The sequence below is a fragment of the Polyodon spathula genome, chromosome 18 (genome assembly GCF_017654505.1).
Source record: "Polyodon spathula isolate WHYD16114869_AA chromosome 18, ASM1765450v1, whole genome shotgun sequence".
Taxonomy (NCBI): Eukaryota; Metazoa; Chordata; class Actinopteri; order Acipenseriformes; family Polyodontidae; genus Polyodon; species Polyodon spathula.
In genome coordinates this window covers 26737105-26809193 of record NC_054551.1, presented here as the reverse complement: position 1 = coordinate 26809193, position 72089 = coordinate 26737105, and the positions used below count along the sequence as shown (strand labels likewise).

General features: G+C 35.2%; 1 protein-coding gene across 1 annotated transcript; it reads right to left on the bottom strand.

Moving 5' to 3' along the window:
- Nucleotides 1-41541: 41541 nt before the first annotated feature.
- rnpc3 (RNA-binding region (RNP1, RRM) containing 3) lies at nucleotides 41542-52068 on the bottom strand. The gene is made up of 17 exons (XM_041277439.1): nucleotides 51991-52068; nucleotides 51557-51728; nucleotides 51184-51231; nucleotides 50660-50772; nucleotides 50362-50459; nucleotides 49643-49767; nucleotides 48523-48591; nucleotides 48093-48232; nucleotides 47487-47612; nucleotides 46773-46909; nucleotides 46456-46629; nucleotides 46018-46112; nucleotides 45867-45925; nucleotides 45347-45479; nucleotides 45080-45155; nucleotides 44444-44779; nucleotides 41542-42544 (listed from the first exon to the last, which is right to left on the bottom strand). Exons 2-15 carry the CDS (start codon nucleotides 51719-51721, stop codon nucleotides 45087-45089), a joined length of 1551 nt encoding a protein of 516 aa, XP_041133373.1. The 5' UTR covers nucleotides 51722-51728; nucleotides 51991-52068; the 3' UTR covers nucleotides 41542-42544; nucleotides 44444-44779; nucleotides 45080-45086.
- Nucleotides 52069-72089: the final 20021 nt, after the last annotated feature.

Sequence of the window (72089 nt, the reverse complement as noted above, 5' to 3'; positions counted from 1 at the left end):
TGTTAGATAGAGAAGATTAAAAACCCCTAAGTGTGCAAGTACTGGTGAGTTACTATACAGAAAAAAATCCAAGCATTTTGGAAAGTAACCGAAAACAATAATTTCATACAGTATATAAAAAGTGAAAGCCCTGAAAAAATAGATTTTGGGGTATCTCGAAAATAACTAAAAAATAAGCACCGAAAAATTAAATTAATAAAAACCAAAAAAACAGAAGCCCTAGTGAAGGGTATTTCATATCATTGTAATTTACATATTTGCAAATAGCAAGACTTCTCCTGAGTGATAATGGCTATTGCAGAGATGTTATTATAATAGTAGTAATCTCTTTTCAAATTATAGTGCTTTTTACAGTTAGATTGGTGGAATTAATTTATTTTAACTAACAAATTAGTACTATTTGTACAAATGTGTTGCCTTCTACGGTGAGTATTGCCCAGTGAATCCCTATTAACATAAGCATTTTAAAGGAACAGTAATATGTCAGTATGATATAAGGAACTACAGTATAAGCTACTGTAGTAGTTAAATCTTAGCAGGAATGGTTGGATACTGACCACAGAGTCATATTTCACTTCTATATAACAGTGAACTGAAGCCATTGCATATTTATTGAGTATAGGCGGTTGTGTTGACTTTACTGCAATAGTAAAAGAAAATGCCTAAAGTATTTTCAGAAATTCAGTTTGGCAATTAATTGCAATATCATTCATTCTCCCTTCATAACTACAAATTATCTTTTTACTATTGGCCTGTCAATGTAACTTTACATAGATAATAATATAAAATATCATTTCATTTTACCTGTATGTAGTTCTGTGTAAGATTAGGAGTAAATCAATATCTATTAAAACAAGCATTGAAAGATCTGGGGACTGTAAATTAGAGGGAACTAAGATCATTGATCCCCCATTGATTCTTCTAATGAAATAGTAATAATCTGTCTTTTGAGTATGAATGAGTCAATACTTTAATGCCATCTGTAAACAGCTTCTAGATTGGCAGAGAGAAATACGTAATGTACATTTTCTTCTGCTATGGTACAAAACACAAGATAACCTGTAAGCGAGCTTATAGTTGGATATTGTGTGGTCCAGGAAATAGTCATTGGTGTCTACTTCTATAATTATTTATAGTTTGGCACAGGTTATTACATTAATATAATAGGAGTCACTGTTCTTACTTTTCTCTGGAAAGGCAAGTCAAAATTATCTTTTTTTTCCCCCAGTAAGTTAGGACGTGCATAAAATGTAGGGCAATGAACCAATTAAAAATACTCCAGATACTACTTTATCCAAGTTTGATTATTGTAGCTGTTTACTTGTTAGTACAAACTATATCCAGCTTTGTTTTAGCGACACTGTCCTCCTTAATACCAATGGGATCTGTTTTAATGATAAAAACAGTATGGTATCTTTAGACCACCATCGCCCTGAAACCCAGACACTGTACATGTAGGTACAGCATATGTATAGCATATTCTATTTAGGCATAAATATCTCATGACCATTTTACAGTATTTATGACCTTCATGATAGCCCAATTAATATATTATTAATCCCCATACTGACTCTAGGGTCACATTTTCTTTTTCTCTGTATAACAAAAAACAGAACCAAAGTTCATATTAGGTAATTTAGTAGCATAAACCAAATAACAATCTCTAACAAATGTATATATGGATCCTGTGGGACACATAATAGCCTCAAAAGATACATTTACATTATTTTACCCTTGATAGTTCTTCTTTTGAAAGTCATGGAATGCAAGCCAGAAAATGATCATGTGTCATTGATGTCTAAATTATTTTATCATGTAAATGCACATCACATTGTCTTGCCATTAATGACATTGCTGTTTTATTGATTAAGTACTACATGTTATAAATAAATCACAATGAATAGCATAGGACAAAGCAAGTATATGACATGCAAGATATTGGAGATTGGTGAATTAATTTATAAATAGGTTATTATACTAAATCATGATAATTATATGTAAACTATGATCTTTATGTAACATTGTGACGGTGTGATGAGTGTGGTGGTAGAAACTATGTCACAAAGTCATGGGTTCGGTACAAACAGCCCTGATACCAGGAATGGTAGTCGAGGTGTACTTTATTCAAAATAGACTCAGAAGCCAAAGGAATTGAAATGGTAAACAAAAAGTCCCAAAAGAATGAGTCCCTCTCAGTTTTGGGTGCACTTCGCCGGTGTGGTAAAAAGTCCTCATTCTCAAGTGCAGGGTGTTCAGGGCCACATAAACAGCTCCAGGGTATGAGTGAACTGGCCATTTTCACCCCAATCTTCAAGTTGGCTGTTCTCAGAACAGGCATGCAAGTACCTCTGCTTAGCGCCCTCTGGGGTCGGGAGGGAGATTTACAGCTCCAATCCTCTCGCTTCCTGTCACAAACATTCAGTTGATGATTGGGATTATAAATTGCAGATGATACAGGCAACATCCTCAGTGGCTACAAGTGGTCGCTTGGTACAAATTGTTACTGTGACAAATGTGTTAATAAAAAAGTGTAAGATGTTCATGTAATAACATTTTTTGTCACTGACTTCTAAAGAAATACATATTCGTAGAAGAAGCCTTCTGAAACATTATATGCTGTCAAAAATAACTGCTTTTTCCTGTCACAAAGTGCTGTTAATTTTCTGATGGCTCATTGTCAATCTGTTATTACAAAGTCTTTACTGTCAAGCTTTTGCATTTTCAATTGGCAACCTTATCTGTCTCTAGCAGCAATGAGACAGGGAAATGTCTTATTCAGATGGCCCTTCAGCCGTAGGCTGCACCAGCCTCTGAAAATGTAAGCAAATTAGTTCCTGAAAAAGTCTGAAATCCATCCTGATATAATAGAATGCACAGAAGAATTATTTCTAATGCACACCCCAAGCAAGTTTTTTACCTGATAAAATATTTACCTTTGGCATTTTATTATTGTCATGGCTCCTGTGCAATAATTGCACAGCTCTAAATGAGAAATAAGTAAGTCATTAGACTATGCAAATTACTGCATTGCGACAATTCTGTCTTACAAAAAAAAACCAAAAAACAGAGGTTTACCTATTTGCAAACATTGCTGTTTGCCAACAGCAATGTTAGCTAGAGGGGGCATATATGACTGGGGGAATATTTACAAATCATTAACTGTGATTTTAAAATAATGAGGGGTAAAATAGTTCAATTCGGACATGAAAGGTTGTGTGAGAACAAATGTGTAAAGGGTCCTATCAAATATACAATTAGATAGATGGAAAATGCTTCAATGCGGCCTTTAGATTAATTGAAGTACAATTATACTTTAACATGCATTAACTTTTATATTGTGTCCCGTGTACTGGGAAATCCAGCTGAATGAAAAAAAGAAAGTTTACACTGTCACATATAGTACTGGCAAACCATTATGCAATGTTAATTTAATTAATGATCATATGTGATTTTTATGCATTTTATGTAGGCATGTTGAAATCCATGCAGCTTGGAGTATAAACTTAATTTGCCAGTTACAAGTCACATTTGACGGAACATACAATGTATTTATACAACTTTGCATGCTATATGTTTTGACAAAATTGGCAACAAACTTAGGGAAAATGGTCGCCAAGACAGCAGTGGCCTCAAAATTTTAGTGTCAGTAGAGGTAAACGACTGTGGATTCTATGCTACTAGTGGCAGCGATCAAGGAAAATGGTGCCCCAACCAGGTATTAGGTACATATCCTAATAAAGTGGCAGGGCAGTGTATATAGTCTCATTAAATCGCTTTCATTTAAAATATAAAATATATTGATTTAGGAATAACAAGCAAAAAGCAGACAGTGTATATATCATTTTGAAATTACTAAAACCACAATTTAAATGTCAGAATGATAAAGCAGGTGGTGTAGAAACTAACTATACTTTACCAATACAGAGGTTACATTGATTTTGCACTTCAAATCTAATGTGTTCATATAGAATCAGAAAAGAAATTCACAGCATTCTATCAATGCATCTGGTTCCTAGTAAGACACGGATGTGGATAGCATCTCCAGTCAAAAGTGCAAATAAATACATTTCGACAGCACTAATAGATTGTTGCCTTGGAAACCCAGGTCAGGTTTCTTAAGCAATCTCAGGTTGTTTGTTTCTCTTTTTTTTTTAACATTAATGTAATTAAAGGCTGGAGTTGTATAGCTTGTTGCATCCCATTGTGTTTCCTGCCCTTGAGTTTGTTAAAATGCACAGGAGATGCATTTGACTAACTTTGCCTGTGGAAAGCCGCTTATTAAGAAAATGTGTGACACATCATGCCCATCCACAGTGCAGATCATTTAAAATATGGCAGTTTTACAATGACTTTCCATTAAAATGTGCCATGACCCTCAGTGCCCTCCGTCTTCAAGCATCCAACATATGGGTTTCATGCTGGGCTTCATTATGCAGCATGAAGCTACTTGTTTACTCACAATATCATATATTGTACAGGGTACTGTACATGGTCTGGAAAGCGTCATTCTAAAACATAAAAGTGGTGCACAGCTTCTGAGAATGTCATTATTTGTGGTCTGCAAAAATATGTTTTAAACAATAAAGAATGTTGATTATATTCACATTGATTATATTTCTTTCTTTTGTATGCTTGTTTATCTATGGGACATACCTTATTTAAATTTTGTGTATTTTTTTAGTGTCCACAGCAAAGCACATTGAAGCATTTTGTCAAGGAGAACGACATAACAATAGTACACGATTCAAATCATATTGGAACACGATTCAGTACCATCAGCAAATCAGCTTCCAGCTCAAGGGGCCGCTGGAACTTCACACTGCACTGACAGATTTTTTTTGCAACACCCCACCAAATTCTGGAAGTAACTAGCAAAAGATTACTTTTTTTGGTAAACAATTTCTAAATGTAGGTGGTTTACATTAGCAATTGACATATTGCTTGATTATCAGCCTTTCCTACCACCTGAATATGCCATGGCACATTTTAGTTGACGAGAATGCTCTTCAGTGACGTACTGTAGGTGGGAAGAATTCACTATATTCATTCGCCACTCACCTGAATAAATTGCTTTGAAATATTATTGCTTTTCTGTCATGATGATGTCATTACAATATTTATATCATAATTTGCCGTCTATAATGTGCACTGTTTTAAAAATGGTACCAAAGTGGCTGTGTGTGCAGACTGATTTGACAGTGGGCAAACTGCCCATGCCATACATGTGCTATGGAGTTGGCAATTTGCCAGCAAGCTGCCTAGAATAGAAAATATAGGCTGGGGCTCTTTAAAGTGTTTGTTCGTGCGACATTATGTATATGCCTTGATGGAGGTCCAATACACATGCAAATGCATATAACTTTAAAAAAGCATTTCCTCAGAACACTCAAAATACCTCCCCACTGGCTATTAATAGATCTACGAGCACACTGTTTATTCATTTCAAATGCATATTGGCAAAATATGCTTTCTTAGTTTTAATTGTATTTCCAGGACCCTCCTTGTGGTTGATTTGAAGGCAGGAATTTAATGTTGAAACATCCCGTATGAACCCCAGCAAGTAAGTAGTAAGTTGCATGTCATTATCTATTATGCAATTCCTTAAATAATAATAATACATGAACCACACATCCACACATAACAGTGTAATAGAACATGAAAATTGCTAATAATAAACATGGTGTTCTCTTGGTTTTTTAATAAAGAAATACTCAAAATACTTGGAAACTCCAGCTATTTCGACGTGGCAAAATCCAATCCCCACCAAGGGCAAGGGGGTTAATTAGAAATGAACCCTGTGGTCAGTCATATGGAAGTCAATCTGCTTCAGGTTGCAAATGTGTCACAGTTTTAGATATTTCTAGAAAAGGGACCTTTAATCTTCCTGTGGTGGGTTCGAACTGCGCAGAACAAGAGCAACTAAAGTTCAATCTTGCAGATGATGCATTAATCACGTTTGAAAATTGAAGCTGAAAACCAAGCATTACAAGGTTTTATAATTGGGACTTTTCTAGATCTTAGTAATAAACATAATATGACTTAGTTGTTTGACAAGCATGCAATATAGCCTAAGGAAATAGTGATATTTGCCATATGAAAAGGGGTAACATAAATCTTCCAGTTTTAATCAGTGCTACACTGTTGTCACCACCTCTTTGTTGTTTCACTGAAATCGGTATTATATTTCTATTTTTAAGGACAAGAGTGGGGAATTAAAAAGCTTTCAGATTATATTTGTAAAACCACAAAGGGCCACTGTTTGCCCTGTTCACAATCTTGACACATGGCATAGACTCCAAAAGTTGCGTGGAAATGTCTCATTTGTATCTCAAATTGAGGTCAGTTACTGTAAGTAATGAATATAGCCTGATTCTGAAATTAGTTGACCATTATAAATAGTTTGATGTTAATTGCTATATATATTAATCCAAAATAACCATTTGCAGATCAAAGAAAAGTGACCCTCGTGTGCTTTCTGGTCCCCCAGCATCAATCTTGGCCTCAGGTTACATCCATATTGGATTACACACATCAACGAGTTTAGAATGGGTCTGTTAAGAAAATACCCCATTTATTATCTAGCAACAAATTGCATTTAAAAAGCCCCGATGGAATAGATGAGGTCAGATTGACGCAGATGCTTTAGTGACTGCAGCCCAGGGCCTTGGATTTTGAAGCCCCCCCCCTTTTCTTTTTTTATTATATATATTATATATATATATATATATATATATCTAATATATATTATATATATATATATATATACAATATAATAAATAAGAACTGGTGACTGTGTGGATCGGAACAGGACTGTTTTACCAGGTTGTATTCAGCTGGAGCTGTGACTGATCATATAAGAACATAAGAACATATGACAGACCAACGTGCAAATGGGACGCAATTTAGAACACGTTTACCCTGCGTTACAAATGAAATATATGTTGCATGATAAATTATCACACAGGCGGCCACTTCTTTTAGTATGAGTGCGGCATACTGAAACGCTTTTGGCTTTCGCAAACCCGCACTGAAAAGAAGAAAGCACAACAATTCAAAGGTTTCTGCAAAGAAGATATGTTAAACGAAGCACTAAAGCTGACAAGCTATTTAAATAAAATACCAACAAATCTATACAGAGTTACCAGTACTTCGGAAAATATGTTGCAGAAAAATCAACAGGCGAAAACCACGTGAGTTACTGACAAGTCCTACCTTAACGGCAACAAGCTTGTTTTGCCTTTTAAAACGTTTTTTTGACACTGCGAGTAATGCTGAAGGGGAATGCTCATTTTAAAACTGTTTTACAAACATGGACAGGTCAATTATGGATCAGCTAGGACTGAATCATATGACATTAATATCAATTGAGTGTGGTGGTAGTAAGAGAGTAAAAGGAAGGCATTAAAAATGCAAAGAGGGGAATAATAACAGTCCCAGACTCCCATCAAAGGTCATCTGGCCCTGACAATGATAGGGCTGATGGGTATAAAACTTGCAGAGACTTAACTAAAGGTTTTGTTTTGAAAATGTGAATATAATTTAGACTATGTGCATTTAGACTATGTATAATCCATTGTTCCCATGATCCATTTTTGTAAAATGGATCAAGCTATTAACTTGACTCTTTCTTTAAATTTTGAAGAACTTGACACTAGTTTCTCCAAAGAAAACATTACCGAAATCGCTACAAACATTTAAAAACACAAGTTTCTCCGGATGAACTTTTATTTTTAATAAATAGTCTCACCAAGACACAGTATCTGTAGGCCTACATCCATTATTCAAGGACTGTGGTTGTTGATTTCGGAATGAACCATTTCACAACTGTGGGAGAGAGGTTACAAAACCAAAAACAAATCCTTTTAAACTATTCCTGAGTACAGTCTTTGATTGTGCGATTTATAACTAGTTCAATATGCTGTGTGTAAGGTTTATTTCATTGTATTGTTATTTTACACACTTTGAGCAGCTTTGCACTCCTCTTGCCCAAACTGTAAACTGAAACCCTATCATTAACTGACAGACAGACAAATATAAGTGGCCCCTTCCACTGCAGATGTAATATTAATAGTTAATGTGCAGTAGCATGCTTTTATTACCACGTCTTTGAAAATGACTGTAAATGGGAATTTCTAGAATATGCTAAATAATGGAATTCAAATGTGATCTTTACATCGTCCATACAGGTCTTCATTTTGATCCAGTTTTGTTTTAGAACCCACAATATTTTGTAAGTGGACTCTTTTCTACTTCTATAAAACCAAAGTAAATATCAAAGTAACAGGAGACATACAAGACAAAATTGCAATACCCCTATTACATGTGAAAAATACAAAATCATTAAATACAATGGTTTAAATGCAGCAAGAATTCCATTAAAATACAGGCTGTGAAAACACTGTTTGTGGGGTGGTAGCGACCTTCTAGTCTGTAACTTATGAACAGCTTTGCTGTTGGATTCTTTTGTATTAGTCTTACAAAGCATTTAAAAGCTCAGGACATAAAGGGCATACTGTATACTGTGTTGATATATATTGCATTTGGTCTTTTGTTCCTTGATAACAACTTACTACTCAAAATGTTGTGTATTGAATGGAAAGATCTATAATGTGACAAATTGTCTACATCCGTTTTAAAAGAATGATGGCTAGAGTAACTATAATTACAGTGCATATTATCATTGGCTGTTACATAAAACAATAAGGAAGATAGCATAGCCAAATGTGTTGTGTAACATGTTTAAAACGAGGGTATATCATTGTTATGTTAACTATATTTCCCTTCAGAATAACCAAGGGGTCATTTTATAAGTGTGCTGCTTCAATGTCGCTAAGGACAAACAAAATAGAAGGAAAAACAGCTGTCGTTGTCATGCTTAAATGCTTGAAGTGGTATAGGTCCTTATTCTGAGCAAGCCACCTTGTTTCAATACAAACACATCTGACAATTTTGGTATGCTTTGATTAATGATTATATACGCAAGAATTTGCATTGCTTAAAGCTGTAATAATTTAGTGGAGCTACAATATAACTGGACCAGCCTTGTGATATTTAAAGGTACTGAAACATTCCAGCAGCTGCCTGTGCATCTAACCAACCCAAGGCACAGCCAGAGACTGGGGCGTAAATCTGGTGCCTTGCGCAGGACATCCCAAAAGAATCAGACTCCTTCTGGTGAGAAGCTACAGACCTCACATATTGCCTTATCATTTACTGCCGGGGTCAGTCTCCCTGCCTACATTTAAAAATGGATAGTCAGCTAACCCTTAAAGTACTTTGCTGAGATATGACACTGCTGTTTCCTCTGCCTTGTCAATCAGTTCCAGCAAACCTCTGAAAAGACTCAATCCATCAGTGTGATAGCAGGTGTCAGTAAACACGACCTCAGCAAAGCTGAAATACCGTATTTGCCACTTTACAGAGCTAAGACCTCGAACAGTCATTGATTGGCAATACGGTTTCAGGGTTTCACCATTAATAGGGGCAATTTCTATGGAAAAAGAAAACATGTGTTCCCATGTAGTTTTCTTTTAGCCAGAAAAAATCTTATTCCAAATGCAAGTAACCTAGTTAATATTAATATATGAGAGGGTATGTTTAAAAAACATTCCATAAGAAAGCACTGTGCTACAGAAATGAAGCTAAAATACCAGCACTTTAGGTTAATGATATAAAATTATCCAGTCAAAAAGTACAGTACTACAATTGGCTACGTTAATCGCCACTCTCATTCACCACTACATAATATTCATTACAGTAATAATAATAATAATAATAATAATAATAAAGACGTGAATCCAAATTCCACAGGGACGATGCAAGGCTTTAGCCAGTAGTTTTTTTTTCTTTCTTTTTCATGTTTTCATATGTTGAATAAATGGTGTCAAAGAAAAAAAAAGAAAAAAAACCTTGTACTGCATGCTTATGTTTTCCTATTTGGTCAAAGAATATTGGCAGGGCCACTTCCAGCAGATCTCAGTCTAATAAAGGATTAGAAAGTATAATTAACACAAATGAATACAAAGGACAAAATATAACAAACTTGTTTATTTTAAATTTTTCTCTTTTTTTGTTTGTATTTTATTATTCTTTCTTCAGTTCATTCGAGCTGCAAAGTGGGTGTCACCCAGTATTTCACCAGGAGCCGCACTTGAACTGCCCAAGAGCCGCATGCTAACTACTAATTCATTACTCACTTGGTCTAGTTCTTGATTGCTGGGTTTAAAATTTGGTAGGAAATAGGGGCAAACTCTTGGCAAAAATAACTGTCAATGGTTAAAATAAAATGAATCAACATAATGACTCATTGATAAATTACCCATAAGAAAAAAGAACACAAATTTAAAAACAGCCATTCATCAGAAAGCCTCCCCTGAAACTAATTTTCAAAACTTGTGAAAGCAGATATAGATCTATCAGAGACTATTTGTTCTGTCACATTAACTGTATACAGTATGTTCTGCAAAGCTTTGTACTTGGAATAATGTGATTTTAAGAAGGATACATTTAATACTTAATTATCCCACTTGTAATGTAGTTGTTCTCAAAGATGAACATTTTGATGAACACAAGATGAACACAAGATAAGTGTATTTGTGGTATGTAACTACCGTACATTAGAAAACGATAGCCAGGGTAGCTTAAATAATCATGATTGTACAGAAGATGAGAATTCTGTCTCTTCAAATTTTGAGATGGCAACAGGAACGAGAGGGGCAACAGACTAGTCAAATTTGCAGAGAAGAGGAACTTATTCATCATAAACACCTTCTTCCAGAAGAAACCCGTCAGGAAATGGACAGGGAGAGGACCCTACAGAGTGAAGAATGAAACTGACTACATACTCATCCACGAGAAGCACACCGTACAAGATGTCTCAGTACTAAACACTTTTAACAGAGGAAGTGACCACACTTGTAAGATCCAAAATACACCTAAACACAGAACTGGAGACAGGGAAGCTTGTGATGACGAAATCCAACGCAATCAAGGTAGAAATGCTCCAGAAGCAAAGCCTGGTGTTTCAACTGGAACTGAAGAATAGATTCAGTGCTCTTCAAGACCTGCAAAAAGATTAAGCAATTGAAGTAAACAAAATCGATGAGGAAGTGACGCAAGTAATTGCAGAAACAGCTAAAAACATCACTTGAACACAGAATACAAAATGCGACCAGAAGATCACGCAGGAGACAAAAGAGCAGCTCTGAAGTCAAAGATTGAATATATTGAGCTCTGCAAGACAGTAAGAAAGCACATTACTGAGGATATACCGTCGTTCAACTGTAGGTTGGTAGAGAAAACTATTGAAAACAACTGAAGCATGAAGAAAGCAAAACAAAGACTGTTCATTAGGATAAAAACAGATTTTAGCAATCAAACAAGAGAGTCGAAGACTTTTACAGAAAATTATATCAAGATGAAAAGAGCAACGTATCAGGTGACAAAGTCGACAGATGACAAAGATGAAATGGTAAATATGCAACCCGAGGAAGAAGTTCCACCGGAAAATTTTAATTTTGACAGCAGAGGTGATAACTTTTGTATTGAAATGAAGTCTTAAAGTGATTATTTTTGTGTGGAGCAAACAAGGGAGCTTAGCTTTGTAATATTATGCTAAGTTGACTCACATGAAGGAAATCAATAAGCAAAGAGTCTCTAGAGTTTATGTGGAGGTTCAATACAATGAGGCTGTATACTATTACATGAACTCCCACATATACAGTGGCTTGCGAAAGTATTGACCCCCCTTGCCTATTTTGTTGCCTTACAACCTGGAATTAAAATGGATTTTTATTTGGATTTCATGTAATGGACATACACAAAATAGTCCAAATTGGTGAAGTGAAATGAAAAAAATAACTTGTTTCAAAAAATTCTAAAAAATAAATAACGGAAAAGTGGTGCGTGCATATGTATTCACCCCCTTTGCTATTAAGCCTCTAAATAAGATCTGGTGCAACCAATTACCTTCAGAAGTCACATAATTAGTTAAATAAAGTCCACCTGTGTGCAATCTAAATGTCACATGATCTGTCACATGATTTCAGTATATGTACACCTGTTCTGAAAGGCCCCAGAGTCTGCAACACTACTAAGCAAGGGGCACCACCAAGCCAGCGGCACCATGAAGTTCAAGGAGCTCTCCAAACAGGTCAGGGACAAAGTTGTGGAGAAGTACAGATCAGGGTTGGGTTATAAAAAAAATCCGAAACTTTGAACATCCCACGGAGCACCATTAAAGCCATTATTAAAAAATGGAAAGAATATGGCATCACAACAAACCTGGCAAGAGAGGGCTGCCCACCAAAACTCACGGACCAGGCAAGGAGGGCATTAATCAGAGAGGCAACAAAGAGACCAAAGATAACCCTGAAGGAGCTGCAAAGCTCCACAGCAAAGATTGGAGTATCTGTCCATAGGACCACATTAAGCCGTACACTCCACAGAGCTGGGCTTTATGGAAGAGTGGCCAGAAAAAAGCCATTGCTTAAAGAAAAAAATAAGCAAACACATTTGGTGTTCGCCAAAAGGCATGTGGGAGACTCCCCAAACATATGGAAGAAGGTACTCTGGTCAGATGAGACTAAAATTGAGCTTTTTGGCCATCAAGGAAAACGCTATGTCTGGCGCAAACCCAACACCTCTCATCACCCCAAGAACACCACCCCCACAGTGAAGCATGGTGGTGGCAGCATCATGCTGTGGGGATGTTTTTCATCGGCAGGGACTGGGAAACTAGTCAGAATTGAAGGAATGATGGATGGCGCTAAATACAGGGAAATTCTTGAGGGAAACCTGTTTCAGTCTTCCAGAGATTTGAGACTGGGACGGAGGTTCACCTTCCAGCAGGACAATGACCCTAAGCATACTGCTAAAGCAACACTCGAGTGGTTTAAGGGGAAACATTTAAATGTCTTGGAATGGCCTAGTCAAAGCCCAGACCTCAATCCAATTGAGAGTCTGTGGTATGACTTAAAGATTGCTGTACACCAGCGGAACTCATCCAACTTGAAGGAGCTGGAGCAGTTTTGCCTTGAAGAATGGGCAAAAATCCCAGTGGCTAAATGTGCCAAGCTTGTAGATACATACCCCAAGAGACTTGCAGCTGTAATTGCTGCAAAAGGTGGCTCTACAAAGTAGAGACTTTGGGGGGGGGGGGGGGGGGGGGGGGGGGGGGGGGGGGGGGGGGGGGGACTTATGCACGCTCAAGTTTTCTGTCTTTTTGTCTTATTTCTTGTTTGTTTCACAATAAAAAATATTTTGCATCTTCAAAGTGGTAGGCATGTTGTGTAAATCAAATGACACAAACCCCCAAAAAATCCATTTTAGTTCCAGGTTGTAAGGCAACAAAATAGGAAAAATGCCAAGGGGGGTCAATACTTTCGCAAGCCACTGTATAATGATAATGTGCCAATTTGGCTGGTAAGATAGGAGTTGCCAGAGGCATGAATACAATTTTTCAGTTCTACAGGGTCACACCAAGATAAAAAATGGTTTAACCAATTATTGCAACAGCAGATCAAATTAAACAGGGGGAAGCAAAACAGACCAAAACTGATTGAAAGTATTATTGATCATGGAAAGCTTTGGCCTAGACTCTAAATCTCTTGAGGTGAAACGGTGAGCCTCACCCAGAGACTCAGACTGTTGGAAGACAGGTCTGAGAAAAGAGGATGGGGAGGTAGAACTGACCCAACAACCCCCAGGAACAAGGAAAAGCTCCTTAATGGTGGTGGGGAGCAGGTGGAACTTGAAGACATTTACAGTTTCTAGGTAAAAAGAGCAGAGTAATGGCAAATTGGAATGGTGTATGGTTGCAACAAGCCTTGGTGTTAGCTTTATTCAGAAACATTGATATTGTACTGTGCTTGTGATAAGGACCCTGTGAAGCTATTCTTTACAGCTAACTTTTAGTGACAATGGCACTGGTTACAGTCAGATACATTGATGGTAGTCTATATGAGATACATGCCAAAGCAAATCCATGTTTACCTAGAAAGGGTCACTGCCATTCAATTTTTAACCTCAACCAAGCAAAACAAATGACTTAGTAGTATTTATTGGTATTCACTCAAAAACTGCCATGGTAAATGTGTGAATATACTGCCTATTAGGAAAATACAGATACCCAATATCAGTAAATGACCTGCAACTACTTCATCCCTATCCAATGCTAGAGCAATCTCAGGAGTGCTTCGGCAAGCCTTTTCTTACCACATACTGTACATGTCAAGAATCTGGGACACAGCAGCTAATATCCACTGGGATGAGGAGTCATAAATGAATAAAATATTCAGCTCACCTTGGAAACATAATCGCATGTGTGCTGTCTCTGTAAACAAAAAAAAAGATTTTATGAAACAATAACATGTATTTCAGGGATCTATAATAATATAATCTGTGATGTCACAAAAATAGACAAAAATGAAACATTTCAAATCGATTTAATGATTAAATATTTTTTTGAATGGGCTTTGCTCAATAATGACAAGAGCAACTGCTACTTAACAGCACCATTCAACTACTGATTAAATCAGATATAGGAGCTTTATCTGACCAAAACATTTAATTTGTTCAGCCAAATAAAAACAAATAAGAAAGTACCTGAGACCTGCTTTTCCTTCTTTACGACTAGACTGGTCAGAAAGGAAAGTCACAGGAGGCCAGTTCAACCAAATCACAAGAAAGTTGAACAAACACATATGTTAGGAATACAATTTAAAAATAACTGCAAAATGTAAATTTAAGGGTTTTGAGGTGAACATTCACCAGTACTTTTGTAACTAAGCGAGGCAGATTCGTAGTTAGGAGAGTCTGTATGTCTCAGCAAATCTTTACTGTATGAATATATGTAATAACAATCAGCAACAGATGACACAGCAGGATTCTAGCTCCACAGGGCTCCTGCCAGTATTTCACACTAGTACCAACATTTCACCAATAAAATGATTTTGCACAGAATAAAGCAAAGGCTGCTAAAAGCGATTATATATTTATGAATGATCATCAGCACGTTTATAACAATCTCTTGATGCTCACTAACTTGGCTAATTCCACCAGTAATTGCACATAGTCTTACTGTAACTACTCGAGTTACATTACAGTATGTGATTAAGTGGCATCAAGTACTGTAAAGAGTGGTAAAATTACTTATAATATGGGATGCAGAAATATCTTGATTGGTGCATAATGTAGCTACACTAGTTGACTGAAACATTTCAGCAATGGTAATTGCAATTATTACTTACTTACGTGTGATTCTGGTGAGAATACTGTGTTCTTGTTTTAAATGTATACCCCAAAAAATAGTCATTTAAATACAGGTAATATATATTTTGCTTCAAATTCAAGTGCGATTTCGCTCAGCCATTTTCTCTGATTATCGTTGCATTTTGAAATTATAGTCATATTACTAATATTACCAAATCAAGGTATTTCTAAATAGAAATTTGTAAATTCAGTTCTATGTGGATAGCAATACCTTATGTGTACTAATATTGATAAATAATAAATAACAAAAAAAACTATTCCCAGTTACGTTATATTGCTTTCTTAAACATTTTCACACAAATAAACACCTTGTACTCTGATGTAGAACCAAGCATATTATTTTGTCTTGTGCATTTCCTATCCAATGATGAAAAGTTTGAGAATAACACCTCGACAAGCTCCCCTCTTCATGCTGACAGAGCACAGGCAGCCCATATTGATCAGTAGATCTTACAGCAGTAATAAGAATGTAAACTCAAGTCTGCCCTGCCTTCCATCAAATCATTGCTGGTCCAGCTGTCCTCCAGCAGAGCCCTGCATTCAACTCCCCAGCTGTCAATATGTCCTGATGGAGCTTTCAGACACTTATCAATATTTAACTACCTTCCCCATTGACTCAGAAATTAGACAGTAATTGATTTAAGATTGATTATATCATCATGTTAACATTTTAATGTGCAGATGGTAAAACAGCTAACACAATGTTATGGCAAAAATGTTTATTACTCATCAACTATTGTTTGATTAAAGTCATTTTCAAATTACAGTTTTTTGCATTCTTGAGTGTTTCAAGAAATCACAACCAAATATTTTATCAACCTTTCAATAGATCTCCCACATACAGTTCTTAATGCAGTGTGTGAAGCAGGTCACATTACATCAGTGTAATGTTAGCCCTTGGTACATTTGATGAGATATGTTGTCAGGTTTTGACAATTAAACACACACACACACACACACACACACACACACACACACACACACACACACACACACACACACACACACACACATACTGTAGTACATATACACACAAACACCGTGTTTTCAAATAATTACAGCAAGGGCATACAGTACCTAGAATTGGAGTGTGGCGTGTTATTGTTGGTGTATGTATTGGTGCACAGGTGATTTCAAATGTATATCTGTATTTAGGCACATGGAAATCCACAACCACTTTAAGTGCAGATTAAAATGGGTATTTGTATAGGGGCATAGGAACTGCACAATTAGTCTGCATGCAGACTGTGCCGAGATTCAATTGAATGATTGATTAACAATCGAGCACGTACTGTTCTGATATAAAAGAAAGTGCAACTCTACTAACTAATGTCACACAGTGTCGATGCACACAGGCACAGCGTGTGTGTCGATGCACCACAGGGCTGGGTGTCAGGCAGGTACGAAAAGTACCGCATCCTCAAAGAGAGAGAGAGAGAGAGAGAGAGAGAGAGAGAGAGAGAGAGAGAGAGAGAGAGAGAGAATATTCCCCAAGCAGGATATTGTTAAGTTGAAAGTGAAAAACTGGTTGTCATAAAACACCTGCACCAGCACAGTATTTGTTTGTTTGTTTCATCCATTGTTTGTTCATCTGTTTGTTTAGCCATTGTGCCATTTATTTTGAGTGTTTTGTTCAACCTGTTTATTTGATCACTTATTAAACCGTGCAAGCAGCACATTCAATTCACTCTGCACTCTGTGTGTTTCTTCCTGGCCTGGCGTCACCACAAGAGCCATCGTGGAGCAGGGGGTGATAAATAAATAAATATGAACAAAAATGTGTTATTTCCCAATGGCCCGTCAGAGGACTTGGGTTCATCATTTTCATTTTCTAAGTAGACTTAATGGTGAAACACAAATACCAACAGTTTGAAATTATTTCCATGGTGTATTGTTGGCAGTTTATGAGAATTGGCTCCTGTAGCCTGGCTCTGTGCCCTGTGTAATCAAATCCATAAGCCAAATGCCCTTCCACAATGAGAAACACAGATGGGCTACAGAGCGAAAGTTAACGGATACTTCTAAATAAAGTACAGTTTTTGTTAAAAAGATTAGGAATTTGTTTTAAGATTCCAAGTCAAGCCCACAACCAAAAACGTTGAGATGTAACACACTATCTAAAATAATCTTCTAACCTCTAGTCCCTATTTATCAATATATTATAAAGATTAGAAAATATTTATCAAGTTGTTGTAAAATGAATCGGTTATTGCAAAATCTGTTCTACGTTCTGCCTATGCATTAATGATCCACTCTGGTAGTGGTCAATGGAAAGTCCCTAATCACAGGTAGTCTCCTCCTTTGAAAAGGCAAGTCAAGAGCCAGCTTAGAGGAAGGATACCAACTGTACCAAACCGGAGTGCTGGCATTACAGTGTCTAGAAAGGACTGAGCAAGACGCCATACAAATCTAACAGAAGACAGCACTTTAAAATGTTAATGTTTTTTTTTTCCTCTTTTTCTTAGGGTATCTAATTATTGAGTAACACAAAAAGCTAGTGAGTGCTTTTCCATTAATAAAATGAGAGCAATAAAAATGAACTCAAATTAAATGTTCAGTGTGTTTTACTAAAATGGGGTTTTAATTATTTTCATATTGTCTGGCAAATGTTGACACTTGTCAGTAGAACTTTTCAAGTAATTGCAACTAATTAAGCATGTAACTACAATTCAGGGCTAGATTTGTGGTAAGTTCTACATCAATGTTTAGTTTTATTTACTTTGCATTAAGACAGGTTCTTGCATTGTGCATTTTTATGTCCCTCTTAAAATAACCAGCTGTCAGTGATTTAAACATCAAGAAGGCATTGTCAGATCATCAAGTCTGTTCACAGTATGAGATATAATTGAGAGCAGTATTACAAACATTTATTTTTTTTTCATCTGGGCAGATCATTTCATTTCAAAAACAATCATAAAAGTCTTTGTTTAAAATGTAATCTGATAAAGACAAGTGGGGTCAGAGCTGACAGAGATAAATGACGTTTTGCTAGAGAAGGCCCCAGTCTATGAGAGTCAATGCTCAATTCAGACTAAAGAGGATTAAGAATTTCATATTTGCTTACCACATGTAAGCAGAGGTTAAGGGCGAACCAAGTGCATTCCATCCATATTCTTTGAACACGACACCATGAAGGGAAAAAAAAAACAATTCACTATAGCACTTCATTACTTGAGCATAATACCCATAGCTTAATTTGTTCCTGAAGTAATTATAGCTTGACAATCAGCTAATTAGGAGCGCTCATTAAAATTTTCAGGGTCTGTTTGTAAAGTATTAAGTCTTTGTGATTAAATATGAGATCACTGATGAGCAGTTGTTTAAAAAGAAACACACTGCAATGAAAACATGTGCTAGCTGTTTGCAAATTCAGACTTTTCAGCTCTTTGTAATTGGTTATACTACCTTATAACAACATGATTAGGTTTTATATTATAAATACAGTAAAATGAAAAGCAGTCATACAAAAAAAGAAAAAATGTCAAGAAATCTAATTTCCTGTAGATTTGCATGTCCTTGTCATCAGTTACTAATAGAAAAATCAATTGGCTTTGTTTGACTTTAACTGTGATACCCATTGCCATTCAAGTAAAGCTACACTGATAATAATAGATTAAGAATCAAGTCTGCAGAGTGTACAGAGTTGAAAGCAATATAAAAAGCCTGTTGCCCAACAGTGTATTCAAAAAAGTTTTGTTACTAATCAACCATCTTAATTTCCTATACCAGCCAAATGTAGCATCATAATGGGAGACAAATGGTAATGCATGGTAATGAAAATTACAAAGAATCCATTATCTTTTTGCCTGGTATTGTCACACAATATATTCACACAATTATTTTTATTTTTCACAGCTACCTATTCTGTAACTTTAATGGAAATTTCAGTTCTTATTTTTTCTATAACACAGCATTTCATAGATTTAGGCCGTGCTGTGCTTTTGATGCTCTCAGCCCATGGGTTAAACCCTACAACCCCTTCACAATCCCGATTCCTGCTGCCTCTTGTTTATCAGACAGCCTGGGTCAGGTTTTGCTTTGATTCAAAATCTGACCTGAAAGAGGTTTATGAGGCCTATTTTTGCCTTCCCTGCCACACCATTTTTTTTATTTATCTCATATGTTTTTAAGAATGTTTTGTTAAGTTATGCCATCTACTGAAGTTTTATGAATAATTGTGTAAGCTAAGAGCAGAATAAAAAATGAACGAACCATGTAAACTATGCAGATTTTGAAAAATATATATTTCTTAAGGTAACACTTTAATATGAACCTGGTTCACCAATTTATATTTATATATATACTTATATCTCCCCGTCTAATGAACCCAACCTGATCGAAAGAATCCTAATATTTAATATATGCATATTTTAGATCTCTTTATTTATACATGTATGCATTCTAAATTGTCTATTCAGATAGTGTTAGCAACTCTGAAATTAGACACTTAAGTAAAACACAGAAGGCTTGATTTTCAAAAAGCATGCTAGCCCTTAGTATAGGAAAAAGACCCACCCACCTCAGTTAATGCCTTTTAAGAAAATATTCATTTTACACATAAAGTAAAATACCATACTGTATCTGTATACATTGTTTAAAGGTAATGCATCTGCTAAAATGATTAAAAAAAAAAAAAAAAAAGTCTGCGTTGTAAACAATGTTCTGTGAAAGGTGTTTTGCTCTGGGATTGTTAGCCTAATTTGACTTGGCTAAAGACTGTGGGAAGCTGTCTGGCTGCCTGTGCCTCATCTATCACTGACTGTTTCTGGAAACTCGCCCTTTTGCTCAGCATAGCTAGAAAATTCAACCTTTCCATGCCTTTAAGTCAGCTCCAGCAATGTATTTGTTTGCCCTTCACAGGAGTTGCAACCTGCCAATATCATGAATTTAGAGAATGAATGGCTGGAGGAAGCAAAATTCAGACCTGTCTACATGTGTTCTGATTATATGTGTTTTCTTTTTGAGAGAAATGAAATGCTGTTTGAAGAACTGCTATTGTGCTTGTGGGGTTTAAATAATGGTTGTTTGTGAAAAGGAACAGTTATAATTTATGTACTTCTGCAATAAAGTCCGATTTTTCACACCAAGCGTGTCATTAAACCTTATTTCAAACCTCAGTAGGTCCTATAGGTCAAGCTGTTTTGTATTTACAGTATAATCGTAAATCTTGAAAAACTACTCACTTCTAAATCTTTTGTAGTCATTTTTGTATTACTTTAGTATAAATACATGTTAATTTGGATTCATATGTTGTTTTTTTTTTACTTTATGTGAACAAAAATACACACATTTGCCCGTTTTCCCATTGGAAATAGTGATATTTTGAAATATCGCTGTCCTGGTCACAAAAGCAAAGTTTGTGGGGAATAATAGACATTTTCTATACTTATGAGTCATAAGCAATTAGGAAATAACACATACTACCCAGGAACAAATAAATAAATAAATAAATAAATTGTTACACAGTGTTATGTGACAAATATCTTAAGATTGGTTCAATTCAGTAATTTGGGGTACTGGTGGAATGAAAAGCAGAAGGACTAGAATTTTGCATCTATAATTTACATCATACCATTTCCCTACACCAATACACAACAATGACCCTGATGCCATAAGCACTTACACTCACTGAGTCATTGCAGTTATGAAGGGGGAGCACTGTATGATATAAATAAACTCCAAGCATGTTGCAAAAAACAGTAGCAGCTTTTTTATTTTTAAAAGGTTTTAAGAGTAGTAGTATTCACTCTCCAAATGGAAACTCCACTAAAGGCCTTGGAAACAAAAGTAAAATGAATGATGTCATTTTGCAAATAAAACAAAAGGACAGTGGCTGTTTAAATAGAGGACCCATATCCCCCCCACCCCCTTGATCAGAGTTTCTGGAGTCACTGGACTTGCCAACAAACATATCGCCCATGACAAATTCGAAAACAAGGAAGATTTTAAAAAAAATCCTCAAATACCCTGCCCCTTTCAAGAGTACCGGTATATCTCTCTCATCGCCGCTGGCTGCTTGATTTGCACAATCCCTTTGCCATTCAGACTTCTATATTCATCTTCATTTGCATATTCATTTCATGACTAAGTATCTCACAATGAGATTTAAAATCCACTCGCATCACAAATAGGGTCCTGAACATTCTGAAGTTCTAAAAAACCAATATACTGAACCATAAGAGCGATTCTAACTGTTGACTGGTGATTATACAACAAAACCACCACAACAGTCACTAATTATCTGATAGTACATAAACAGCTTAATTGTTCTGTTAAAGAAAGTTAATATGTACTGATTCTGACTTATGTAATAGGCAGCCTAGCTGAGAGGTTCTGTTAGTGTCCCAGTATTTTTCAGTGGATAGATGTTCAAATCACAAAACCACTGTCGTAGCTAACACTAGATTTCACACCTCTCACTTACAAGTGGAAGATTGGTTTGTAATGGAGTCTGAACTAGCACTTCAACCCTTTCAACTCTAACCAGATAGTGCATCTGTGTTGTGTTTGTGGTTGTGTGCGTGTTGTAGTTAAACACTGAACACTTCTGAAACCCTCTCTTAACCACAGAATGAGTGTAAAGCTAGTTCAGTCAGGGAACTCACACGATAGATAAAATATTTATTACAGAGTAAACATAATAACACATTTATGTATATTATACGTTCTTGCATAAAACATTTAACGTATAACCCATGTTTGGCCTCGCCTCAGGTAGCCCCTGCCCATAAATTTGCCCGCTGATAAGTGGAGAGTCTGACTGAAGGGAAGTCATGGGCAGGAGGCAGGATAGCTGCCCTCCCTTTAGACAAAGCTAAAAAAAACAGGTGGAGGGTGGGCGTGGAGGAGACAAACTCTAACTCACGGCAGGGAGGTAATGGATCAGGTAAGATTGAAATCCTTTCCTTGACAATCTTTGGACAAGTAGTTACTTTATTAGCAATAGGTACTGCTATTTGGATTGACAAAGTCTGGTTATTAACAGTGGGTGACTTGATTTGACTAACTAGTTAAAAGTGAGTCCCCTGCATGAACCACTGCTTTGCTTAATTTTTGGACATTTAAGAGTTAAGTATTGCAGAATCAAAATAATAGAAAAAAAGAGGAACAAAATAACAAATGTCTTTCATAACTTTTGGTCTGCATTCATTAATTTGCATAAAACCCACAGTTCTGAAAGCTCTGGAATACAATGTAAGTATGCTGGCCTATTATTGATAATTATTATTTTATTGTTTTTTATATTTGACTTACTTCATCAAAATATATTTCTAACTTCTATATTCTGATAAGCATAATATAGCTAATGATTGACACAATACCTGCAGTTTGGAAAAGATTTCTTTAAAATGATGCAAATTCCATGTAAATTACAACAAAATTGTTTTTTGCTTCAACATTACCACCATGTGGTAACTGGCAGGTAGCAGGTCCTGAAAATGTAGTTTACAGAGTACTGAATTATTGCAAAATCAATTATTATATTATTATTATTATTATTATTATTATTATTATTATTATTATTATTATTATTATTATTATTAATAATAAATAATAATAATAATAATAATAATAATAATAATAATTGATTTTTTGCAATATTTCAGCACTCTGTAAACTACATTTTCAGGAAAAGTCTGCGATTATTACGCTAATAATAATTATATATTATTATTAATCATAATAATAATAATAATAATAATAATAATAATAATGCTGATTTTATTTGAACTTTGGATTGATTATAGTTTTTCAGTCAGTTGCCTTTAAACTTATGGGAATCATCCTTGAAGGAACTTCACCGTCACTTAGGAAAAAAAGCCATTAAAAAAAAAATAATAATAAAATATTAAGGAAATAAATATTTTACTAATTTTAAACTTGTATAATGTTTTTTAAATAAATAAGTAAAAGGGGTATCAATATGCTAGTTCTCAATGCCGGATAAGAATAAGCTATCTGCTTTAAATTAAGGACCTGCAGCCACAGTGCTCAACCTGCTCCTGTCCCAGTTTAGCCTTTGGGTTTGATAAGGTCCTTGCTCACCTCATCACAACATAGCAATTGACTATACAGCCTTGATATGGATTCTTAAGACAGTTTTTGTACTTAAATACAGAATAATAAAGACAGACTCTTTAGCACATTAATAAAGTAATATGTTCATGGCAAATTAACAATATATGATAGATATTAAGATTTTAGTATCTACACAGTCCTATTTAAAATAATTTGAATACATTTTTGTATTACAGAACCTGTCCATCTAAGCATCAATTGGGAATGGAAAATAGTAACAGATTATACAATGTGCTGTTCAATGCATACAGATGATGTACTGTCCAAGATTTATCTTAAGATTTAACATTTAGCTATATATTTAACTAAATATTAAATCTCTTAATAAGATTTAAGATTTAGCTAAATATTTAACAAAATCTTAAATCTCTTAACTTGATTTAACATTTAGCTAAATATCGAACTGGCCAGCTAAATCTGGAGCTTGTGTGCAAATGAGCTCCATCCGCTTTGTACTTTCATGCGATTTGATTGGCTCTTGTAATGCTAATTGGGGAATATGGACATTTCAGCATTACAAGAGCCAATCAAATTGCGAAAAAAATACAAGATTTAAGCTAAATCTGGAAAAAAAAAGCTTTTAATGCTTTTTTTTTTTTTTTTTTTTTACACATGGCACCCTAACCCAGCATGTGGATATTCACGTAACATACTTAATTATAAACTTAAAAAGAAAGAAAAACGCCATAATTCTTAAGCAGATAAGATGGCCGGATTTCAGAATGGACAGATTCCAGATTGTAGAGGGTATCACACCAGTAATTTCAATAGAGATTTGGTCAGAACCAAAAACTTTTGACGAATTAAACAGTATGCCGATTTACAGAGGGGCTGGATTAGACAAGTTTCACTGTATATTGATCATAAAAAAGACTGCATTGATCGAAATTCTTAATTTTATCCACATAATAGACAGAGCATGTGTGAGTTTCCATAAATTGCTGCCCCTATCAATATACTTCCAGTCTTCAGGTGAAAGACCAGCATACCATAAAACTAATTGCTGGGCCTCTAATAATCATGTGTCTCTAATACACGTGGGTCTGCTGGCAAATATTGTAAATAAACACCGGGTTTCTATTAAACAGCAGGTCTCTGTCATGAGGAGGAGCTGGAGCATAATGAACTGCTAATAAGTGACAGCGATAAAAGTGACTCTCAGGATTAATAAATAACAATAATAGAAAACAGAATTTAAGGTAGGCCTACATGTAATGCATATTTGTTTAAGAAGTTATTACATTATTAAACATTTTGATAATTTTAAGCTTACTGAAAGTTGGCCATTCCTTTTTTAAATACAAATTCATACTTCTGCTTGTTCATTTTCCAAAATTCTGCATACCGTATCCTTGCATATAAAAATACCCTAATAATAATTTCGATTTATACTTGAGGGAGTACAACACAGTGTAATTCTATTATAAAACAAAACTGTTACTTAGTTCCCACTGACACACAACCTTTTAACAAAGTTGCTCGAATGTTTAAATTGAGTTACAATGTTGTTACAAGGTTGTGTGTTAGCGTCTTCTCAATAACAGCATGAAGCATGTGAAGCTATATAGTGATCTAATATATACCAAGCATCAACTTATCACTATTATAATACATTTATTTTTTAAAGAAAAAAAAGGTATATAAATGATGGACATTGACATAATGTTTCTGGTTTCTTTTTAATCACATCATACTCCTTGGTCATGACACGCTTGAGTGACTATGACTGAAGCATATGCACTTAATCGTCTAATTAGTGAGGACGATGATTGGACACTGGATATGGAGTGATTGCAGTTATTGAATTGCAAGCTTTAATAAAAGCAATAATGAAAATCACAGTAACAAAACAATATGCCACGTCTGTCAAGAGAACAACGCCTTTGTGCAATCGACATGTTGGAGGCTGGACTAGGGCAGAGTACTGTGGCTCACCATCTTGGGTGCTCACAGCCAGCAATTTCAAACCTGGCGAAATGGTATAACCAGACACACTCTGTCAATTACTGGCCACGAACTGGGAGACCAAGAGTCACAACACCTGCCCAAGATCGACAGATAATTTTGCAGCATCTTCGTGATGTTAATTGTTAATCAGCACAATATAAAGTCACTGCACCTGCTCTAAAACAGAGTTTGTCATTTTATAAGTGATAAGTTTCTTTTGATGCTCAGTATATAAATGCTGGTCTCAAATAATCAACGGAGGCATTTAATTGTCGTTTTATGGTACTCTATATAACCCATCCAATGTTAATACCTCTTTCTCATTTTTACCTTCTGAGTTCAGACATATGATTCAGTTTTGCAAGACCATTTGGGACCAGTTGCTGATTAGTAAACTTTTTTTTTCCCAGATTATTATTTTTGTTAGAATTTTTATTGTTTAAATTGACTATTTAACTTTCTACAAAATAAACATACTTTATAACAGATATTAGGCCAACATGCTGTCTTTAAAATCCTATGTGTTCTTTTCTGTCATTAAACTCACAGTTCTATAAACAGCCCATAAAAGAAGCATTAAAATTCAGGTTCAAGATGAACATAATAAAATATAGAACACGATGGGGACACTGTTGACAATTATGCCAAAAAGTATCAGGAGAAATGACAAGAGTTACACCCTAACCTGTTACTGTGATATGAGAGGTTCTAATCTGTATATACAGCTTTCACAGTGGGTCCGAATTAAACAAAGGAACACAGTAAATAATTTAGCAGGTGCAATATGTTCTGGTTGTGTAACTTTACTAAAACCGCTGCCCTGTCCCCTCACTGCAAAGATCCACTGAATGTTGGTGGAAATTACTCTTTACAGCGCATTACCTCTTTATTCCCTCAGTATTAAGCAGTGATATCTTCTTTCCTTCTTTTACAAGACATTTTATTATTTTTCAGCTTTTCATCCAGATGAAGTTGCTATGACAACAAAGTAGAATGTCTTGCTGGATTTCACCTTTGCTGTCTCACCTCATATGGTGTTCCCTCCTCAGTGCAAACATGGTGGATGCACTTCACATACAGATGTCTGATTTTAAATTTCCTCCAAGAGTGACCTTGGAAGCTGCTCTCCTGAGATTCAAGAACCAGTAATTCACAAACAGGCAATCTGCATCCCGCTCTCTAAATGTTGTTCGCCTTAGCTGCACTGTGTTATTGTTTTCTAAAAATACCAGTGGGGTCCAATATTAAAGTTAGGGACTCTTTTTAAGCCTGAAATACAGACATGTTCTTACTGTTTCTTAACAGGTAGCTGTAATAATTCAAAACAGCGACGGTATGCAGTGCAAAACAAAGGCATAATTATTTAAACAGACTCCTGTACAAATGACTACTAACCCTGAGACTATAGAACTGTCCTTATTATTCTACGTCACAGCTATAGTAGCCGTGCAGTCTAATCAACACACAGAATAGACCCTCAGGAGTGGGACTGCACTATACTACATCCATTCCTTCTTCTAAGGTAGAGAACAAGATTATTTTTTTTCTCTCTAACCTGAAGGGTTAAATTCTTGTGCAAACAACTTTCAAAGCTTTTTGTTCTACTTTTGTCTCAAATGCAACCAGTAACTTAAATATTTATCTTTAAAATGTCTTGTTGCACTCTGGAGAGTTCGCTTAGCTACAGTTCAGCAATCTTGTCTTTGTGGGGGCATTCTGCTGGCTCGTTCTGCTGGCAGCGTACTGTTTGGGTTGAGGTAGCTGAGCATCATTCTTTGGTGGAGGTGTTTGGTGTATTTGGTGATTATCATCATCATCGTCATCACCTTCATCTTCTTGGGGTATATAGGTTTGCTCAGGCTGATGTCTTAGGATTTTGAAATGAGAAGAATTCCGTGTGATGGTGTGCCCGTTTCTCTGAGCGGCAATCATGGTGCCTTTCATTCGTGTGACGGTGTATGGTTGAGGGTTGAATGGGGTCATTAGTTTCCCTTCCTTCTTTTGGCAAACTAGAACTGTGTCTCCAATAGTAATCCTGGAGGGCAGTGCTTTGCGTTTACGATCAGCATATGTCTTCATCTTCAATTTCTGGGACTGGTTAGCCATTTGAACAGGTATGTCATCTGGTGGTGGAGAAAAAGTGGGCAACTTGATGTTTAGAGGACGTCCAAAGAGAAGTTGTGCTGGAGATTGTGTTGTAGTTTGATGTGGAGTCGCTCTATAGTTTCGAAGAAATCTGAGTAACTCTTGTTTCTAGGGCTTGCCTTCAACAGTAGCTGTAGTGATAGCTTTATTTAGGGTCTTCATGAAGCGTTCTACTTCTGCATTGGCTTGAGGCCAGTGTGGGGTTATTTTCCTGTGATGGAAGCCTAGGTAGTGAGAAAAAATTGTGAATTCTTGACTGGAGAAGGATGGACCATTGTCCGACTTCACTTCCTGTGGAATTCCAAAAGTGGAGAAAACTGTCCAGGAGGGGAATTGCTTTGTTTGCTGATGTTGACAATGTGATTTCAATAACTGGATAGCAAGGATATTCATCAAGAATGAGTAGTAAGTGGTCATCTGACCACAAAAATCAATGCTGACTTTATGCCAAGGTGTTTGAGGCAGTTCAGACATCTGTAGTGGTGCAGGCTTCTGGACTGTGTTTGAGGATTGACAGGGGATGCATGAAGCAATCAGATTTTTTTATTTGTTTGTCTATGCCTGGTAACTATACTTTCTCATGGAGTTGCTGTTTGGTCTTGATGATGCCCTGATGTCCTTCGTGGGCCAGTGCTAGTGCTTGTAGTTGTAGTGAGGTGGGAATAACAAGTTTGTTTCCTCTAGGGAAGGTCTGTGAAACTCACATTTTTCCTTGTTGAAGATCAGGTTTTTTTTCCTGTATCCTTTGGAAAACAACCGTGAGCGATTCATCAGTGTAGATCCATAAAGAAGAATGTTGTCGCTGAAGTTCTTAATTCCAGGTATGCCTTCTAACACCTGTTGAATGGTGTTCTGAAATACTTCAGCAGTGGAGGAAATACCGAAGTTAAGCTTTGTGTAAGCCAATGTGTGTAGAGAAAAGTATGATTTATCTTGACTCAGGTGAGAGCTCTAGTTGGTGATAACCTGCATTGAGGTCAAGTTTGGAAAACACTGTGGCACCATTGAAGTCGTGCATGATGTCATCGACTGTAGGCGAGATGTGCCGTTCACAAAACACAGCTGTGTTTGGGAGGCACATGTCAACACAAATGCGCACCTTATCTGGATTTTTAGGTTTTGAAGTTGCAACGATGGGTGTGGGACCTTCTACTTTTTCTATGATTCCAAGTTCTTCAAGATATTCTAGTTCTGCTCCACCTTTTTGCGAATGTAGAATGCTATTCGACGTTGAGGTTGGACAATTGGCTGCACATTGGGATCAATGTGGAGACTCACTGTGAAATCCTTCATTTTTCCAATGCCATTGTAGAGGTCTGGGTATTGCTATATTAGTTGATCTGCTGTGGAGATGATAGATTTGGGCATCTTTTGTGTAATCATGTTGACAATGTGTATGAGTTTGAGTGCTGAAACTGTCTGGTAACTAAGCAGAGAGCCATAGGTACCTTTCACTACATAGAATGTAGCATCTGTGATGTTGTTGCGAGACTTCACAGTTGTGTTCACCTTACTGACCACATTAAGTGATGTGTATGTGATATGGAGAAATCTTAAAGGTTTTATCTAGTAGTGCAATGTATGGCTTGATTTTTCTGTACCCACTTTTGTCTAGAAGGTTGACACTGGCTCCTGAGTCAGTCATAACTTGAATTGAGGTGTTGCAGATCAGAATGTTGATTGAAGGTTGTTTTATTCGAATTGTTGTGTGTGTTACGTATACGTAGAATTCATGTGTGCTGGAGGATGGTGAAGCTTGGTGATTAAGCTTGGGTATGAAGGATCTTTGTTGCTGTGACTGAGGTCTGCGTGCATCTTGTGGCTTGGACAGGCAGCAGCAAGCGAAATGATTAAGTTTGTCGCATGACTTGCAAGATAGCCCTCTGGCTGGGCAGGCTGACTGTCCACCTTGATGGGGAAATATGCCTCCACAGTTCTGGCAGATAGTATTTTGTTTTCTTTCTGGTAGGGCTTTGTAGTGTTGTCGCTCGGGCATTGAATGGCAGCAACCATGTTGAGTTCTTGTTTATTTTCAATGCCAGATGCTTGTAGTTCAGAAGTTTCACGAGCTTGGGTTGTGTCTAGCAGGTCTTTAAGTGTCATTGTTGAATATTTCAGTGCACTACACCGTAGTCTTGAGGAGATGCAGCTTAACACAATTTGAAATTTGATGTCTCTATTTGTATTGGTGAACTCACAGGTGGTAGCTAGCTGTTGAAGCCGGGTGTGATATGCATCAATTGTTTCTCCTGGTTGCTGTCTGGACTCTGAAATACATACAGTATACTTCATATTCTATATTTTTCTTTGGGTTGAAATATTTATTTAGCAATTCAACTGCAGTCTTATAACACCCTGTAACAATTTTTTTTTTTTTTTTGTGTGTTCCTGGGTAGTAAATGTTATTTCCTAATTGCTTATGCCTCAAAAGTATAGAAAATGGCTATTATTCCCTACAAACTTTGCTTTTGTGACCAGGACAGCGATACTACAAAATATCACTATTTCCAATGGGAAAACGGGCAAATGTGTGTCTTTTCGTTCACATAAAGTCAGAAAAAAAACAACATATGAATCCAAATTAACATGTATTTATACTAAAGTAATACAAAAATGACTACAAAAGATTTAGAAGTGAGTAGTTTTTTGAGATTTACGATTATACTGTATTTTCTCTCTTGGCTCATAAATTATCCTCATTGCCAAAGTAATAATTCAAAACAAAGACTGTATGCAGTGCAAAACAAATGCATATTTATTTGAACAGACTCCTGTACATGTGACTTCTAACCCTGCGTCTATAGAACTGTCCTTATTATTCTATGTCACAGCTATAGTAGCCGTGCAGTCTAATCAACACACAGAATAGACCCTCAGCAGTGGGACTGCACTATACTACAGAAGCCACAAAGGGACGTTTGACATATGAATACATATCACTGTAGGAACACTGATCTTTATAGGAGGCTGTGTGATCCAGTGGTTAAAGAAATGTCTTCGTAACAAGGATGTACCCAGTTTAAATCCCAGCTCAGCCACTGACTCCTTGTGTGACCCCAAGCAAGTCACTTAACCTCCTTGTGCTCCGTCTTTTGGGTGAGACGTTCTTGTAACTGACTCTGCCGCTGATGCATAGTTTACACACCCTTGTATCATGTAAAGAGCTTTGTGATGGTGGTCCACTATGAAAGGCAATATATAAAGATTATTGTTATTATTTTGATTTATAAATAAACTTTGTTGTCTTTGTTTTAGTTCTATGCACATTGAAAGCAGCATTTAATTCTCTGGGGTCCTGGCAGAGTATGAGCTGCTGCCTTCATAACTTCATAAGTTATAACAGGACCTGTGTCGATGTCTGCTCATCTAATATTGCTCAATCCTCACCCTAGACATTAGCAATATTGGATCTAGGCAATTGTTTGAATATTTTTTTTATAAATATTGGAACTACTATTACTAATGCCACAGAGGTCTGAACTGGATTTTGCATTGAGGGACTTGTAAAAGAAGATTAAGTAAAAAGCAACATTTTGCTGAATCAGGGAAAAGCAATAACTAATATTATGCTTAGTTGGTATTGCAAGCAAATACAAACTTACTGCAACTGTCACACACTCAATCCAAATAAGCATAAATGTGGCAATGATGGGCAGTCCTGCCACAACGGTAAGATTTATTTTACAGTTTGAATTTAAATAAATTGAGGACTGCATGCCATAGATCAGTTTCTTGTGATATAAAAGTGAATTTGCTTCTTGTATTTTATCAATAATGGACAAGCAGATTTGATTTCTAAATAGACCATCAAACTGCAAACAGTACAGAGTGGACTCAGACCAATATTATTCAAATATATTTTGAAGTAAACGTTTACATCTGTTTGCACTACAAGAGTTTACAACCTTGTTATTTACAATTATTGCATGATAAATCTAAGTATAAAAAAAATAAAGTACAATCTACTGTAATGTGCTTATAAGTCTGGCTACAGGAATAAACCAATCAAGCTTTGCTTTTGTGGTTTATAGAATTAGTACCCCTTGGTGAAATGTATTCCTTGTATTTTTGTTAAATCCATCCACACTTTCAAAAAGGGAACTGGAGAGCCAACTACAACAGAACACTGCAGACTAATGAGCATAGTTTTTATTCATGTCACCAGAACCCCAAGATAAAATGAGTCTTATTTACGATTGGTTGACCTTTATAAAAATGTTTTCAGTTGATAGACAGGAAATTAATTTTAAGCACATTTTAATTAAATAGGAGGCTATGCAGTCCAGTGGTTAAAGAAACAGCCTTCTAACCAGGAGGTCCCCACTTCAAATCCCAGCTCTGCCACTGATTCATTGTGTAACCCTGAGCAAGTCACTTAATCTCCTTGTGCTGTCTTTTGGGTGAGATGTTGTTGTAAGTGACGCTGCAGCTGATGCATAGTTCACACACCCTAGTCTCATATCTTGTAAAGTGCTTTGTGATGATGGTCCACTATGAAAGGTGCTATAATAAAAATAAAGATTTATTATTATTATTATTATTATTATTATTATTATTATTATTATTATTATATAATAAACATAACCTGACATTTACACCTGTATAAAATTCCCATAAAAGTTCCCAGCCCTTTTATATTATAGTTATAATGCATTAAACAATAAGTACCATCTGCTGGTCCCTAAAAAAATGTACAGTTTTCTCCCAGCATTTTATATTTTACTTTACACTTCTGCAATTTTTTTTTTTTTTTTTTTAATATTAAATTGCTACTGGGGCCAATTGTTGTATATTAGATTGCGCCAGACATTGGTGTCCTCCACAATGGTTAAATGAGAACTGCAGTTTAAAAAAAAAAGTTTAATATAAATAAAAAAAAAAAAAAACAGATCAGAGAAAAGATTCAGCCTACTGTATCTTTCAAATGTTTAACTCCCAGCCAAAGGCCTCAAAAAGAAAGTCACGTTCTAACTTTTGTCAGAAATAATAGGTGTTTCTGAAAGAAAACAGGCATGTTAATCTGAAGCATATTAAATATATTATACATCAAGATCAGTTGCCAAACAGTTATATTTTCAAAACATTAAATGTCAGGCAGCTATTGTTAACAAAGGAATAATGTATGTTGAATTCCACAAAAATAGTTATTTGTATTCACTGTCATGGATGATACAGTATCATAGTAGTGTACATTAATAAAACGGCATAGATAAATATCAAGGTGGTGCATAATAAATATTGTTGAGTGTTTTGTTTTGTTTGTTTTCCTAATCATCTTTACCACTAATATTCTATTTAATTCTCAATTTGAATCAGAAGGACTGAAGATCAATGGGCTAACTCCTTTTCCAATGTCAAGCCAGTCACTCCTTTTAATCTATATTTTGAAACCCGACCAATTTTATCAAGTCACTCAACCCTGGATGCAAGGGCCCAGCCTGAGAAGTGTCCACCAGGATGCAATGGGCACTTGACTAGTTTGGGTCACTGAAGTTGTGTCTCCTGTGACTCTCCCTTAATAACCTCAATAAGGAAATACCAGGAACAAGATTGCAAAGAGTTGGTGGTTTTAATTAAACTGAAAAGATACTGGTTTAAATCTTACCATCCAACCCATCCAATATAATCCTTGAAAGGATGCCCATATGACAGCCATATGAAACTCAACAATTATTCATACATGGTTCCAAATCCAATCCAGGTCCATGGAGTACGGAACAGAACCAATGTAATCAAAATTAGTAAAATAAATATATGAAAGAAAATAAAGTACTGTATTATTTTAGTGACACAAAATGCCCCTTTAGAAGTACAAATAACATACAATTTTAATGCCAGTAGAAGGAATTTAAGTACATACATTCTGTAAATTTGCAGCAAGACAGTCATTGCATCTCTTAAGCAGCAGATATTTCGATTATGCATGATTTTAAGCCTTTAGGCCGGCTTTTTAGAATTCATAAAGCTAGAAAGCCCCTATGGATTTTTCAGGTTGCATGTGCTGGCATCAAGCCTGCATTTCTGACAGGTCATTATTGCATATCATGCTGAGATTGACCGTGTGGCTGGCTGGCTGCTGCTCTACCTGCCTCTGCTCCAGCCTCTCCTCCATACAGATGAAAACTCTGTCTTACAGGAGGTAGCTTTTTTTTTTCTTTTTCTCTATGGGAAAGTATGTAAAAAGGAATTAGGTGGCCCACATGTTAAGCAAACACCCCTTGATTCAATTATGCAAAATCTTTACTTTTAGATGGAACTTTCGATGCATGCTTCTCATATGAGTTTCACAAAATCATCTCTTCTTATGTTTCTGTTTTCTTCTGATCAGCAAAGCAACGTAACACAAAATATGTTTTAACATAATGTCATCTTTAATAACATCTTAACTGTTTTCAGCATTTTAGTGTTTTTATCCCCATTAGTGCCATCTGTAGTTTTTTTCCCCAAAACATTCCTGTGGTCAGATTTGAAAATAAATTCTATCTGCGCTACTGATATCTGTGTTACTGGCTCTGCTTTAAAAACAGAACATGCAGAACAGTAGCAGAACACCTTTCTGACCTTTACTCCCCAGGAGAGTAGCGGCAACACAGAATACTCTAACAAAGCAAATGGGCCACCGAGGTGTATGATTTAAACCAATGAAAAGCTACAGTTGGGGATATACAGAAATATAGGGCACTCATAAACAGAAGAGAACTCAAGGACAGAACCCTATTTGTTAATGGTGGTGTTTGTTAGAAAATGCATTGCTAGTTATATTCCATGATAATATTTGCTTGTTTTCTAGCAAACTGAATACTGTACACACACCGAGTCAACCGAAGTGCCAAACCAATGTTCCAGCACATGCACAAATTGGCAACTAGTCAAGCTACTTAGACCAGTTAGTTAGGACAAGTAAACTAAATTGAGTTCATGTATTTTTTTGCAGTGAAAGTTCAACTAACTTAAAACACAATTACAATTGTAGGTTAGCTTTTCTTAATTAAATAGATTGAGAAGGGCTGTTAGGGTTTACAATGCAGGGTATAATTCTGCAAGTGACAATCAGTCACTTTGATATTGCTTCCTAATAGACAAACATCCGTACAACAGTTGTGCACCATGTCATCAACTGTGGTGTGACAATGAGGGAAGCAGGACTGGCAGTGCAAACAAATCTGCAGCGATCAACAGCTGCATCTATAATTCATACATTTCTATCTGAGAATAGTTAAATGTGAACAGCGTTATTTTATGTAACCTACTAAATGTATTTACAGAGTTTATAGTTTGTATTCTTACGCAGCTCCATACTTTTCTGGTTAAATAAAGGGGGTAATATTGGAACTGGAAAAACAGCTCACTTGCTGCGTTCACTGAATGCACAGAACTGTCAGAATGACTGTATCAAAGTTTCATTCATTGTTTATTAAAATGCGTCTACTAAAATTAGTCCTGGATTTTCTTGTTTGAATTCAGTGTTTTCACATTCTCTCAGTGGATCAAACTAAGTAAAAACCATTAACTTTTGAAAAATCCTGGAATTTGATCAGTAAAACATTTTTTTTAAATAATTTTAAAATAGATAAATTAATAAAAAACTGCAGCTTCATGGCCTTCTCTGCCAATATTCCAGGCTTGTAAAAATGCACACAATGTTATGTTATTAATTTGATTAAATATGTGCATAATAGTCCAGCAATAGAGCAGTCTTATGTGGTTGAATTCTAAGAAGATGTTTTATTAGAGCAAACTCAATGCTATCTTGGACTGACCAAATGATCTAGCATAATATACCAGCTAATGAAATATTCTTTATTAGCATGTTCAGTGAGTGTGCACAGACAGGTAGTGCCTGTTCAATTTGCATAGATAATGTGCTATTTTCCAACCCACCTGCAGATTCATCTTTTTACTTATTGATATTCAATGGCTCTATCTCACCTCTGTTTCCCTTGAGAAATCATTTTTTAAGTAAGGGATTACATGTGTGTTAGCATGCACATGGTGTTCACTACTTACAACATAATATTGGAGGCATCTGCTATATTAAAAAAAAAAAAAAAAAAAGCATTTTTTAGCCCACTAACAAATTAGTGGGTTCATTTTCTCATACAATATGAAATGATAACTATTATAAATAGCATTTTATGTATATGCACAGGATATCATATTATTTGTAATTTTTACCTTAATGTGCCTTTAAAAGTCATTCAATTTTAAAGTAATGCTCTGCTCATGGGGAAAAACAAAACAAACAACCAAAAAACAAAATAGTACTGTCAAGGGTTTTACTAATTTTTCTCAAGATTTGAAGATAAGGGACATCTCATATTCATATACAGAACCACCTGTATATGAAGAGTTTTACAGTTAGCTTATAAAAAGCATAAGATGATCCTAATAATTTACAAACACCATTGAAGTGATCTTGTGACACTACTGAAGTTAGTTAAGTTTTCATTTATTTTATTTATCTGGCAACTTACTCCTTTAGTCAGATAAAGGGTGGGCCCTTTTTTCAAAAGCATGTTCCCTTTCAAATGTTACTTTCCTGGGGTTTAAGTTGAGGACTTTTGAAGGAACTTCAAGCAACCACAATTGGTCTGAGGGCAAAGTTAAAATAAGACGGCTATAAAGAATTCCAGGGGGTACCACCTTTCCCTCTGCACTCTCTTGGTCATGGAAGTAGTTCAGAAAGGGGCGTCTTGCTCAAACTGTGAACATGCATATAACATAAGTGTTCAGATGGTACAACACATACTTAATGCGATTTATTTTAAGACTGATTTATTACAAATTGTAATCTGTGTCATAAAATAATGCATGCAAATCACTATAAAGGTTGAGGCAAAAGTTAAGACCCTTACGAGAAACTAACACAAGTTTATCAAAGGCAGGAGAGCACAAGCCACATGGCAGGATGACAGGAGAGTATATGTACTGGATGTCTATGCAAGTAGGTTTATTTAATTTATTCAACCACAAGGAAATAACATTAACATACAGTTGAGCTGTCACAAAAAATCTTGTTATCATCAAACAAGATTGAAAATACATTTTAATTGTCTGTTTTGAAATGGAGTTGCCAATTGCATTGTATCCCACACTTGTAAAAACAACAACACTGCTGAAATTAGATCATTATTCCCTCTAATGGTTGAAATATCTGTTTCTTTAAATTTTCAATTTCTGTGGTAGGTTTCTTGGCATAGTTAGTTGTACATGCATACATAACTTATTTTATATAGCTTTGACGTTGCAGGAGATAATTAGTAGCCTAATGCACTTTCACAGTATATTTTTTTTCTTTGTTCGTATCTTAATTTTCAAGGTTGACATTGATGAATGTGATCACAGGATTTTCTTTCAATGGCTGTTATTAAAAATGCCAAAGATGTTTCACCTCACTGGTGTATGTATTTATTTATTTCTGCACTCCCCTAATGTCAAGCAGTTTACTAGAAATTATACTGTATTTCAGAATTGTAAGTCATGCATTCACTGTGTGCCTTAAGATTTCAAAGTATTATAACAAAGACCATCTCTGTACACAGTATTTATTTTTTAAGTTTAAATGTGCACAATTAATCAGGAGGGAAAGCACAAGGAAATCAGCATTTACTAAAATAATCACACAGGTAGAGAATACACAACAGACTCGATACGTTTTTTTTTTTTTTTACCTGCAAAATAATTTCTAAACTAAACTTATTTGTCTCTTTACTGAAAGAATAATGCAATACATATTTGTAAATGACTGTTCAGTCTATTATGGAACTGGTTATTTGTTCTAATATAGCTGGATTATAAAAATGCCTAATCTTTACATATTCAACAGATGAGTTAAAAAAAAAAAATTATCTATTATTTTTGCTAAAATTGTTACAATACTTTCTTTCACTCCAACAACAGTAAAAACTACCCACAAACCAATTTTTATGGCTTAAAGCTTCTGACTTCTTGTTGCTGCGCTTTTTGATGTGCCTCAGCTGCATTAAACTAGTTGACAGCACTCACAGTTCACTCTCTTGAAAGCGTCTTTCATCTCAACCACACTCTCCATTTAAGTTTCTGAAAATATCCATAAATCCTTTTTATGTTTTTACAATGAACATACTATGTATTCATAACTTCATGTTTTACATACAGTACATACACCGAGTTATCTATAAAGCTCCACAATAAGCACTGGCCTGTTTATTTCATCTTAATAAATAAGCTAAATAAATCAACCCAAACATTGAGCCAGATGTTTGCTTCTCTCGCAACTCGTTTTAAAATTTCACTCACAGGCACTGCTTTTTTCTCAAGTCAGAATTGAAGAGGGACAAAAATCCCTGCAACTGTCCTCTCGAAACTCACATCTCTTTTGAACATCTGGCCCATAATTCATATTTAATTGCGAATATTATCCAAGTCTATGCATTTAGTGATTTAAATAACTAATAGATAATTATTTGCAAATGAACTGTGATGAGTCTCGATGGAATGCCATCTTATTAAATAATAAAGTTTCAAAAGGGTGGGCTTGATTGCCAAATGATTAGTCAAACAAATTAAATGAATAACAATTTGCTTGTTTAATATGCAGCAGCATTCGTGTATATTAATCACCAAGAAGCTATAAACCGTGCGGATTATGCAAATTCTGATTGCTGTCTGCACTGAGGCTCCTAAAGCAAATGAAAGATTTGCACTAAATCATATGTTAGATCTCACTCGCAGTGTTCTGGTGAATGCATTGGTGGCTGTAAAGAATGAAGAACACAAGAATAAACTGAGGATATTTTATTAAAAGAGATGAGATTGAGATTTAGTGAACTGTATTCAACCGGTTCTGCAAAGATGGCAGAAAATTATTAAGATTCTGTAGATTATTGCTGCTTATTCAAAAAAGCCAGTTGTTTTCAATACAATTTCATTTAATCAACTGAAACACACCTTTAAAAACAGGATTGTGAATAAGGTCTATGTTACACACATGAGCGTTTGTACAAAGGAAAAACATTCAAAAGTTATTAAACAACAAATAAACTATTCAGAAATTATTTAGGGGCTTGTAAGTATTAACATGATCGATTTTCTTTCTAAATAGTATTCATTTGCCATTTGTTTTCATTCTGAAAATTATTGTGCTAACACTTTGGAGTACAATACTTTATGAATTTCCCCCAATAACTTTCAAATCTTGTTTTTTTGCATAAAAGTGTTTTTAGAAAAAAAAAAAAAAAAATATATATATATATATATATATATATATATATATATATATATATTTACAAACCCACACCAGAAAAACTTCATTAAGTTGGCACAGGTAGTTTGTTTTGCAAGGACATATGGACCACCGCAAATGAAACAATGTGTGGATTTAATTAGCAGTTTCTAATTTGGCATTAACATGAATCGCAACAAATGGATTTTCATTAGTGTTGCTTATCTGGCAGCAAGCCACTCCATTTCCTCCGACAGAAATCTGCTTCCCAGTGCACCTTCCACCTTCCTTCTATCTGGAGATGACATCACAGTACCTGCCAGCAGGAAGGCCAGTCCGCAGTGTCACATCCATGTTCGTGTGGGACAGGAAAATAGTCATATTGTAAATCATTTCAGTATCAGCATGAAAGGTTGGCTCAAATCTTGTGAGAAGTGTCATCTTATGCAGCAATGAACAAACAAATTAAAAGTCAGATATTTTGTTTCAGGTAGGTTCCAGTTTGGATTGTATAGAAAGATGACACTAAGCCAGTTCCATAACTGTTTAATCGTGCACTTTATATAAAAGATGGGGAGGGGGGGCAAAAAAATAAAAATACATTTTAAAAAGTGTTAGGTGTATAAGCAGACACTACTTAAAACAGGAGGATTGAAAAGCTATTGGATAAACAGGATGGACACATGAATTCATATACACAAGTTTGATATGGTCCGAATGTGATTAAAAAATGATTCAAAACTCCTCTGTCCACCCATTACTAAATGTATTCATCTAATTTTTCCAGCGACTTCTGAATCACCTGTATTATGGGATGGTAATCATAAAAAAATACTATGCAAATGCCAAGGATAGAAAGTATTCCTTTAAATAATGTGCTGGTTTTCATTTAAGGTAAAACCAACAGTTACATTTTACTGGACCTTTAGAATATGTTTTTAAAGTTTGGCAAAATGTTTTTATACAGAACCAAACATGACAAGGGTGAGAATACTTAAAAGTGGAAGGCTCTGGCAGTGTTATAGACTTGTATGTTGACAACTTTCACAGATATGAACAGCTGCGAGTAATATGGACAGACATCTTTAATTTTAATTAAACCTTAATTCTGGAAATCAGTTTAATGCTCAACACCATCTGTTCATGTGTAGGAATATTTAAATAAACCACTGTCTAAACCTCACAAAAAGTTGCATACGTATTGAAAAAAGATAAAACCAGCTTGCCAAATTACTTGTATAGAAGTATCTGCTTTATTAAACCCTGTGTCCAATTCTACCCTCTAAAATTAGTATAAAAAAAATACACAATCCCTATGTATTATGGAATTGTAGTTAATAAATAAACAAACCACCACCACAACATTTAATAAAAATAACTTGCATGATTTTCTTTGGACTTCTCAAACTATCAAAACATCAACGTTCTAGAAGTAGAACCATAAATTGTCTGATTTAGTCATTAAGATTAATGCGAGTCACTTACTGCAACCACAAAGTAAACTTTTATATTTCCTTTTATTCCTTTTCTCGTGACTATACTTCCAAAACAAACCATTTAAACCCCCCCCTCCCCCTTACTCAACTCTGTCAACACTAGCTTCACTGTCTGCGACTTGAGCTGGATGAGGTGATGAACAAGAAATAACTCACTTCTGGTTTTAAAATATGTTTAAAAAGGTACAGCAATAAAACAATACATAGTTCTCAATATTGTATCCACGTTTTCTAAACTTTCAGTTGCATTATGGTAACTGACAATTTGAGGTATATTCAGTATATTTAACAAAATTATGGCAGCGTTTGCTTTTTAACAAGGGGGGAAAAAAACAGGTTGGAAAACAAAATTGCTGCTGCTGCAGAAAAATAATACACAATACTGCCCTTTCCTGCCCCACCGCATCTTTTGTTTGCTACACAGTAAACAAGATTATCTCTGGGTCATCTAAAAATGCATCCCACCATGGATCACAGAACATGTTCAGTAAAGTGACCTGTAAAAGTCAGGTTATGATCTTATACAATTGTAAAGGGCAGGGCACCACTGCACATGAAGAGTTCATTAATGCTTAACATTAAGAAACGCTGCTATCCAGTCATGTTCACCTCTGTCGAAGCTTGTTACCACTGTGAAAGTCATACAACTTTAACATCTTATTGTAAAACTCATATTTACTATCCCTCTGGAACGTATGATTAAATGTTGCCACAGAACAGGAATCAGATTAATGGAACACACTGCATTACACTCTAGTTCTACATAGAACAGCAAGGTTGAAAGCCTGGTCAGATAACCGATAAGTAAACATTTTAAATGTGAACCTTTATGCCCCAATATTGACTGTCGTCGATATTGTCACATTTCGGTCAGTGTCATCTTCATATAAAACTATGTAGGCACTGTCATGCTTAAGTGTTTAAAAAAAAAAAAAAAAAATCTACATATATATACACACACACACATATATATATATATATATATATATATATATATATATATATATATATATATATATATATATATATATATATATGGTAAAAAGTAAAGAGCTATCTGAAAACTTTAGGCAGAACAATTTTTATTGGCATAAAGCTGGAGAAGGATACAAGAAGATTTCCAAGCATTTGAGTATCCCAATTTCAACTACTGTTTCTATTAAAGTACAAGACAATCAACGGAGATCTCCTATTGCCGAGGACAGAGCTTGTTCAAAGGTCACGTTCCTGAGGATATGAAAACATATAAAAGGGCTCTGCTCAGCAGAGGCGCTACTCGGAGTGATAGGAATAATCCAACAGCTTAGGACTGAAAAGGAGAGATGGTAAAGGGTTCCCTGACTAGTCTGGTGCTGGCCTCCGAAGCCGTGAGCGGGAAGGTATCCTGCAGGGAACCTGCAACAGACAGAGAGATGGGTTAGTCTGGGACTTGAGCACTGGGAGCGTAAAACGGGCCATGTCCCGAGCGAAGGAAGGACAGCGCCTCACGTGGGGAGGTAGAATAAGCGCATGAGCTGCAAAGGATAGCGTGGCCAGGGGTCCCCTGACTCACTGAAAACCCCCCTAGTGCGAGGTCAGGGGAATGGATCTGTACTTGAAAATGTTCTTTCAGAAAAATAAATTAATGAGCTTTGAGAATCTAGCCCTTAATGTTGCAAAAGTATCAAAAATAGAAGCCATATGTGTTCCCTGGACTTGATTTCTGACTACAGGTGCGTGCTATGGACCATTGAGGACGGCTGATGCCAGGTTGTAAGTGGGAATGTCAGCTGTGAGGACCAGAAGTGCTGAACCAAGACGGCGGCCATGACTGGAGTGGCGAATACTGGGCTTGAGAGATTGGAAGTGACCTGTTTGTCCATGTGTATTAATTGAAGCAAATGAGACAGTGAAAGGGTGAATGACGGGCTTCATGTCCTCGAAAATGTTGTTTATGAAACTGAAGGGTGGGATTTGTTTCGGCTGCATCTCCTGGTTGTTGTGCTGGGAGGAGACAGTGACCATAACTGGAGAGGTGTGCTGTGCTGCCACCTGTCCTGAAGCTCTGGGTGATCGTGTTTGCGGAAGTGCGCTTGAGAAGCAGGCAGCATGGTGTACCAGATATAAAAGGTACAATAAATATTGAACAAGGCCATACTATTGCTTCCAGCCGGAATGTTAATACTGTTGTCGGTTTTTAAGTTAGGCGAGTGGCCAAGCCTTATAAAATAGCTGCTCCAGAGGTTGAGCCTGCTGGCGTGGGCATTTTGATCTCTGTAATGCTGGGGCAGCAGGTCTGGTTGCTGGGAGAAGCCTGCATTAGAAGAAGCAGACAGTACTGTGTTTCCATTGGAGAAATGAATGAGATATTCTTGAGGAGAATCCAGCAGGGAGGTTTCCTGATATGAAATGGAGTTGGTTCATGCTGAAAATTAAGAGAAAACACTAGACAGAGGAGTGTGAGATTGGGGTATATATATAGAAGGTTAATGATGATAGATGTTAAAGTAAGCTGCCCAGCTACCACCCCCCAAATTTTGCACTTAGGCTAACATGTATTTGTTAGCCTATTTGTTGAGCGAAATTACAACTTTCTATTGAGGTATGTAAACTTTTGACTACAAGTGTGTGAAATGTTATATTTTATTTATTGTGTTTTTTTATATATATATATATATATATATATATATATATATATATATATATATATATATATATATATTATATATATATATATATATTATATATATATATATATATATATGGTTTGCAGAAGTATTCACATTTTGTTGGCACCACTACACTTTCAAATTAGACTTTACATGTAGAATTAATACAAACTACTCCACATTGATAAAGCAAAAAATGCACACAGAATATAAAGAAGTAAGATTTAGAGAAAAACAGATTAATCCCAGTTGCATAAGTATTCAACCCCTTTGCTACTGCAGCTCTAAAATCAGCTCATGTCCAAATGATTTGTTTGAAAGGTCACAAAATTTGTGAAATGGTTTCAGCCTGTGTGTACTCAAAGTGGTTTAACTTGTAGATAATTTCCCTCAGGTATATAAAGACCTTCAAGCTGCAACTCATAGTGATCCAACAAAGCAACCATGAAGACCAAGGAGATTTCGAAACAAGTCAGGGATAAAGTTGTAGAGAGGCACAGAGCAGGAGAAGGGTACAAGAAAATTCCAAAAGGTGCCGATTATCATGCTCAGCACAGTGAAGTCCATCATTAAGAAGTGGAAAATGGATCATACTACCCAGATCAGATCGCCCTCCCAAACTGAGCAGCAGGGCAAGCAGGAAACTGGTTTGGGATGTCACTCCTAAGCCAACAATGACCTTGAGAGATCTGCAAAGTTCTGTGTCTGAGATGGGAGTCAGTATTCACACATTAACAATATGCTGGTGCCTACATAAACTAGCCTGTATGGACGGGTGGAAAGAAAGAAGCCATTACTCAAAAAGCCTCATCTTAAAGCACGATGAAGTTTGTAAAAATCATGTAGATGATACTGCAGACATGTGGAAAAAGGTTTTGTGGGCAGACGAGACAAAAATTGAACGTTCTGGTTCTAAACTCCAAGCGTTACATCTGGCATAAGCCAAGTCGTAAGTCAACATGGTGGTGGCAGCATCAAGTTATTGGGATGCTTCTCTTCAGCAGGGACTGGGAAGGTTGTCAGGATAGAGGGGAGAATGGATGGTGCAAAGTACAGGCAAATTCTTGAGCAAAACCTGTTTGGGTCAGCGAAGAAACTGGGGAGGAAATTCACATTTCAGCAGGACAATGACACAAAGCCAAAGCCACACTGGAGTGGTTGAACAAGAAGAGAAAAAATATTCTTGAGACGCCCAGTCAAAGTCCGGACTTGAATCCAACCGAAAATTTATGGTGAGACTTGAAGATTGCAGTCCATTGACGATCCCCAACAAACTTAAGAACTGAAGCAATTTTCCCGTGAATAGGCAAACATTTCACTATCCTACTTTGCAAAGCTAGTCGAGACCTAGCCAAAAAGACTCAGCAGTAATTGCTGCAAAATGCTTCTACCAAGTACTGACTTAAAGCGTTGCAAGTTTTTCTGACATTTAACCTCCTCCTCATATAACAGTGTTCAGTTAAACCACTACAGCTTTGAATAAAAAAAAAAAAAAAGTTTTAAAAACTGTGCATACATTATTTGTAATTCAACAAAATGTGACATTATTGGTAGGGGCTGAACAATTATGCAAACCACTGTGTGTGTGTGTGTGTGTGTGTGTGTGTGTATATATATACACACGCACACACACAATACCATTTCCTTCAACTTACCTTTCAAAGCTGAGGTTTGTTTCTTTGTTTCTTCATAGCATAGGCACAGGAGTGCAGGCCTCACTGGAAGTTTTTATATATGCTTAAGGCTATAAGCAATACATTCCTGAATGGTACACTAGAAAGCAATTTGACAGCACCTTTCTACTAGCCTTGTGTTGGTGTGTAAATAAACATGAGGTCAGTAACAGTTTCAAAATAAAAGGTGTAGGCATTTAAACGAGTCTGTAAAATTCTGAGAACACTAACATATGGAAAGGATATGATGCAACTGGAAGGATACACTTTTCTTTGCCTTTCAAGACTGTACTGGTAGTGACTTGACAGGAGCATTTTCTAAACAAAGACATTTTACTTAAACAATGCTTGCATTGTTCCACCCCCACCATTTAAAATAATCACATCCAGTAGAAGTCTTTAAATGTCCTAAAATCAAGGATTAGAACAATTGCTACAACAGTTCAAACCATGTATGACAGTACAGCTATCAAAACTGGGCATATTCATTTTAGTAAGTAGAAAAAACTAATGCGTTTTGAGTAAACTGCAACTTCTACGGACCCTAACACAAAACTCTGGGGGGTGGGGGGGGACGCCATAGTCTTCATTACTGGTTGAAGATTCTCTTTTACTCACCTAATCCTTAATACTTTTTTTGTCCTTTTTTGGCATCTGTTGAATCTTGTTTCGGCTTTGCAGACCTGGCAAATTGCTGATTTATAATTAAGGCCAACAATTACGCACAGCAAGAATGCAAGAAATATTTAAGAAAAAAAAGCCCAACATTACTTTAGCACCTGAATGTAAATACAGTCTGACTATTTTTAGAATATTTAAGCCAATATAAAGCCTGGAATGGCTGTGTGTGTGTGCGTAGTTTTTTTGGGGGGGAAACAAGGATACAACCACCATTGGTTTATCATAAAGGACATATCCATTTGTCTCCTTTAAAGCCTTTGCAGCTGCTTTCTCACTGGGTAGTCCAATAAATGCTTGTCCTTTCATCCGACCTTCTTTCATTAAAACAATATCAAACCTACAAGGAAGAGAAGAAAACATTTACATAAAAATAAAATCTGTGCCAAGCACTTCCAACTGCTAGAATAAGGTCATGTACACCTACTGCTAAAAAAAAAATCTGCATTACCCTATAGAATTAACACATTTTGCTTCATAAAGTCGAATGACTTAATTGAATAACATACTGCTATGTAGGTTTCCATATGCTTAACGCAAAACTGATAAATTGAAAAAATGTGGCAATTCAAAATCTAACATGAAAATACTGTACTACTATTATGGCTTCCGACAGTTTTTGCAATATCAATTATTTTTTCAATTAAATTAACAGTGCGACTTGGTTGCTATAATAAATAATGGATCCACTACACAAAAAAAAAACACTGCTGTCTGCGAGACTTACATGTTTCTTTCAGTGTCTGAGGAGAAGTCTATGTATCTTCCAAAGATATACTTTAAGTCCTGGTGGGAAAAAATAAGTAATACTACATTGAAATTGTATGTTAAGATTTCAAGGTCTTTCGCAAAATAGACAAAAATAATAAATAACATACTTTTTCTTCGACTTGCTTGGCAACGTTCTTGACGTAAAGCCTGCATGTCGGGTCTCCAGGCTCATATTTTTTATACACAGACAGTCTTTTGATTTCTGTTAAAACAAGTTAATAGCAGTTTAAACGAGTAGCAATTGCCCCTACAATAGCAAAAGTCATGTTATGCATTTTTATTCTATTTAAGTAAATCACATGTTGTAGTGTGAATGCAATTATCTTTACAACAAAATAAATATCTAACCCCAAAATAAAGCTGCATATATTGTTAGAAGGGTGTTGGTGGTTCGCAGGATACATATCAATTACGCAAAATCTGTTAATTTAAAATTAAAAAAAAAAAAAACTTGCTAGACTGCTAATGTTAAGAGTCTAGGTGAATAGAGCAGGCCACTGAAAAGAAAAACAAAAAAAAAGACAATAAATGTTATCCCTATTCACCTTCTTTTGAGATTCTGCCTTTCTCTAGCTCTCGTCTGGATATGAATTCTGATGGGATATCATCTTCATCCTCATCTCCACCTTCCTCCTGGTCATTGGTTAAGAGGGGTGGGTAGATCTTTCCAAACCCTACACCCTCTTCCACATTTGCTGTTTCCTCCACCTCTGTAGTTTCTATGCATTTCAAACACAGTGTTATTGTATTCTCTGTAACATCTCTTCTGTCACGTTACTAACGATTGATTTGATTAATCAGTGGACTAGTTAATGATTTCAAACAATTAACATATTAAAATTTGAGACTTTGTAGAGATTACCATGTCTATTCTCCTCCTGAAGTAATCCTCCTTCCAGAATACCAGACACATTTGCTGAAATGTGAAACTCGATTTTCTTTTGCTCACAAGATTGAGGTTGTTCAAAAACATCAGATGGTTGAAGTGTAGAATGGGAACTGACAAAAGAAAAATAAGTTACAATTCATGGATATGTATATAAAGCTTTTCAGAATTTGTTTGTAAAATGGCAGTTTTGTACTAAAGGTATCCTACAAGCTACCATATATTTAGTGTAATTGTGTATTTTCAATTCTGTGACTAAAGTAAAACTGCACCACTTGTTTTCATTAAAAATAGATTCATCTCCCACAACCACCTTCCTCTTTTTAAACACTAGCATGAGTTTTGAAAATATATGTTTCCAGCTTTGTGGTGTTCAGTATTGGCAATATGATCTATCATTACAGGTTATAGATTAAAAGAAGTAGTCTGCAGTGAATTGCCTCATCAATCAAAGAGCTTTACTAAGCTTCTTATCATTTGACATATCAGATGGTCATAAAAAATATATACATCTTTTAGCACCTCAGGTTAAAAGATGTTATGGGATCGGTCTTGGAAAGTGAGAAAGGGGAATGGGAGTGAGGGCGATAAATCATTTCTCTTAAATTGTAGATTCAGAATGACAGACTCATACCAATGTCATGCTCCTACCCCTGCACTGGGAAATAACGAATAATAAAAAAGTAATACCTGTGAGAATCTGGTTTGGGCACATAGAGCAAGTCCTTTAACTTGGGCTTCTTTCTTGAAGGCAGTAGCTTCTTTCTCTGGGGCCTTTTGGATGGCTGATTTGCCAGTCCCATCAGTCTCACCATTCTTTATTGAATAAAAAGTTAAACACATTTAGAAGACAAAAAGCTATAAAACCATGACATTTATATTATCTCTCCAAAAATTGTTTGACCAGACATATCTTATATGTTGCTGTTTTTATTGACCTGCACATTGCAAATCCAGGAGCAGTGCTGTATAAATCTAGTGTATACTGTACATTTGTCTATATTTACTAATACATGTATAATATTCTCCAAAAGCCATAGTAGTGTCTTACCTATTTAATCTAAAAAGCAAATCAGAAAGTTTAAACAGGGGGTGATTGTCATAAATTAAGAAAATGGTGACAATCCACTAGTTAAAATGCCAGAGGGGGGGCATTTATAATGGCAAGGTGTAACTTTTGGGGGAACATCAGAAGACCAAAAATGCTAGTTAATTTCACAGCTAAAGACTTCTCCAAACAGCAATAAATAAAACAATTGTTTGCACTACAGGTGTTTTCATAGAAGTGTACCTAACCTTTCTTTTTCCTCATCATCTTCACTCTCATACTCCGATTCTTCTTCACTTGAGAACTCCATCTCTTCTTCAGGCAGAGGGGGCTCTTCGGGGGGCAGAGGGGGCATGGGTGGGGGAGGAGCAGGAACAAATTCCTCATACTAAAAGAGAAAAAACAGGCTTCACACACACACACTTTACTGTATGTTCTAGAACATGTTAACTTTCTACTGATCATGTAACCATCCACTAACTGTGTTGTTTCAAACCCATTTGTTACAAGAAGATGGTTTTAATATTCTGTATTTCTTTAAAAAATGTATGAACAACAATCACCACTCTTGGTACATTTTGATGTACGTTACATAGTATTTTACTTGTGCACCCACGTACCCCCCCCCCCCAACTCCGTGGCTGCAGGCCTTGTTGACATTCAATAGGTGTTTCTTACCAGAGGAGGTCTAGCAGTAATAGGCCCAAATGGACTGGGCAGGTTCATCTTGTTCATTAAGTGAAGTACCTGCAATACAAGAGCGCACAGGTGTGACATGGACTCACGATAAAACTACAACATAACTAAGCACTAAATAAACAGAAGCTCAATAATCACAGCTGTGTTTTATGCATACAGTACGCTGTGCAGATGTAAAATAAGTATGTCCTGCTTGAAACTAAAAGTACAGTTTAAAGATTGTTAGCATTCCCAAAGCCTGTTCTTGAGAACCACTGCCACATATAGGCAGGAAAGCTTTGACTCTTTTTAGATTCATGTTCTGGGATTTATTCCATTCATCATTGCTGCATCTCTTTTTCTACCCTGCGCTTCAGGGGATGCAGGTACCTTTTAGAATTGCATTGTCACATTTCAGCAGGACTGGTATAGACCCTTGTTTAGATCATAAGTCTTCATGCTGTCATGTGTATTATACAATTGGTTTCATTTTATTTTTCTACATTTCATAATTTAACAAATAAATAAATACTGTGCAATCAGAGCTAGGGAAAAAAAAATGCTTGATACAAAGCCTCTCAACGCAGACATCACACTGCCTCGCTTCCTACACTCTAGCACCAAGAGACGCAACATACATCCTTTCCTGTTTACTTTGCTGAACTTGCATTCTTTAACATAGCAATCTAAATTAAACTGAAAACAACTCAACAGATTGGTTCTATGTAGTGCTTTACCATGCCAATACTGTTTATGAACCAAATTAAAAAAAAAACAAACAAAAACAAACATTCAAGTAAGCAAACAGCTGGCCTATTTAAAGGCAGGGGACTTTACAGTTAAAAAGTAAGTGTGTAAAGGAATGTCCTTCATATCCCTAGACAGTTCTACAGATTTGCAAATATAAAAAAAAAAATACATTTTTTTTACATAAACACAGAATTATAAATCCCATAGCAAAACATAATTGTTTTTTGTATGCAAAATCCTATTTCAGCACAAAACATATTATAATTTGTTTAAGACTGTTACAAAAAATGTTTTGTACTTTCATTTACCAACAGTAAATATTCACTTAAGATGAAAAATGACTGTAGAAATATAGAACATCTTTATTTACCTGTACATAGAATTTTGGTACACTAGCCATGGCATTTGCTATATTTGCCAAAATACCATTTGTAGGTGGTGGATATAAATACTTCAGACAAGGGTTTGGAGGAAAATGTAATCTAGTAGAGGAAAAAAAAAAAGAAAAAACACCACACGAGCAAATTATATATATATATATTACACCCACACAGTATATATCCATCTTGTTGCATTTCCTTAAGAAGGTATTAGCAAGGACACTGGCACAAACAAGATACCTAATCTGCAATAATTCTTTAACAAAAGGGTGGGAAGATATTTCAATACAACTTCAGGACAAATGTACTGTTATAGAAACATTTAACAATGTTAATGTTAAATACACTTCCTGGATAAGATTACTTCTGTTTTAGCTGTGAGTCCAGGATTAAAATAACTTAGTCCGATACACAGAGGGAAAGAATTTGCATCAAACACAAACAAACATTTCAAATGACAATAATACTAACCAATGCCCAATTTTCCTTCCTCAAACAATCAGTCACGAGGTAACTGATTCCCTACCTGCCAGATATTTAATTTGCAATCATATCATGCCAAGACAACGCATCATACAATCAGAATGTGTGTGTGTGTGTGTATATATATATATATATATATATATATATATATATATATATATATATATATATTACATTGCAAACTCCTAACATTTCATTATGATGATGTAAAAATACAGACACTTACCCTCGGTAGGGTAAAAGTAAATTCCGCTTACGAAGACACCAAAAGAAAGAACAGGTTTTCTTTTGGTAAACGTTGAAACTGGTAGACAATTGATGAAACTACAAGTTAAATAAAAACACTTAACAGGGAAACATTTTGCAGATGTCACATTCATTTATGGAGTAATACTTTGTTGGTATTCCCTACCGAGTGTTGGACAGCCAATTAATGGATAAGGAGTGTGACTGATGCAGTTGCATTACTTTACTCACAGACCACAGATTAGAAACTTCTGCTGTAGTGAAATGGATGTGTTTACCTTTTATCTGAAATTGGTGGTTGACTCAGCAGGTGACCACTTTCTTGGTCCTTTGCAAACTCCACCACCAAGGTATGGTTAAGGATCTCTAATTGATGCAATCTAGAAAGTGCCTAAAATGTAAAAAAAATAAATAAAATGCTGAGATGCAAATTTAAGTTGTGCAAAAATTTAACACCTGTATGGGTTAATACAACATAATTACCATAAATTATATAGCTCCATTGCTTTTCAGATGCATTAACATAAATCTACATTAGGAAAGACACCTACAGCACTTAAATCATTTTTTTTCCAGAGGAAAAAAAAAAACTTTTTGAATTATACCTGAAAAGAGGGGGTTGTGGGTCAGAACATACCGCTTTTTCAGAATACAATTGCTTCGATACAAAAGGAATGTTTGTGTGTGTGTGTATGTGTGTGTGTGTATATTATATATAATTATAGGCAGATAGATACACTTATAATGCAGCAGTGCACGTGTAGCAGAGAAACTTAAATTTTACTGTTGCTCTACCACTTACCTTAGCAGCAGAATTTTCTCCAGCAAAAGTAGCAAAAGCAGTATGCTTCTACATGTAACAAGAAAAAAACACTGTTGTACATATAAGGATCTATCAAGTTACAGGATTCAAGCATGATTTTATTATTCTAATTTGTTGTATAGTCAATTGCTTTGTGATTTAAAATACGTGTACATTTGACAACACAATTCTATACAGTCACATATTAAAAAAGTAATGTATTATTGACTCTCGGAAACGTATTATTATTATTATTATTATTATTATTATTATTATTATTATTAATTGTAAACAGAAACATACGGTAGTAGCAATACATGATAACCTAGAAAGCACGAAGAATTACATATAGTAAACAACGTAAAAGACGAACCAATCTTCCTTTATCTGAAAAGACTCTAACTGAAACAGCACCAAAATATTTCAGGAGATCTTCCTTTTCGTTCCGAGTCAGTTCTGAGGGCAGGTGGCGAACAATCAGTGTTTTACTTCTTTTCGCATGAACCACGTCACCTTCCTTATGCATAATCTGAGCCATGGTTGTTCTACAAACAAACGCATCATCAGATAAAAAGCAGTTAATAATGAATTGTTAAATATTTCAATATAAACAGTAACAATAGGTTTTACATTAAATCCCAATTATGTTACAAGACTACGGCACTTCTACATATAAAAAAGGCGTAGCTACATTTTAAAACCATGCCATTTCCGAAGGAAACAAAAGTCAATAGCTGAACAATTATTGTGGCATACTAATCATTATCCAAATTAAATGCATACGTTTAAAAACGAACAAACACGTACTTGTAGTTCTTGTCTGTAAAAGCTCAAAGAACAAGCACTTCCTGCATGCAAACATTTCCGCTGCCAAACAACTTTCAGATTGGTTAGTCTTTGGATATGACGTCAGTCATGACAACCTTACTAGTAAACCTATTGTGTGAAATGCACGTCAATCACCTGCAAATTTGAGCGTTGCTTGTAATTGGCTAAAGGTGATCACATGCGGAGAATTCAGAGCGCCATGCGTTGTTGTCACGCATGGTCAATCGCAGTGTAGTAATGTTCAGTCCAATAGGGCGGTAACCACATGTCTGGACTAACTGGTAGTAGCGTTGCTAACCTCACGATATCCGCTTTTCAAACGTTGATCAGCTCATTCCGCGTCCCGGACATAGATCAACTCATTGGGATCATAAATTAAACTAGTTCATGTATTGATTGCCCTCTGAAAACAGACGCCCTTTGTGTGTGTGGTTAGAAAGAAGACCTGAGAAGTTAGAGACTACGTTAGTCTGTTTGCTAATGTGGTTATACACGTGCAAACTTCGTTCTTTACGTTCCATCTGTCTGTTACATCACCCAATAATAATGGATATTTTTATTAGGCGTTTTAAACTTCTATTACAACTTTGCAGCCCTTATAAAAATTACCATGGACATTTTATACGGTTACATTACACTTCCAAATGCTTCCCCAATGCAAATACGGCACATAACGTATTATTATTATGATGATGATGTTTAACCAATTAAGAACGAAATGGCATTTTCTTTGATAACAATCAGAACACAAGCTATATTTATGTTATTTGACACATCCCACCTCTGCCACTGACTAACTAACTGTGTGACCCTGAGCAAGTCACTTAACCTCCTTGTGATCCATCCTGCAGATGAGATGTTAAATGGCACTTAATGGGTTAACAGTGCACTTTCACATTTAAGAAAATCCCCAGGAACTGAACAAAATTAGAAGATTCGTTTAATTAGTTTAGCTGATCTGATCAAGTGGACCAAGTTAAGCATTTTCTGTGCGCTGTAGTGCAAATATATTTAGACCAAATTCTTCCTCCCTATTTTATGTGCATTATTTACATTATCTCATACTTTTTTTTAACATAGACAGGATTTAAACATATTATCTGCCATATAAAAGGTAAGTGGAATCCACTAATACTGTACACAATCCATAAGATGTAAAACAGTGTACACGACATACAAATAGCACAAGTGCAAAAAGTGCCTTAAAAGAGGAATATATGAAAAACTTAAACAAATTAAGAGAGCGGGGAATGACGGCAAACCAGGTGCAAGGCAGTCATGCTTGAATATTAATTCATTTGAATTTTGAATGGGAATTTCTCTCCTAAGAGAAAACTACATTTAAACTCAAATGCCTAATGGGGACTAGCAAAACACAATGACACAAATGTGACTTATTTTCACATTAAGCGCAAAAGTAAAATAACCTAATTAATGTAACAATCCTGGAGGTTATATTTATATGTTTCTGTCAATGTTCTGTTTCTGTCAATGTTATAATATATATATCATATATAACTTGATAGTATATATATATATATATATATATATATATATATATATATAGTGCAGCTTTTTAGAATGAGAAGGCATTTTACCTAAGATGCTATAGTGTGTGGAATATGCGTTACACTCTCACGATAACGGAGAGAAATTTTGGAGTTTCTAAATTGCATGTAAACTAAGCCATTCTTCTAAGTTAGAATACAGTAACAAAATACTTAATTGAACTAGTTGAACAGTTAAAAAAAAAACAATACAGTACAACAACAAGGCATCTGATGTGTGATTTTGCACTTATCTTTCCTCCTGCTTTAGGACACAGCTTTCAAGGAGACACTAGTAGGTGGAAAAGATCCAGCAGCCACTAGATGATGCTGACGCCACAGGGATTGTACACTCTCTGAGGTGGGGAGTGCTCCTTCACCAATTCTACTTTTAATTCAACTTCTTTTTCAAGTACTGCACTTTACACTGAGTTAACAAATATATTTCAGCTTGCCTCCATAGCTTTCTTTGTATTTTTTTTTAATTCTGATTATGATTTCAGGTCAAATTCAATTAACATTTTATCTGCAAAAAAACAAACAAACAACAAAAAAAAAACAATCAAAGAAATAATATAGTCACGTTTATTGGAGCTAATTCGGTAGATATTTTCCTTTTTCTTGGCACAAGGATTTTTCCCTGGGCCTCTACCATAGCACATTACTATGGTGCTTTATATTTGATGAGAAATTGTAATTTATGCATGTTAACAGCTTATACAAACATTTTGTGTAAAATATAATTTGAACTGAAAATGGCAGTATGTGGGTTCATATTAACAACAAACTCATTAATAGACATATTTGGTTCGTTGATATTATACGTTTCGTGTAGCAGATAAATGTTTTGGGAATTTGGTAGATGCAGCTGGGGGACTCAGGGAGCTTCTGGACTTGTTCACATTTTGGGAACCTCATAGCTAATTGAACACCTTGGTGTTTTTATATTGAAAATGAAAGTAATGTTTTCAAAGTAATGTTTATGTGTTTAATGTTTTGTTTTTTGTTTTTTGTTTTATTTTTACATTTACTGAACAACAAAACATACCAAGGTGTTTTTTTCATCCGTGTCATCACAGTATAAAGTAGTTCATGTGAGTGTAGAATAGCATTTCTTGATGGAGTACCTTTTCATTTATTTAATATTTTGAAGGTAAGTGTATTAAAATGACATAGATACAAATTATTTCTCATTAGCAAATAATAAACATACTGTATATGCTTTTGTATTCGGTTAAGCACGTTACTTTTCAAGATGTATTAGTCACTATTAATTAAGGTTGCTATTCATCTTGACAGCTTCCATTGCATTCCTAGAATGCAGTATAAATCATACTTTAATAATTATTGCAAAGGAATAATCAAGACTCTAAAGATACATGTCCATAATGAGCTGGTAGTCCTTGTGAAGATGTGCATACACATGGTCTTGCAGTATCAGCAGATATGCAACATATGACAGTTTTTTATTACAATTTGAGGATCAAAAAGCAACCTCGAATACCAATACTTTTTTGCACAAAGGTCAGTGTCTGATATTCCATTGGTTGGTTGCATTTTGATGCAAACTCCCACATTCTCTTTAGAGTGTGCTGTACATCATTTGTTACTGCACCAGATGCCTTGTAACACACCATTCATCTTCACATTGCCCTAAGGGAAGAGAAATAGCAGGAAATAGTCTGGCGTCAATCAGTTTGAGATTCCTGAAATAGGTCATGGTATGGCATAGACTGTTTCACCATTATTTCCTCTGTCAGTCATTTTCCTTATATGGAAATGTATTTGCCTCTAGGGGTTGTTACAGAAAACACAGACTTTGAATGAAACTGATTCTGGCAATATTAAAGTCAAATTAACCAAAAACACCAAATAATTCTTAATTTTACAGTGGTAAATTTGCACAGCAATTTTGCAATTTTGCAACATTGAAATATCACAACCTTGAATTATGTTTTACCCAATTAAACAGCAACCACATGTAAGCAGGAACAGATCCTGGACATACATTGTTTATGTAAATTGACAATTTTGTGGCACTTTATATGTACAATATCTGCCAATGCATGAGGTTTTTGGTTTTTGGTGTGTAATCTACATAATGGAGACGCCTTGAAGCAAAATTGATCTATGACCAGTTTTTCAGTTCCACACAAATGCAATTTGTAAACAAAGGCTATCATATCTATATTGTAATACTTTAAAAAATAACATTTTTAAGAGCTGGATTGGTATATTATTCCTGATTAGTTACAGTTAATGTTATGGAAAAGCCATTTTGTCAATGGAATGGATATTATTGAACACACTTTTTTATCTGTAGTTTTATTCAGATAACAGCATATGGTAACTAGTTTCAGATTTACTAAGTTCAAGTGACAATACAATTCATAATGTCAGAGTAGAGAATCATACAAAAGGGCTTTCATTAACATTTCTGAAATGCATTTGCAGTTTACTTCTTGATTATATAATGTTAAACAATTTTTACAGAATTTCTGCTGAAACTTGACAATCTATAGTTGTACCCATAGAGGTCACTATTAGCAACAAAATAACCAATCAAACTCGTTCCATTTTCAGTTTTATTAAATTGTATAAATTAACACTGGATAGATTTTACTCGTATGTAAAAAAAAAAAAACTATATACAGTACAAACAGAGATACCGGTAGCTAGATAGACTGAAAAAGAAAGCAGATAAGTGCATGCATACATGTAACATGCTAGATAAATACAATTTTTTAAGTAGTTTTGATTACTTAATAAACGTTACTTCAAGAGAAATGTGGTACAGATATGACATATTACAGTGATCTTTACTAATGCATTCTACTTTTTATTTAGAATCACTTTGTATACATTTATCATATCTACAGAGCTCCCAGTCGTAGTGTCTCTGAGTACAGCTGGCAGATGGCAGATTCACCTTTCTTAAGCTGCTACATGAGTTTCAAAATTTCTGTTAAACATTTTAATAATCAGTCTGGAAATTACAAGCAGCATATCAACCGGCATTGTTTATTTTCTATACATCTTCAGCCCCAAACCCGTGGAATCTCACAAAGCATATTAATTAATATATTAATGTCTGGTCGGTATTTTTTCCTTTAAACACAATTTTGTAAACAATCACAATCAAAATCCTGAAAATCCCCCCAAAGCAATACTGGATCCCTGCTCCCCAAAGACACATTTGTCATTGGGCTGGGCTGAAGGGATCAAGCTAGTTCAGCTGGTACAGAAAGCAATGACTTTACCAAGGTCTTCACTGAACAATCTCTACTGCATTCTCAGGCAGACTCCAAATTCCTGCTGAAATTAAGACTTTTCTTCCCAGACTAGGCCAGACACATTCCTGGTGAAACAATACTCCTTTTCAAGCAGGCTCAGAAATTTCACAGGTGAAGGGAACAAGACGGTCATTCGATTCCACCTCAAGGGGAACAGCGACAGTTTAAAAAGTGAACACAGCCTGCCATGGAAATGCTGTAAGCCGGCCAATGACAGAAGTGTGCAAGATGGTCCTGTGGCTGCTTGTCAATGTCACGTGGAGTAAAGCATGAATCAGCTCTGGAGCTAGTGTAGAATTCAAAGGTCTCACTTTATTATTATTGCTGTTGCTGTTGTTATTAATTCAAATTATTTATTTATTTTTTGCATAATTATAATAGACAATACTATGACAGAAAGATGTAAAAATAAGATGTTACTATGAAAATCAATCCAAAATAGATATCATTCATGCCATTATTTTGATACAGGATACTGCTATACGTGTGTGATTTTAAAAAAAAAAATCATTTTAATGTGTTAATATTTTTTGAGCTCCATTACAAGCAGGCTCCACTACTTTCCATGGTAATGACACAATGTGCATTTTGTTACAACTGACAAAATGTGTAACTGCACACAATGTACTCCTAATCAATGAAACCTCTGTAGCATGATGTTGACGTGTTGAGCAGATGTTGGGAAAAACTTCAGGTTCATTGCAAAGAACAACAATCTTTGAGGAAATCCTAAGGGAAAGCTCCAAGGTTTGAACAAACCCTTGCCCTTACTCAAGACTCCACCCACCCCCTGATGCTTTGGGTAAGGAGAGAATACTAATGCCTGTCTAGAGTGTCTCCACAGCCTGTCACTAATGGGCTCATTCTTTGAAAAGAGTGACTACAAAATTATATTCCAATAATTTATAAAAGTTCAGTGGAAAACTTATATCAGCAAATAAAGAGATGTTCTTTCATTGGCACATGAAATCTAGACAACTGCATGTTTTAATACAGTTATTAACAGATTACTCCTAACTGTTTCCATGTCAGATAGGTTTAAAGCAGGCCTGGATGTTCTTATAAGACAGAGATATAAAATCCCTGATCAGCCTCTTAATTTAGTTCCTTAAATTGCTTCTGTTCAATGGAGCCTGACCTTAGAGGCTGGAAACACAGAACACTGCAAAAAAATAAAAAATAAAATAACCAAACTTAAGAAGGCAAGGTTCCCTTAAATCGTTGCAAAAGTCTACCGGAAGCCATAACAGTGGTACAGTATTTCATGTTAGATTCTGAAATGTCACATTTCAGTTTTTCATTAACTATATGGAAAACTACAAAGCGGTACGTAATTAAATATGTTAACAAAACATTATTCAGCAGGTTTCATTTGACTTTGTTAATTTTATAGGGTGATGCAAAACTAATGGCTAAAGCTGTAGGTGCTTTTTTTAGGCAATCATTGGTTGATGGGATAAGTTCCATCTTTCAAAACACAACCACAGTTTTCTAGAAAATACAGAAGGTAGCTATTTATTTGGACTTTCATTTTCAAAGAAGGCAGAAGAGCTTTAAAAGGTAACCATGTAAAACTGGCAAATCATATGTTTCGTGTGTTTTTCTTTGACCTCAGAAAATCAGAAATGTTTAGCTGCCGCAGTATTGTTATGAAATCTATTTGCATTTTGTCTAAGTGAAACTGATATTTCTTGGCCTTGTCAATCTATGATATTTGAACTAATATTTGTATACAGCATCAGATCATTTATGCAACTATAAAGATCTGCTCAACACTTTCTTCTTTCTTTTTTTATTTCTTGACTCCAACAAGTCAAACGAAACACAAAAAAGCTGCTATTAACCTGTTCTGTAAAAATACAAAGTATTAGCGACTCATATGCATAATTAGACAGCCCAGATTAGTACAAATGCCAAGAGCCTGAGAAAACTGAGAAAGGCTGTGATTGAGACCCAAACCAATGTTAAGCTATTTTCAATATGGTTTAAATTAAAATTATTTTAGATTATTATTATTTTATTTTTTTTTTTAGTTTTACATAGTGTTAAATAAACATTCTCTATCAATTGTTTTTGGAGGTTTATTTCAACTTATATTCAATATAATCAATGTCTAGTTTTTCATCAGCAATCAATAATGATTCGTTGATCCATAATTCTGATTAATCATTTTGTTGATTGGTGCATCATTAATAAATGGAAGAACATCTACAGCTTATAATAAATAGGATATTTTTTTTTTTTTTTAAATCAACTCTTGTTAATTTAAAATGAGAATTGGTTAAGACACTAACTTCTCTGGATTTTGTTAGCTGTAGTGTTAATTAGGTCAAGAGTGTACAAGGTTCATTAGCATGGTTCTGTTGCCACTGTCCTACTCTGTCTTTTAATATTATTATTATTATTATTATTTATTATTATTATTATTATTATTATTATTATTTTCTGTTTTATATGCATTGCTTTGGATTTCTTGAATATACAAAAGGAGTAGGTCCTGTTCTAGGCAGTCATTTAGTTCCGTTCTTTGTTCATGTCTGAGAGTATTGGAAGAGCTTATGTGTGATTGTCTGTTTGTCTTCAGAGGGGTCGTTGATTTTCTGTGAGGCATGTGTGGAATGCGTCTTGAAATTGTCTATTCCATTTCCTCCTCTCTTTCCTCTGGTAAATGGTATCAGTGCATCTGTGTTTGTTGTGTGGCCTGGTGTAATTGAATGTTTTCCTAACTCCTAGGTTGCATTTCCTTGTTTGACTCCTGGCATGTGTTGATCTGTCTCAGAGTATAAGTTAGCCCAGTATACACTGCAAGCAGCCATTTAAATCTATATGTGTCTGTGTATAATGAAGAAAAGTGTTCTATAAATGTTTTGACCATGGTTTAACCCATTAGTTTACCACAGTTACCATTTTTTTTGTACTACGGTTTTCAGCAATACAAACATAGCTGTGGGTTTGTTGGAAAAAAAAATATTTGTGTGAGAAGTTATGAAAATAGACAGCCAAATATTTTATTATGTACCCTACCTTGGTTGTGAAAGTTCCCTTTCCAATATATATCTTTATATTTCAAATTAACAGACAATACCCCGAAAACGTTTGGAAAAATCAAACATTCAAAATAAAGCTAAGATTGCTAAAGCAGACCTGTTTCATAACATATTTAACTTCACAAAAACATCTCAGGCTCAATAATATGTGGTTGGGTTCTTTTTTTTTTTTTTAATGCTATGATCCAGCCCACTGAAACGCTCTCAGTTCATTTTATGAATTTTTATTTTATTCCACGGTTTTTGCTATTTGATGATATAATAATAACAAAATTGCATTGCTACTGTTTCCAGAAATATGGCTTCCTTTTTTTAAAAGGGAAAAGTACCTTGCTATTAATGCTGGTATATGCATTACATTTTTAAGTGCAGTGTCTGCCATGCTATTTTCACAGATTCGTCTGAAAACGTTTTACTATGTCCATTACACTAATCCATGGATCTTGTGTCTGTGCATGTGCATTGAACATTGGAATTTCAATAAATAAGAAAGCCCCTCCATAGAAGCTCTAGTACCATTTGATTTCTGTATTAACTCTGTATTCTATAATATCTGTAAAGTGGGGGCCAGTCACACTTGTGAAAAATGTTGGAACAGGCTCAATCAGTTCATTTTTAAAAAGGTCTACATCCACATTTTAAATGCATTTGTGCATTTATAGACTTTACATTTTAACTGTAAAAAGCTAAAGGTCTTCCTGCTTCTTAGCAAAGCTAGTTATGTTTTATTTCACAGGTTCTTAAAAATATTTATAGAAATTCTGATGCATGTACTGTAAAACTAAGTATGCTTTATGTTTAACAGCTATTGGACATAAATACTACGTTTGTTTGTAATATAAGATGTAAATATGACCTAAAACCTTGCATAATATGCATACTTTCTTTATGTTATCATGTCTTCCATACACATGGTAAGAGTTATAGGGATATTGTAGATGCTAGCTTGGAAAAGTACACCACATTCTAGTGGACGCCTGAAAGCCCATCTGAAAAAATACAGATGGAGTCAATTTGATGATCTACTTCTGCAGCAGTAGGCAGGAAATAAAAGTTTTCGTTTTCATGGTCACACACACAGAGCTTTACTGTGAGGCACCTCAAAATTCACTGGCAGTCCACTGACATGGAAGCTTTCAGTGCTTCATTCATTCCCATCACACCTTTGTTTCCACAGGACCCTCCATGAATAGGCAGCTATAGTAACCAAGTTAAAGGTTGAGACCAACACAAGCTATTATATTGACATAAAGTCAACTATTTAATCCACATTGTTAACACAATTTACCATTCTCGTGTTTCTGGGCAGCATAAACTATGCCCTATGCATGTACCACAGTGTCATTACAGGTCAATGTACCTGCATTACAATATGTCTAACGATTTAAATAAACTGCTGAGGTGAACTCAGAGAATTCACTGTAACTAAAGTATTCCAGTTTTCGATCTATTGCAGGTCATTTGCTGGGTTGCTTATGTTTCTGATTTACGTTATGATTTGGCTCTATTGGTGGTATATTCTTGCTCAGTGCAAGTCTTTAATATCAGTGTAGTGCAGTGTCACTGTTATTACTTGTTCAGGTCTGGAATGAAACCCCAGTGCTAATAACAATTGCAATGCCCTCAAATAATAGAGGTACTTTATTATTACAGCTTGAGAATATTATCTAATAGACATCAGAGGGAGGGATTCCCTTCCTCACCTAGTGAGTGGTTAAGAAGTAGCAAAGGAAATGCATGCTGCTTTTCCCATAGTTGCAGATCTCCTTTGTTTTCATCTTATGACAATACTTAAAACTAATTATCGCAACTCTGGACCAAAGTCTGAGGCACTCAGAGGTGGTTCTCAAAGATCGTATATATAAAACAAATGGAGACTCACATGCAGAGAACTAATACCATCTAAATTCTTGGTGCTGCCCTTAGGCAAATCATACATCTGATTGTTATATGTATGTACAGCATGAAACTATAACTTGATGCCAGGCATTGAGTTTAGTGGTAATGGCAGAAAGAAAGAAATAAGCAGCTGTTTGTCATTTTAAAAATCGCACATCGCTGTTTTAGACTCTGTGTTATCAGACTGTCAGGTTGTCACTAAAAACTAAATAAACCACCAAACACAATATATTCTGGTGCAACTGTTTGCTAAAGAAATGTAAATGTGTGCACTCTGTTTGCTAAACACAGCAATAAATAACTGCATAAATGTATCATTTGTTAAATGGTGACACAGCTGCACAATACAACTGGAGTTACATTAGCATGCAGGACATTGCACACACTACTAAACTTTACAAAACCAGCTTGTGGCAGGATGGCTTTGTGGATGACGTCAGACCTGGAAGAAGCAGCTCACACAACAATAACAGACTGAGGTATGAAAAGAGCTGTGGAATGTTTATTTCAAAATACAAAGATTTAGACAAAACTAAAGACTTTCACAAAACAAAAGGCACAAGGGCCAACACAAACAAACAAATAATTATAACAAGTATTGTGCTGGTAGTTCCAGCATGAGTAGCAATTGTTTTCTTCTAATTATTATTTTACCTGCTCGCTCTCATTCTCATTCTCACTCTCACTCTCGTTCTCGTTCTACACTCCTGAACACTCACCATACAGACAAAGCAGCAGGTCTTTTATTTTATGTCCGTTTTATGGGATTAACTGGCTGTTAATTATCTTGTTAATGAATATGCATCACTGTCAGCTAATTCAATAATTACTAGCCGACATTCACGCATTTTCACGAGGTATTAAAATACAAAACAATAACAAACAATGGCGGACAGCACCTCGCTCGTAATACATAAAAAAAACAAGAAATGCAAAATAATACATAATATGTACAGGGGCCGGGAGTACCCCATCACACAGCTGCTGAGTTTTTAGAATGACTTAAAAATATTGCCCTGGGGGCTTAAGTTGCAGAGTGGGCTGATTCACTAGACTTTCACCTCTAAAGGTCTCAATTCAAATCTGTCTTAGGTTACGTGAAATTAGTCTGGTGGTCTCAGCTTGGCCTCAGCAGTCTCAATTGGCAGTCTCTGTTAAAAAGAGGCCCAGGACTGAAAGGCAGGCCTGGTTGTTCAGGATTGATAGAGATTTTTTTTTGGTGGAGATTTATGGGGAAGCTCACATAGTCCACTGTTTGTAGCCAAATGTCAACTGTTTGAATCTCAGCCATCAACTCACTGTAACCTTGGTTTGGTCATTTGACCTGTCCTCCATGAGTGGCCTTCCCACCCAGCTGTTACACTTTCTCAAAGACGTTACTTTAAACAAGAGGTTAAATCACAGATTAGGAAAATAAAATAAAAAAAAAATCTTTAGAAATGTAACAGTTGAAAGGAAATTCATCAAAAAGGGAGGATATCGGAATATGTAGCTGTTATTGTGACCATGTGTAATCCTGTGCATAATAGAACTTTCATGAATTCTATATAAAGGAGAAATATCAGGATTTTCACTATTCCCTTTTAAATGGTCGCTGAATAAAAACCTCATCCAGATGTAAATTATATCATAACATAGATTGCATGCCAGTGCAATGTGCTATACAGATGTCCTCAGCAAATAGTGAAAAAAATGGTATTTATTGCATTTTATTAAAATAATATTTTGTTTCTTTTTAAAGCTAAAAAAAAATGTAGTTCTCAATAACTTAAAACTTAAAAAATAGGACAAAAGCTTGCACAGCAACAGAACAGTAAATTACATAATTAAAGAATGCACATCAAAATTCACTTAATGTCAAAAGCTGCAGTGAAAAAATATAACCTTGTATCTGTGAAGCATTTATATCATATTCAGTTATGTCCAACAATCTTTTCAGGTATATAATGCAAAAGCATAAATCATTGGTTTGTTATAGAAAGACACTGTACAATATGTTTTCATCAGCCTTTTCCGATAGTAAAATAGAAATTCATACTTATTTAAGAATGTCCATTCACTGATGCCCTTTTGTACTATGCACTCAAATTTGTCAATCATACACCATCATCTGGTCCATTTTAAACCACAAATTCAGAAACCACAGACTTCTGTGTTCTGAAGAAATTGTCAGGTAGTCAAAAATAAGCTTTAGGGAGTAAAACAACAGTTCCATCCCCTCAAACTGGAGTTATTTGACTCAGGTTTCAGGTTGAACCATAAAAATAAGGATTTGTGAATGTCATCAGCAACTTGTAAAGACAACCTTGTAACAAAGAAGAAACACAGGCAAAAGAAAAAGCAGCCCATCAATCTTTGAGTGTTTGCTCTTACTCCTTTTAAAATAAACCTTCCACATGGTGTATTCATTAAGGAACAGAGCTGCCATTCTGCTACAGCGATGATTTCCAAGTGAATATAGAAAAGCTGCAACAATGCCATCTGGCCACATACCACAAGGTAACTAGTGCCATTCTTCATGCCTGTTCATTCTCTGCATAGCTGGGGATGATGAAGCCGAGCTAGCAGATTGCACAACAGGAGGGTCTATTCCCAGATGAGGTTTGCAACATAAGAGACCTGGGGTCTCCCAGTCATTCATGATTCCTGGGTTATATACAGTATATACAGTATATATATAGGTAAATATGGACTGGAGAGCAGGGCTATAGTAGAAAAGTATTGACCCAAGGGAAGACTATTGTTACTGACGGGTCTATAATTGCACCCTGGAGGTAACAATAGTCTTCCTGAGAGACATGGCTCAGTCTATGGCTGAGTCTGCAGTACATATTTAATATATGAAACAATCAAGAAAATAAGCTAGGCAAGGTTGGATAATAAATACAACACATCGAGGGTTCTGCTATAGCGAAAGGACAATCAAAATGAACGATAAACTTTTGGAGTAAGTTAATGAGATGATATTCAGAATAAAAGTAGAATACACATACCTGTTCATCTCATTATACAGTATTCTGCCTTTGCTTTATTAATTTGTTAAGAATTAAAACCGTTACCACACGGTAGAGCCCATCACTTAAATAAATACATATCGCTTAAAATGTCAATGGTTACCTCAAATGAGGATTGACAAGAGAAAGCGCAAACTTGTTATTTAGTAGGGTTCTGAATCTTAGTCTTATTACCAACAATTGCACATCTGTTATAGTGAAATATGGGTTACCTAGCTCTTGTTACTTTTCAATGAAACAACATAAAGCTCATTATCAGGTCGTTGGAAGAAATCTAGAAGGATTCTCCAGCGACAATAAAATCCAGGGGTAGCTATTCTTAGCATATTAATTGATCAAATCAACCCTTTAGTTTCTTATAGGTTTTACCTTCTAAATTTAATTCAGTATTTTAAAGTATTATGTTCATTTTCACAAGTTTATCCTATCAAGTTTTAACTCAAAATACATGCCAAGGATATAACAGCACTTTAATAATAATAATAATAAAAAATATATAATACAAACCAAAGTTACAAGAAAAACAACATCTAGCATGCAAAGTAGAAAGTATTATCTGAAGCAAAAGCATTCTAGCAGCTCATGTGAAGTAATGTTTCTGTGGCTGACTTTGGTTGTAGGTTGAATTTTTACCAGACAATTTCGTCTTCAAATTGTACCCTTGAGAGTGATTCTCTTCAATTAAATGCACAAGTCTGCTGATCTTTCATGCTTTCCTGTTGCACTTTTTACTATTTTTTTTTTCCTACTAAAATGTAAGGATGTACAGTACTGTTTAAATTGTCTTCAAGTTGAGAAAATTGCCAAACCGTCCACCAGGTGGTGATAAAACATGTACAGTATGCAATAAACAGTGGCCACTTCTCATTTGGGTGTTTGTGTTGGAATAGAAAAAAACAGGTGTCATTTAAAAAAAAGAAAATAGCATTAGACTGCTGCCATGTAATCTCTTGGATTAAGTTTTATTTTTGTTTCTTGGATAAATGACGAATAAATGTCAAGACACTATTACTGTGAATTTGAATGAAGTACCAACACATAAATAAATAGTGCCAACAGTAAGTGGTAAGGGATTTAGTTTTTCTGAATAGCTTTAAACAAAAGGCTTTGAAAGAAATTACATGTGAAAAGATGGATGCAGTTGCCAAGTTTTAAAAGTCAAATCCAAATCCAATCCTCTTTGAAATAGCCCTCTTGAATATTTTGCTTCATTTTGTCGTATGCACAGATGTCTGGTGTTAGAGCTATGGCTTTCATACTAGCAATTACAGTAAGACCACATTCTGTGACATCATACTACCACCTACAGTGATTCGAGCATTTGGAGATAAATGAATTCACTTTTAACTTTGTCATTGCTGTGTCTGTATATGGTTAAGGCTTTTATATTTTTCACGGTTATTATGGATGTCACGATTTCCGTGGAATTTAGCCTTTGCTGTGTAATAGGGAGTTCCCTGTGAAAATTCACATTTCTGAAAGGATAGTGGAAATATACATACAGTATTTTTAGCAAACGTTTACGGATGCACTGCATATCACATTTAGGAACCTGGAAGTAGGGAGTTGCATGATTTCTTTAAAGATTATATATATTTCTGCTAAAGATCACTCTGTCCAGTACAAGAAAGGGACATTTAACATGTCTGGTGTCTGGTGTTTTTTTTTTTTTTTATTATTATTATTATTATTATTATTATTATTATTATTATTATTATTATTATTATTATTATTATGTTGAATAATTCACTGATGGTGAAAATAGAATCTCTTTAAAAGGTGGACAGGAACAACAAAATATTCCTATAATTTTGCATTTACTCTTGTTCACGAAAGTATTTATTGTATTTAAGAACATTTGTTATATAATAAATGTAGAGAAAAATTATCAAGTTTAAATGTGATAATGCTATTTATTCTGCTTGAATAATCTGTATTTAATCATGAAATATATACTTTTACACCATGATGTGCTGTGAAATAAGTAGTTTTTGTCTTCTCTATAGACATAGATTACACCTTGATGCTCTTTAATACACCCCAGTAGGTTGTGTATCCATGAAATGCACTGCCTGTTACATATCGAAAGATAAACCAGGTAAAGGTCCTCAGACAAGATCACCAATTTGGTACGCCAAGATTTAAACCAGCAAGCTCTCCATAGTATAGATCACCATGCACTTCACACAGACTAGAGTGGATGAGCCACTCATTTTTTTTTCAACTGCAGTTGCATAAATGGGATCTGTACATTACTTACCCAGGCCATCCTTGTGAAGTATATTTGTATATGCCTAAACTACCAGCACAATGCATATGTTGGTAGTTCATGAATGATAAACTGAAAGGTTATATGTTAAAGATGTCTATTACATTCAATGTCTAATGAGTATATTGCATTGCGACAGTATATTGGTCGGTCATACTCCTCAAACCTATGTATAAGCCAAGAGGAGTTCACATCAACAGTCATCTGGCAGGCATAAACATGAGTACCATACGAATATACTGGTTGTTATTTGCAAAAAAAAAAAAAAAAAAAAAAAAAAAATCAGACCAAAAAAGACTTATTTCTTTGTCCACTTGATGAACCTTGTAGTCATTGCTAACGAAACTTTCAGTTTGGAGAGGTGGAAAATACACAGCACTAAACAGTTTTTTTTTTCCTGCTAAAAGATTTCTGCCTATTAAGTAAGCTTAGTTTAGCATTGAGCAGTACCTCTATCACTCAATGACATTTAGAAATAAATCAAAAAATAAATTTTACCACTAAACCAAGACCTGTTGAAATAACGTAAACACACATATTTTTCCAGCCACAAACATTTAAATTGCACTTCTGTTGCACTACTGGTTATGAACTGCATTTGACTAAAACCAACATTTTAGTTTTACTGCTTTTAAAATGGGAGAAACCTTTTATATACAGGTTATCAAAACCCACTGGCGTTTCTGATGAGGGGTTCTTTGGAAATCATACAGTTACCAATCTGGTATACCCTGTATATACTAAATGTGTGGGAAAAAAAAAACTCTTAACCTTATTGTTCATTCAATTCTACCATTTTACCATTTTTGGACTGAAGCCAATGTGTCTCAAGTTGCATTGTATGTGGTAGTTTCATTGGCTCATAACAGGGTGATTGGGAAATGATCGCCTTAGGCTTGGTAGAAGCTCCTATTTGCTAAACTACAGAGAGAAAGTCCTACAAGGGAATCTGTAGCCAAAGGGCTGGGAAGGAATGTTATGGTATTCCCTTTCTCAAAAAAAAACCGAAATAATAGTTTAGTAATTTTTAAAACACCATGTTTAAAGAAACAGATATTTGAAGAAATGCATATCTAAATAACTTTGGAATTTGAGTTACACTCTCTCGTGCCTATAAACTGAAATATTTTCTTAGCTGTCCCGCCAGACATACAGAAACACTTCTGCATGCTGAATAATTGGGCTGTGTTATTTGCTGAAGATGGTGAAAGTTGTGTAAATGTTTTTGGTTTCCCTTACTTTTTTTAATTTTTAATTTTTTTTTATTTTTGGGTGGTCTAATGAGGCAGGCTGCACATGCGGTTCTTAAACACAACCTAAAAACTTCTTGTAAACCCAGTTTAAGAAAGTTGTATGATATCATGAGTTGAGCCAGGCCAAATTGGAACACTGACGGAAATATTTAAATGCACCCTCCCATATTTTAATGTTAATTAGGTTATTTGAATTTTGAAGGAGAATTTCTCTCCCTAATAGATTTAAACCCAAGCTGCTGGACAGGTACTAACAAACTAGCTCAACAAAAAGGTGAGACTTACCTTTATTTATGCACATAAACCAAGCCATTTTTGACCAATTTGCATAGCTTTTTTGCGTGAGAAGACAATTTACCCTCCCTTTCCAGCCTAACCATTCTTTGGCCGTGAAATTTCTATAGAGTGAGAAATGACAATAGAGAGAGAATTTGGAGTCTCTAAACTTCATGTAAACCAAGCCAGTGAATTTTCTTGCTTCTAAATAGAATCAAATGTTATTTTTTCTTTTTTTTTTAGCAAGAGTAAGCCAGTAACAAAGCTATGCTAAGCTTTTAGATTAGACATACTGATACTGAAGCAACGATAATCCGTTCTGATCAGCTCATTGTTATTACCTGTAACCCTTCTTAAGTCAAAACCAGCTATTATAAATGCAACACTAATGTCATCATGCTTTTCCTCTGTTAGGCTGATAAATCTAACAAGTGTGGGCTTCCATCTTTCAACCTCTATATTAAATGTCTTTATAATGAAGTGTGTTTGAAAGGCTGTCAAACATTACATAAAATGTATTAAAAGTTCAGATGGACCTAAATTGTCTAGATTTCATATGCTGGGAATTATTAAAGAATGTGTACCTGTCCTTCGGAAGTATTTTACTTTCTGACAAGTGATGAATTATACATGCAATAACTAGTTGTCAGTTTATATATTTATCGTCCATATAATAAATGTATGCTATATCTTACTACTTTTCAAATAGCTACTTTCATAAAAAAGGAACGTGTTCTCCATACCTGCCTCGTATATATGACTAACTGTGTAGGAAGAGCTCATAAATGCAGCCAGAATTAGCAGGAGTGAAGTATTCCTCTGAACTCTATAACGATGCCACATGCAGAACATTAACATTTGAAGACGTTCATTTGTAAATTATTACAACAGAAACAGAATCACACTCTTAGAACTGTATTTGCTCTGCCAAAGTAATTTACGTAGAATGTGCTGTATTTATTTAAGTATTTGGTAATGTTAAACCTTGTTCTATTCAGAATAATAAGGTTAATAATGTATATGTTTTTCTCTTCTTAAAGGAAATAAGCTTATTAACAAATTTCTAATGTAATCTGACCTTACAAAATGGCACTATGAATACAACTGGTCTGGAATTATTTGAATAAATACTAAGTATTGTGATTTGCTTGACATTTTACTGCAAATATAATATATCTCAGCCCTAAACACCCTGCCTACTTTTCAGAGTTTAAAAAAGGACATAATTTAAAAGTTGAAACTCTTTTGCAATAAATACACACGTTTTTGTAATAACCAAAAGCTGAAGCCAAGTTTATCTTGCAGTACTTAACATTCAAGTCTTGACTTGTAGTCAAAGGGACCCACAGCTGTCAATTCAAGTCCTGGAATCTCTCTCGTAACCTAATTGTTAATATATTTATCCCCAGAGTAAACTACACAACTCAGCTACAAAACTGTTCTAAATCTTGTAGGTAATGCTAAAGATGTTTTTTTTTCATAAACACAAATCAATTTTATGCATTTCAAGCACACAGATTTAAGTAGAACTTCCAGTTTTCAGTTCTGAAAGAGGCGGCTTATTTTAAACAAACATTTCCTGACATTAAGCAAGTCTGCATACTTTATGATGTTATTAAGATACGAATATGTGTTTGCAAAATGTAACTATGCACCATATACAGTAATTAAAGCCACAAAGTGGACTCTCATTTGGACAGTTACAAACCATGTGGATTGTGTTGAAGATTTTAACCACGATTTAGGTTTAAGCACGCTGAATATTTGAATCTAAAAATGCACTGCTGTTATTTCCAAAAGCAATACAAGCTAAGTCTGTTTCTGAACTGCTGCCAAGACAGACTGAACTGAATTGACTAGCTCCAGTAATACAGTATAATCTCACTTGAACAGAACTGATCCATCCATGCTAATTGGTGTGCAGGTGTGTGATTGTATGGCTTAGGTCAAAGTCTTAGCATATAAAACCATTTCAAAATCAAAGCTTTTTTCCTGCCAGTAAAGTTTTTTCCATACAAGGTACTTTATAGTTAATTTGTATTGTATTTTGTTGTGTGGGTTTACAAGACATTGAGGTTCCCAGTAGAGTTCTATAACTACTGGTAGACGTTTTCTTCTTGGGTGTACAAATTTCGATAGCATTTTTTTAAGGGTAGTCCTAGTTTGCCGTAGATATATTGCACACAGATAACTTACCAGTAAGTTAGAATATTGTAACTAGAATTTTCATCTACCTATTGACTGATCTTTAAAGCAGCAGAGTGCTGCACCGCAATATTTTGCTGTATGTATAACACTCCTGTATAGCAAGGAATTTTATTTTTCCGTCGCTAATTAGAGTAGATGGAAATAAAAGTAAAAAATACAAGAAACAAACATTAATATAATGACTACATGCCAGGCCAAATGTCAAGTGTTCATTTCTTAAACAACCTTTCAGACAAACTGTATGGAAACTTCAATTTAATTACCCTTCCTTAACACTGCATTGTACATTCTGAGGCTTAACTTAAAAACAAAGTCGAGTCGGCAAAACGTTTTAACAGCAATGTGTTCTTGTAAGTTGCATGTATTTTAATTTACTTAGAATGCTTAGAATGAAAAATGATAACTGAATAACTTCATTGAGGCATTTGCATTGTAGTTGTTGAAGCAGGCAAAAAGTCTAAGCTGAACAAACAGATCTTTTTAGCTTCAGTATCCTTAGACCTCTACAATGATTCTTGTAACTCAAGGTTCATTGAGTTGTTTAAATACAGATGGGCACTGCAGAAATCAGCTGTTTTAGATATCTTCCTTGTGGTGTAAAGATAAACAGTACTTTGTTGTCTGGATCGGCTCACTTACAACTGAAAACTATTAGATGTTTTAGTTCTTTGCCAAAGAATGCATTTCAACTTGTCAACAGAACAATAAAATAAAATAAATAAAAAATAATCAGTTGGAGAAAGTTCAGTAAAAGTACAGGTAAGGACATGGTGCTTAACACATACTGGGGCCTGCAAGTGGACTCATGCTTTAACTTGTGTGTTTCTTTTAATGTTTGTTTTCACTTCATTACACAACATTTTGTGTTCAAGAAAATGTTTGAATTAGACATTACCAGTCACTAAGGAATGTTAGGATGTAATTGGGGCCTATCACTATTGATTTGTTTTCTCTTTCTGATTTTAGTGTTTTTACTAATCATTCCTTAATTCTAGGAGCATATACCATGGTTTAAGCACCTGCTTACCATCCACTCAGAATACAGGAATAGTTATTATATCCAGCTTTATTTAATGAATCAAAACAGTTTTTAAAATATTCCTTAAATGACTACTGAGTTAAAGCTTTGTTTCTAGATATGACCTTCATTCCAATTATTTAAAACAATAATCTGATGTTTAGTAATGCAAAGGTCATGATCTTTACAAAGGTAACTGTAAACGCCATCAAATGTGACATTTCAGTAATGGTAAAGTTTCAATACTGTTGACA

Coding starts and splice junctions, on each gene's coding strand:
- rnpc3 (XM_041277439.1), bottom strand. CDS start 51,721: ATGGCTCAGATTATGCATAAGGAAGGTGACGTGGTTCATGCGAAAAGA. Junction 48,592..49,642: donor TACCAAAATTCTATGTACAG/GTAAATAAAGAT, acceptor CTTGTATTGCAG/GTACTTCACTTAATGAACAA. Junction 47,613..48,092: donor GATGATGAGGAAAAAGAAAG/GTTAGGTACACT, acceptor TATTCAATAAAG/AATGGTGAGACTGATGGGAC.